This window comes from Chiloscyllium plagiosum, unplaced genomic scaffold (assembly GCF_037043375.1).
Source record: "Chiloscyllium plagiosum isolate Xiang-an unplaced genomic scaffold, Cpla_swu_hap1 HiC_scaffold_16, whole genome shotgun sequence".
NCBI lineage: Eukaryota > Metazoa > Chordata > Chondrichthyes > Orectolobiformes > Hemiscylliidae > Chiloscyllium > Chiloscyllium plagiosum.
The window spans coordinates 69,410,164-69,482,252 of record NW_028270154.1 but is presented as its reverse complement, the minus strand read 5'-3'; positions in this window follow the sequence as shown (position 1 = coordinate 69,482,252).

Here is a 72,089-nt window from a genome sequence, read left to right as displayed (position 1 = left end):
CTGGGAGAGTGTGACACAGTTGAGGCATAGCTGACTGTAGAGAGGTTAGGTGCCGGCGCATTGCTGCGAGCGTGGAGTGGGGAATCCTGAAGGAGAACAGTTGCTGGTGGTTTTGAATTTGTAGTCTGTACTGGTTGTCCTGTTCAGATCCAAACTTGCTGTTTTGAATGTAGTCCGGAATCCATGTGGGATCAGTTGGCTGCAGAGGCAAGCACCGAGGAAGCAGATGTGGCTGTGGTAGTGGGTCTGTTTCAGTACATGGTTGAAGAGCTTCAGGCAGAGGAAATGACCTGGAGGTTGCAGTGAGAGAGAGAGACTCATTGAGATTCTTGTAGAGAGAGGAGGAGAACTTCTTCAAGGTTGGCATCTTTGCAAGAGGATTTGCAGTAAGGTTAAACTCAACTAGGCAAAAGTGAGGACTGCAGATGCTGGAAATCAGAGTCTAGATTAGAGTGGTGCTGGAAAAGCAAAGCAGGTTAGGCAGCATCCGAGGAGCAGGAGAATTGATGTTTCGGGCAAAAGCCCTTCAGCAGGAACGCATCATCAACTAGACTCTGATTTCCAGCATCAGCAATCCTAACTTTTGCCTAATTTACTAGCTATGCCTACACAGTTTAATCTGAACTAACTTTACCCATAAATCCTTGGATCACTTCAAATCCCTAGCCAATTTTTCAAATGGTATGAAGAAGGCTTCAACATCTTTCTCATCAAAATGTGGCAGAGTTTTGACATATTTGTATTTGTTTTAGAATCCCTATAATGTGGAAACAGGCCCTGCGACCCAACTAGACCACACCAACTCTCCTAAAAGTAACTCACCCAGACCGATTCCCTTACCCTATATTTACCACTACTTAATGCACCCAGCCTACACATCTATGTACACTACGGGTAATTTCGCATGGCCAATTCACCTAACATGCACATCTTTGGATTGTGTGAGGAAACCCGAGCACCCAGTGGAAACCCTCGCAGACACAGGGAGAACATGCAAACTCTGTACAGACTGCCTGAGGCTGGAATCCAATTCGGCGCCCTGGCGCTGTGAGGCAACAGTGTTAACAACTGAGTCACCGTGCTGCCTTGTTAGTATATCACTGCCTTCTCTTTTAATCTCCATCCTGTTGAGTTTGCTAAGTTGCAACTTCTCAAGTTTAAATTCTCTCTCTTTTTGCTCAGCTAAGAACCTTCTCTCTCTTTGTTTTTTCCTCTCTCTCTCGCTCTCTCTCTTTCTCTTTCTCTTTCTCTCTCCCTTGATCTTTCCCCTCTATCTCATTGTTTATCTTCTAACTCCATTTTCCTCAATTGTAATTTAAGTTTTTCTAACTCTACTGATTCTATGGCATTTTTCTTTTTTTCTAAGCTTTCTTGGCAAATTTGAGAATTATCTTCAAGCCCCAGAACATCTTAATTTTAAGAGCCATTTCTCTCACTTTTAATTTAACCCACCCACAACTCACTGAAATTAAACAAAATTGTGTCAATTACATTTTATGTACAGACCTAGGACACTAAGCTGCAAGTGTTTAAATCTACTGGGCTTTTCTTATACCTCAAATTTATTAAAATCTGTCCAAATCTCAGACTGTCTAAACCTGTTCAAATTACAGATGAAAGTCCTTAAACTGTTGAAATCCTGGCAATGAGCCCCCAAACTGTTATGATGTGGGATAAACCCCTCTGCTAATTTAAACCCAATGCACAGAGAAGCTCACCTCGCATCGAAATCTGTTAAATTTCAAGAGGCAAGAATTATCCCAGAGGTCACTATTTAAAGTAAAAATTAACAATTTTATCCTTTTCATCCAAACGAGAATAACAGACATCTATTTACGACTCCTGTCTTTTACCTCCCACTCTACATTACTTGTCCAATAGAAAACCCTGATTAAGATTTCAAAATAAAAATCACGTTTCAAAACCAGTCAGCTTTGTCGATTCTGCTTTGTAGATTTTCCTCTGTAGAGTTTTCTCTAGGTTGGCTTCAAAGTTCTGCTGCACAGATTTCTTATTGGCAAGCTCGTCGGCTGGCAGTCAGTTGGTGTTCTTGGCAGTTCTTTGCCTAACTGTTCACAATGTCCAGCTTTTTACCCCAAAACATTGGATTATTTCATTGGTTTGATTTTGACAAAATACTAAATTTAAATTTGATTGGAATTTGGTATCTGAGACATAATGTAAATTGATTGGTCAAATTTGAATTTGTTTCAGGACAACACACTTGCACTGTTGGTTTCACAGTCAAATGTTACATTTTAAATTTTTCAGCACACGCTGTACCTCTCTAACTCTGTGCCAGCTTCCAGTCTCTCTTAAAGATACAGTACACACCTACACCTTTAATACAACCTTTCCCAGTGTCTTTCTTAAACCACTGGCACTGTAATTTTCTGTGTCCCACTCCATTCCAGTGAAAACGCCTGAGGCCTTTTCACCCTGTTGGGCTTCTTTTTTAACCTGTGGTAATCAATTTCCAGTGTTCTTTGGTTTTAAGTCTAGGATCTCCCTTTCTCCCTATTTCTATCCCTCACAGGATGGAAATCTTGCTGGAAGCTAAACTTTGTATTATGCACCAATGTATATTCATCTGCCATCTCTGTTGCCCTTCTCACTTCTTGAACTTTATGTTCATCTGCATATGTCTAACCTGGCTCCTTCTTTGTGTTTCTGAACTGCAGTCTATATGCTTCTGGTACCAATTCATTAACTATCAAAATAGCTTGTTTGACGTCACTTGCCCCCTCATCTGACATCACTGCAAGTACCTCACCAACTCTGCCTACCTTAGTCTGAACTAGCATTATCCACATGTCCTCTAACCACTCCATCTGACTAGCCAATTTTTCAAATTAAATAATGAAGGCTTCAACATTTTTCTCATCAAAATGTGGCAGTGTTTTAACATATTTGTTTCTATCACTACCTTCTCTCTTCATCTCCAACCTGTTAACTTGACTTTCCTAAGTCACAACTTTTGAAGTTCAAATTCTCTCTCCTTTTCTCTCTTCTCTTTCCCTTTCTTCTCTCTTTCTCTTTCTTTTCTCTCTCTCTCTTTCTCTCTCCCTTTCTTTTTCCTCTGTCTTTCTTTGTTTATCTTCTAACTCCATTTTCCTCCATTGTAATTTACATTTTTCTAACTCTACTGCACACGTCTGTTTCTCTGAAACACCTAAGTATTTGAATAACTCCCTTACAATTTCAGATTTACTTTTGTCCTTGGTTAAACCCAAATCTAACCACTTTGCTAATTCTAAGAGTATGGTCTTTTTCTGTCCTTCTAAACTTTCTTTGCAAATTTGGGAATCATCTTCAAACCCCAGAACCTCCTTAGCAATCTTAAAAGCCATTTCTCTCACCTTTTAATTTAACCAATCACAAGTAACCAAAATTAAACAAATTGTCTCACCTAAGTTTTAGTTAAAGATCTAGGACACTAATTGACAAGTGTTTAAATCTGCTGGGATCTTTTGTACCTCAAATCTGTACAAACCTGTCCAAATCTCAGAGTGGATCTGTCTAAACCTGTCCAAATCCCAGACCCGAGCCCCCAAACTGTTCTGACACTGTTACGACATGATGGTGAAACCTTCTGGTAATTAATCCAAACACTCAGAAAAGCTTACCTCGCCTCATAATCTATTAAAGTATGAGTGAGAGAGAACTCCCAAATTCCATTATTTAAAGAAAAAATATCAGTTAATTCTTTAATTCTGAAAGTGAACATTAAACAACTATTTACAACTTTGAACCTCCTTTCTCCTAACTGCTTATTATCTGCCTCCAACTCCCTCCTCCCATAAGTGATTTTAAAGTTTTGGTGATGGTTGCACAATGCTGCTGACCTAAAGACATCTACAGCAAGCCTCAATATTAACAGTCGCAGATTCCAGAACTTCTTGGACCTTCAGGATAGGAAGTATGTTGAGTTCTTCCTGCATGATACCCACACCACCCTGAGAGCTGAAGCCACCTGATTCCTGGAAGAGGCAAGGAGGGGTGTACATGAGTCACCTCACCTGGAATTCTGGTGGGGTGGCTATGTTGTTGGCCCCACATTTTCAGCTGGAGATATTGGGTGTTAAGGAGCCGGTGCCAGTCTGTTTGCTTCACTTGACGGTGTGGCTGGGGATGGCTGTGCTTCACTTTGTGAACATATACACTCCTTTGGTCAGGCTGAGACAAATGCCAAGCGCATTTGGAAAAGTGTCCGCTCAGCTCGCCTCCATCGATGATGGCCAGTGCATTGTCTCCTCGAGTGGGCTTTTTACTTCATCCTCGAGGACAGAGACCATCATAGTGCCCGGTCTAGTTTGGGATCGGGGAGGAGGTTGAGGGACTCGGTCAAGTCCTTCTAACTGGTGGACATCTGGTGGAATCTCCGTCCTGACTCTCTCGCCTTTAGCTTCGTGAGGCCTGGGTCAAGGATCGACAGGCTCCTGCTTTCTAGTGGCCTCCATGCAGCAGGTGCTTTGCATGGACTATCACTTGGTGTGGGTGGAGCTCTTTTCGTCCATGTATTGGCACTATAACAACCTGCTGCTGGAGGATGAGGAATTCCACTTGTTTAATTTGTTCTGGACTGGCTAGAGAAGGTAACTGGGTGGGCTTCACCTCCTTGAGGCTTTGGTGGGATGTGGACAAGGCTGACATCCACATCTTCTATTCGGAGTTTGCAAGAGGGTCAACAGAAAGGCAGAATTCCAGGATCAAGGAGTTGAAGAAAGAAGTATTAGACCTGGAGTCATGTCTCAGTCAGCCCAACACAGAACCAGCCCTGTGGAGGGTGTACGAAGAAAGCCGCGCTCCCGGACCTGCAGTTCATTGGATCCCGGGGTGCGTACAGGAAGTCGCAAGTCCATCTCTTCGAGCATCTGGACTGCTACTCACCCATCTTGTACTCGCTGGACAATAGTGGTGGTACCCATCTGTAGCTCATTGTGCTGCTGGCTAACAATGGGTCTCTCATCTCAGATCCAAAGGGAATCAGGGCCCAGATTAATGCCTGTTATGCAGTTTTGTTCTCTCCGGATCTGTCTAGTGAGAATGCTTGCAGAGTTTTATGCGAGGACCTGTTGAAGCTCAACTCAGAGAATGCCAGGAGGCTTGATGCTCCTATCATTTTAGAGAAGCTGACCAGTGTCCTCACCCGTCTCTCAAGGGGCAAGTCCTTGGTCTGGAAGGACTACCACTGGAGTTCTTCAGGGCGTTTTACGAGGTACTGGCGGATGACTACGCATGGGTTCTGAGGGGGTATCTCTCAGTCAGAGAGCTGCCCCTTTCCTGGTGCAGGGTTATTATCAAAGAAGGTCTCTGAAAAACTGATATCCGGTCTCCCTCCTCAACATGGATTACAAAACTTTTCACCAGATTTTGTCTTCTCGCTTGGCATCTGTGATGGACCACATAATCCACCCTGATCAGTCCCACACAGTCCTGGAAGGATCCATGACAATGTTCATCTGGTCCAGAACCTCATCCATTTTTATCAGAGACTGGTCTGTCAAGTGCCTTCCTGGCGCTCGACCGGGAGAAGACATTTGATACGGTCAATCACAAGTATCTGCTTGGGTGTCTATGAGCACTTAGATTCAGGACACAGTTTGTCGCCCTAATCTGAATTTTGTACACCACAGCATTGTGTCTGGTTAAAGTAAATGGGTCTCTGACGGTGCCTTTCCCTTTGGGAGAGGAGTATGTCTGGCCAGCTGTCTTCCCTGGGCATGGAGCCTTTCATGTGGAGGAGGTTGTTGAGGTTGGTTCTGCCTGTGCCAAGCACGAGTGTGGTTCTTTCGGCTTATGTTGATGATGTGCTCCTCATCTTCACTGACCAGAGGAGGATGCATGAGTGCCAGTCGGTGTACTTGTGGCAGTGTCTTCTGCCAGGATCAACTGAGCCTACTGTTCTGGACTCCTAATCAGTCCATGGTATGTGGACTCTACCGGAAGAGTTATGGGGGTTCAGCTGGAGTACCACCTACCTCCTCTACCTGGGGCTCTACCTCAGCCTGGCTGAGGAATCCTGGCCGGTGAACTGGCAGGAGTGAGAGGCCAAAGTCTCGGCTCACCTAGACCACTGGATAAGACTGCTCTGAGTGTTGTCTTACAGGAGTTGAGTGCTGGTCATAAACCAGTTGGTGGCCTCCATGCTGTGGTACTGGCTGGTTCCTTTGGTCCCTTTTCCTGGTTTTGTCGCTGATATCCAGAGAACATTGGTTCACTTCTTCTGGTACAAAAGGATGCACTGGGTCATGGCACAGGTCCTGAGTCTCCCTATTGAGGAAGGCGGTCAGTCGCTGGTATGCGTCCACTCCGAGATGCTGACTTTCAACCTTCAGACTTTGTAGCAATACCTTTATGTTGAGCTTCCTCTGAGATGGTGCGCACTGGCAATATATTTTTTTCTGCTAGGTGCTTAACCTCAATTACAACATGCAACTCCTGCCCATTGACCACGAGAGTTTCTGGGTTGCTCTCAGGATGCTGCCTGTCTTTTACCAGGACTTGATCACTGTCTGGAACATGGTAGCCTCACATCGCGCCACCCTCTGGTAGGAGTAGCGGCTGTTGTAAGGGAGCTGTTGCTTGGGAATCTGCACCTCCACAATCGCAGGTTTGAGTAGCTGTCTGAGGGGAGGGCTATGGCTGTGGGGGTGACCGGCGTTGAGGATGTGCTGGGTGGTGGGGGCCTGGGCTGGATGTTGCTGCAGGATTTTTCGAGCAGGGCAATGGTAGACAGCTGGCTCTTGAGCATTGCCATTCAATGCCACTCAGCGTCATGCATCAGTTGGAGGATGCTTAGGTCTGCGGTGGAATCCTGTGTGAGTATACCCCTGCTTGAGTGGAATTTCATGTTGGGCCTAGGATCCATCACTTACCCTGGGAGTCTGCGCACCACAACTTGAGCTGCCTCTGAGAAATATGCAATATGTCTTTTTGAAATGCAAAATGACAGGACATGGACAGACTGCTGCTGCACATGATTCACCAGTTTTATTTTTATCCTTGGATAAGCCTTGGTGTGCCTATTTACCCGTGGGCAGTGGGATCCTTAGTAGAGGGCTCTCCATTTTCTGTTATGAAGTTGAAGGTGTGCACCTTTAAGAGAGAGTGAATTCTGTTCTGAACTGAGAGATTACAAGCACCTTCACAAGAAAATAGCCTCAGAGTGTCCTGGAAAATTGAAAATATGTAACATTTGGCTGTGAAATGAATACCTGAGTTTTGTTTGCTGTTTTGACAACAATTCAAGTTTAACCAATCAGTTTAAATTATGTCCCAGGATACTAAACCTAATTGAGTTTGAATTTGTTATTTTGCCAACATCAAACCAATGGGATGTTCCAGTGTTGGGGGTATAACAATTTTGAAAATTGCAGAGAGAGCAACTGCCATTGAGAGAGACCCAAGAAATTAGGAAACATTCTCTATACAAGGTACCTTTTCATATGAAACATAGTCGCATTCAAAGGAGAGAAGATAACCCAGGTAGATCTTTCAGTTGGAAGAAGATAGTCACATAAAACGACAGCAGCTGTGTGGTTTTGGAATTAAGTTGATGTCATTTAAGTAAGTATCTTATTGGAATAGTATATTGCTATAGAGTTGGAGGCAGGTAATAAGCAGTTAAAAGAAAGAGGGGCTTAGATTTGTGAATAGTTGTTTACTGTTCAATTAAAATAATAAATTGATATTATTTTCTTTAAATAGTGGAATTTGAGAGTTCTCTGTCACTCATTTTTTAACAGATTCCGAGATGAGGTGAGCATTTCTGGGTGTTTGGTTTAATTGACAGAGGGGTTCACCACAGTGCCTTGGTGATCTGGAGTAGGGGGTGATGCATGCAGCAGTCTCTTGCAATCACAGATTGCGGTGGTTTACAGACTCCCAGCCCAACTGTTTGTTTTGAGGTGCCGTGGAGTCCATGGCCCATGTGTATAATTGGTTGTGAGCATTTGCATTCCCTTTTTAGTTACCTGAAGGACATTCTGCTATGTTTTGGTTGCACTTCAGCCTCACACTCATGATCTTTGGACAACCGGTGTGGAGGGGAGCAGGTAGGTCAGAGGATCTCCTCGTGGGTTTGCTCCTGAGCTGGCTCGGCTGGCCATAAGCAGGTCCAGGCAGCATTTCTGCCAACTACCTGCCCCTCTTCCACGGCTATGTTCGAGTCCGGATGTCCTTTGAGAGGGAACACATGGTGGCCACCAATGCTCTCAATGTCTTTAGAGAGAGGTGGAGACTGCAGATGGTGGAGTGCTGTATTTCCCCCTCCAATTCTGTTTTTTTTATTACCCCCACACTACTTCTAAACAGCAGTAATGCTTACTTCTCCCCATGCAATTCTATTTTGATACCCTCCCCTACACTACCCTTTCACTTTTTTTCACATAGACATTGCCTCTATTAGTCTTTGCTTGTTACTAGTTTCCTGATCACATTGTTCTTTTTCCTCTCAGTGAAAATATTGAAATAAAAGTTTTTTCATTGAATCTCTGCATGACATACACATGGGTGCTGAGGGGAAAAGTAAGCATTTTTGTTGTATGGCAGTAGTGTGGGGGTATGAAAAAATTTAAAGATATTTTAAAATAAAGTTTCATTATTTCAATGTTATATGAGGTGCACAAAGGATGCACAGCACGGTGTTTCTTTCAAATCGGGTAATAAGCACGTGTTATTTAAATTTGCAATATAAAATCTTGTAACTGAGATATACTCCGTGTTTGCTAGTGACAGTGAAAGAGCATTTGCAAAGCAGGAATTATTTGGTAAGGAAGAATACAAAACATTGGAGGTACAGAGGATGCTGGTGAGAAGCAACTGAGTAGGATTCTGGGAGATGTTGGCTCATTATGGAAGAATTGTACAAGCCATTTTGTCACATATTAATGTGTGGAAACTATTTTGTCTCCTATTCAGTGCTTGTCCTGCAGAAAGTTTGTTTCCCATTTCTGCCTGAGACGGTTGACCTTGCAGCTGAGCAGATACCTGATAAACAAATTCTTCTCTTTGCGTGAAACTATTCTTCTCTTTACAAGCTCCTATTGTATACCTAGACTTGCTTATCAATGACTAAACAACTCTGTCTAGATGCTACATGACTGGAGCTAATGCTGGGAAGGTTGCCCTATGCCTATCCATTATTCTGTAATTAACAATCTGTTAATTGTTAGCTAATTGTAACCTATAAAATCTCTGCATTTCGTCAGAGTGACTTGGGATCACCCAACCGAACTGGTGTCCTTGTTTTTCCCCACGATATCACAAATAAATGTGTCAATACTCAAGGCTTGTGTGATGCATTACTTTCTAAATTGGATTGCTGTAAGCCAGTCAACTTCTGAATAACTGACTTTTCCCCAACACTCACTCACCATGACTGAGAAGAGCATAACACACATAGGCTTAGCTGATCAGGAATCAGGTTTGCAGACTAAATGAGGAGTAGTACCTGGAGAGAGATAAAAGAGATTGAAGGTGGACTGCGTCTGAAGGACACCATAAAAAACATCTAATGCTACCTCACACAGATGGCCACCTTTGTGTGGCTACATCAAGCTGTTCATGGATCCCCGATACATAAATACCAAGTGTCACTATGTACTGAGGGTCTCACTGTCCCTGGTGTTACGAAGGGTGGGCTTGGCCTCATTGCTGCAAAATGTTCCAGATAGTTGAACTATTCTGTATCACCTGTTCTTCACAGAGAAGTTTGTGATGGGAAAACATCTTTGACCACAAGTCCATCAAAAAGTGGTCAGCATGTAGCATCCATGAGACCTTTTGGGAAAAGTAGAGGGCGGATCCTGTTAACTGGCTCCCTCTGCTGACTGTAAAGTCATTTGGCAGAATGCAATATTGCCAGAACTTTCAAACAAGCACCAGGACATCGCTTGGCTGGTGGTGAGAATAGCACTGTTGTGAGATCCTTTATGCACGCTGCCCTCAAAGCGGCTGTGAAGGGGGTGAGACTATCACACACCTCCTTCTGGAATGTAGTGGTGTTTGTCAAGATTTGTTCCGAGCAGTTCCATGATGAGGGATGCCGTGCTATCCAGTCTGTTTCTCAGAACGCACACAAAGGTGAACTTCAACTGTGCCTGGAGGACCATCAGCTCAGTGAGGTCTGCCCAAAACTTGCTGGTCTTCAGTTGAAGGAGTTGACTCCGACTGAGTGTTGCAGACTGGCACGTTCCAAGGTCTAGGACTACGTGCTGAGGGATGCGCTGAAGCTTGGGGCAGCTGTTACCAGGGTACAATGGGGAAAGACCACCGTGTGAAGTCCTTCTGCCAAAGAATAAGGCGGGGTCCATTCAGTAATTGGGCCCTGCTGACACCTCAGCCAAAGGCAAAGTGGTTTACTAAATATAGAGAATGGTGAACATCCAAGACTTTAATTATTCTCTGTAAGTAAAGAGAGTATAGATCTGAACAGCTTCATTAACTGTGCACATTCCAAAGATTTATTTCTATGAATAAAGTATATTTTTACAATTAAAAAAAATCCTTGGTATAGTCTGCCAGAGATACAGAACAGGAGTGAGAGATCTGAGTTTGGGTAGTGAATTAGATTATGTAATCAGTTCCTGAATTACTGTCTGTCGATAAGAAGGTTCAAAACAGCAGGACAACTTGGTCCCATGGGATGCTCCCCTTGCATTAAAGCTTGGACACTGGAGACTGAGGGGAAAATGATTGAAATATTTATTTTGAGGGGCATAGACAGAAAGGAACTTTTCTGTTAGTTGAAAGACCTGTGACTAGCAGGCATTGATTTAAAATAAGGGCTCGGAGGTTTAGAGAGATTGTGAGGATGACTTTTTTTCACTTGGAGGGTGGTAGGAATCTGCAACTCACTGCCTTGTAAGGCTGGTACAGACACCTTTTAAGAAATATTTAGATTTGCACTTGTGATGCCAAGGCATAGAAGGTCAAGAACTAGAAAATAGAATTAGAATACTTAAGCGGTTGTTTTTGATCAGCATAGACTCAATGGACCAAAGAACCCTCTTCTATGTTGTTGAACTCTGTAGCTTCATTGGGCAGTTCGTTCAGTGTAAGAATTAAATGTCATGTTGCAACTGTATAAGAAATCAATTAGCCCACTTTTTGAATAGCTGTGTTCAATTCTGTTTTCCCTGCGATAGGAAAGATGTTGTTAAACTTATAAGGATTCAGAATTGATTTACAAGGAAGTTGCTGAGATTAGAAATTTTGAGCTATCAGGAACTATCTGAATAGCTGTTTTTTTTTCCCTGAAGTATCAGTGACTGAAGGATGAACTTAATTTTGTAAACCTCTATAAAATCGTAAGGGGCGTGGACTAGGTGAATAGCCGATGTTTTTTTGCCAGGGTATGGGAGTCCAAAACTACAGGACATCTGTTTAAGGTGAGAGGCAAAAGATTTAAAAGGGACCTAGGGAACAGCTATCAGACAAGGTTTAAACGATTTTTAAAATATATCTTGATGGGTACATAGGAAGGGTTTAGAGAATAAGGGCCAAATGCTGGCAAATGGGACTAGGTCAGTTTAGGACATCTGATCAGCATGGCCAAGTTAGGTCAAAGGGTCTTTTTCCATGCTATATAACTCTATGACTCTATACCACCCTTTATACTGCAGTTCCAGACTAATTTCTGCAATTGCAGTTCTTGCTTCAGTGAAAAGATACAAAGCGATCAGGAGCAGAAAAACAAAAGCAGACAATGTTATTTTTGATGTTTAGGCATTGATATACTGCTGCTTACATGTGGATACTTATTGATTTTGGTTCTGTAAAACCCGAAGAGGCGATTTATCTTCAGTATTACATCCCAATATGACTTCAGAATGTGCCAAATTATGAGGTCTCTGTTACCAATATATAGAGTCATAGAATCATAGAGACGTACAACACGGAAACAGACCTTCGCCGCCCAGATATCCCAACCCATTCTAGTCCTACCTGCCAGCATCTGGCTCATATCCCTCCAAACCCTTCCTATTCATATACCCATCCAAATGCCTCTTAAATGTTGCAATTGTACCAGCCTCCTCTGGCAGCTCATTCCATACCCATACCACCCACTGTGTGGAAAAGTTGCCCCTTTTATATCTTTCTCCTCTCACCCTAAACATATGCCCCCTTGTTCTGGACTCCCCTACCCCAGGGAACAGACCTTGTCTATTTATCCTATCCATGCTCCTCATAATTTTGTAAACCTCTATAAGGTCACCCCTCAGCCTCCGATGCTCCAAGGAAGACAGCCCTAGCATGATCAGCTTCTCCCTATCGCTCAAATCCTCCAACCCTGGCAACATCTTTTAACATCTTTCCGATAGGAAGGAGACCAGAATTGCATAGATAAGGCTATTGTGAGGTCTAGATTTTGTAAAAGTATTGGATCATTGGGAGTCTTCTTACTGCTTTGGAAAGGTGGATTTTCTTGCCCGTATCCTCAAGGTGTTAAAAATTTATCAACCAGTATGTGGAGCTCTGTCCACGCCTCATCAGCAGAGTGCAATTTACAGCCTACTGAACAACTGAGCTATTCCTGCAGCTATAAATCTCAGCATTTTCACTACTATATATATAGACTTAATTCTTAGATAGTTGCAGTAGTGGTAACACGCTACCTTTGACAACTAACTCAACTCATTTTGCAATTCAGCTTGTATTAACTTGGAGTTATTTTATCTCTCCTCCACTGCACATACCCTTTGTGCAAGACTCATTGAGACAGCAGAGTACAAAATAGCAAACAATTCTGTGGTAATCCTTCCAGCAGATTTAGATTTTCTTTATGTCAGTTTGATATTAAAAGAAAATTGAGCATGCCTTATATTGAAATTAAATTGGATGAATATATGAACTGTCATGCTCATCGAAGAAACTAAGTCATGCGTTTACTAAACACATACAGGCAACTACTGGTACAAAAGTAGCATCTTATAATGAACTCCACTCATGTCAATGTTAGTTTGGATATCTGCAGGCGATCCAGCTTGTTGAGTCTGTGAATTGCTCTGAAAAATCATAGAATTTTACAGTTCAGATGGGGGCTATTTGGTCCAGTGTGCTTTGTGAAAGAGATGTCTAAATTAATCACTCACCACAAATTTTTCATCCCCAAAATGCTCATATAACTTTATTCAATTATGTGTGTAGTTGTCTTGTGAAATTTCCTGCATACACTTTCTGCTTTCAATTTCAGGTGGTCTGTTCCTGATCTTAATAACCCAAGAGAAAACTTTAAATTTCTTTCACTCCAATTGCCAATAACCTTGAATTATGATCTTTGGTTACTAAACCATTTTCACAGAATCACATAACTGTTTTGGCACAGAAGGAGGACATTTTTGGCCCATCCTGCTTGTATGTTCTGCCTTTTTCCCCATATCCTTGCACACCATTTCTGTCCAAAGAATTATCCGATGTCCTCTTGAATGTTCAATTTAACTTGCCTCCACCCCATTTCCAGGCAGTGTATTCCATATCCGAGCCACGTACTGTGTGAAAATGCTTTTCTCAGCCTTGCTTCATTCGCGTATTACTTTAAATCTATACCCGTTAATTCCTTCTTCTTTCTCCCAAACTTAATCTATCCAACTCATCCATAATTTTGAAAAGTCTAATATGTGTCCTCTCCGCCTTCTTTTCTCAAGGAGATTAGTTGCAAATTCATCAATCTATCCTCATAACTGAAGTTACCCTTTCCTGAAACTGTTCTTAGAAATTACTTCTGCACTCCTTCCAATGCATTCACATTTTCCCCGTAAAGTAGTGCCCACAACTGTACGCAATAGTCCAGCAGAGACTAGCAAGTATCTTGTGCAAGTTCAATCTTTCAATGTTGGGACAGCATGGTGGTTCAGTGGTTAGCACTGCTCCCTCACAGCACCAGGCTCCCAGGTTCAATTCCAGCCTCGAGCAACTGTCTGTGTGGAGTTTGCACATTCTCCCCGTGTCTGCGTAGGTTTCCTCTGGGTGCTCCGGTTTCCTCCCACAGTCCAAAGATGTGCAGGTCAGGTGAATTGGCCATGCTAAATTGCCCATGGTGTTAGGTGCATTAGTCACAGGGAAATGGGTCTAGGTGGGTTACTCTTCGGAGGGTTGGTGTGGACTGGTTGGGCCGAAGGGCCTGTTTCTACACTGTAGGGGATCTAATCTAATCAACATTGCTTCACTCGGTGTGTCTATTTATAAAGCTGACGACGCTGAAGGTCTTCATTTCAACTTCAGGCAGAATGGTGGGGGGGGGGGGTAAAAGGGGTGTAGGGGTTGCATTGATGAGAGAGGATATCATAGCTGTGCTGAAGGAGGGCACTATGGAGCACTCGATTAGTGAGGCCATCTGAGCAGAGCTCAGAAATAGGAAGAGTGCAGTAACAATTTTGGGGTTATAACACAGGCCTCCCAACAGCAAGTGTGAGATAGAGGTACAAATATTATGGAACAATATAGGAGCAACAGGGTGGTGGTGATTTTTCCCAATATTGACTGGGATTCACTTAGTGTTAGAGGTCTAGGGGGAGCAGAATTTGTAAGGAGCATCCAAGAGGGCTTCATAGAGCATAGATATGTAAATTGTCCAACTCAGGCCATATTGGACCAGGTGTTGGGGAATGAGCCCAGCCAGGTGGTTGAAGTTTCAGGAGGGGATTACTTCGGAAATAGTGATCACAATTCTGTAAGTTTTCGAATACTCGTGGACAAAGACATGAGTGGTCCTAAAGGAAGAGTGCTAAACTGGGCGAAGGCCAACTATAGCAAAATTTGGCAGAAGCTGGGGAATGGTGATTGGGAACAGCTGTTTGAGGGTAAATCCACATTTCATATGTGGCAGGCTTTTAAAGCAAGGTTGATTAGAGTGTAGGATAAATATGTCACTATGAAAATGTAGGATAGAAATAGTAAGATTAGGGAACCATGGATAACAGGTGAAATTGTGAGACTAGCTCGAAGGAAAAAAGAAGCATACATAAAATATAGGCAACTGAAAACAGATAAAGCTTTGGAAGAATATTGGGAAAATAGGAGCAAGTTGAAATGAGGAATTAAGAGGGATAAAAGGGGTCATGAAATATCTTTAGGAAATAGAGTTAAGTAAAATCCCAAAGCCTTTTATTTGCATGAAAGGAGCAAGAGGGTAACTAGAGAAAATGTTGTCCTACTCAAGGACAAAGGAGGAAAGTTATGCGTGGAGTCATAGAAAATAGATGAGATTCCTAATGAATACTTTGCTTCATTATTCACCGAGGAGAAGAACATGATGGATGTTGAGGTTAGGGATAGATGTTTGATTGCTCTCAGTCAAGTAGGCTTAAGGAGGGAGGAAGTGTTGGGTATTATAAAAGACATTAAGGTGGACAAGTCCCCAGGTCCAGATTGAATCTATCCCAGGTTACTGAGGGAAGCGAAAGACGAAACAGCTGGGGCCTTTTTAGCATCCTTGAAGATGAATGAGGACCCGGAGGACTGGAGAATTGCTAATGTCATCCCCTTGTTTAAGAAAGGTAGCAGGGATAATCCAGGCAATTATAGACTGGTGAGCCTGACATCAGTTGTAGGGATATGCTGGAGAAGTTACTGAGGGATAGGATTAATCTACATTTGGAAGAAAATGAGCTTATCAGTTATAGGCAACATGGTTTTGTGCAGGGAAGGTCATGTCTTACCCACTTAGTAGAATTCTTTGAGGAAGTGACAAAGTTAATTGATGAGGGAAGAACTGTAGGTGTCGTATTCATGGACTTCAATAAGGCATTTGATAAGTTTCCTCATGGATGGCTGATGGAGAAAATTAAGTTCCATGGGGTCCAGGGTCTACTAGCTAGATGGATAAAGAACTGGCTGGGCAAAAAGAGACAAGAGTAGTAGTGGAAGTTCTCAAAATGGAGAACTGTGACCAGTTACACAGGGATCCGTGCTGGGACCACTGGTGTTTGTGATGTACATAAATGATCTGGATGAAGGTATAGGTAGTCTGATTAGCAAGCTTGCAGATAACACTAAGATTGGTGGAGTAGCAGATAGTGAAGGGGTCTGTCAGAGAATACAGGAGAATATAGATAGATTGGAGAATTGGGCAGAGAAATAGCAGATGGAGTTCAATCCGGGTAAATGCAAGGAAGAGTCAGTTTGGAAGAGCTAATTCTAGAGCAAACTATACTGTAAATGGAAAATCCCTAGGAAAAATTAATGTACAGGAAGGTCTGGGTGTGCAGGTCCATTGTAACCTGAAGGTGACAACGTAGGTCAGTAGAGTGATCAAGATGCTTTTCTTCACTTGACAGGACATTGAGTCCAAGAGTTGGCAGGTCATGTAACAGTTGTATAGAACTTTGGTTCGGTGAAATTTAGAATACTATGTACAGTTCTGGTTGCCACATTACCAAAATGATGTAGATGCTTTGTAGAGGGTGCACAGGAGGTTCACCAGGATGTTGACTATTATAGAGGGTGCTAGCTATGAAGATGGGTTAAGTAGATTAGGAATATTTTTTAGATTAGATTCTCTACAGTGTGGAATATTTTTTAGATTAGATTCTCTACAGTGTGGAAACAGTGACCAACAAGGTCACACCGACACTCTGAAGAGTAACCTATCCAGACTCATTTCCCAGCATTTACCCCTGACTAATGCATCTAACACTATGAGCAATTTAGCATGGCCAATTCACCTGAACTGCACATCTTTTAGAATGTGGGAGGAAATCAAAGCATCTGGAGATAACCCACGCAGACATGGGAAAAATGTGCAAACTCCACACGACAGTCACCAGAGGCAGGATCAAAACTGGGTCCCTGGTGCTGTGAGGCAGCAGTGCTAACCACTGAACCACCATGCCGCCTATGAATTTTCATTAGAAAGATGAAGGTTGAGGGGAGATTGATTGAGGGTTGATAGAAAGAAGCTAGGGGTCATGATCTCAAGGTGAGAGGAGAAAATGTTTAAGGGAGATATGAGTGGAAAGTTCTTCACGCAGAGGGTGGTGGGCACCTGGAACATGTTGCCAGCAGAGGTGGTAGAGGCGGGCATGATAGCGTCATTTAAGATGTATCAAGACAGATCCATGAATGGGTAGGGAGCAGAGAGATACAAATCCTTCAAAAATAGATGCTAGGTTTAGAAAGAGGATCTGGATTGGTGTAGGCTTGGAGGGTCCTGTGCTGTAATTTTCTTTGTTCTCTACTTTAATAATCCCAACTTTACTCTGTGTAACTGGATTGTCTCTTCTTAATACCATCCTCGTATCTTCTTCTGTGTCTTTTTCAAATCGTTGATCTCTTTCTTAAAGTGTAGTGCTCAGAATTAGCCATAATACTCCTACTGAAGCTTAACTTCTGATTTTTTTTCTCTTGCTATTCATTTATGGGAAGTGAGCATTATTAATACAGTCATTATTTAACATTCATACACTAACTGCCCTTGAGATAGTGGTCATGAGTTACCTTCTTAAACTGCTTAAAACTGTGAGGTGATGAAGGTGCTCTGAATTTTCTTTTAGAGAGGCAGTCCATGAGGAAGGAACAGTGAAATATCTCTCAGTCAACATGTTGTCTGGCTTGAAGGGAAACTTTCAGTTGATGATGTCTCATGCCCCCAAACCCTCTGACTTCTACAGAGTAGAAATTCTTTTTGCCGGTCTCACATAAGTCTCTTTTATTGCTGTATGATATCTTCTATAGAGAGTTCACTTCTGCAATGTGTGTGTTGATATTGTAGTTAATATTTAAGATAGAGGATAAGTGATGATAAATCTTGGTGGTCTACTTTGGTTGGTGTCAGACTTTCAGCATGTTGTTGAAGCGACATTCATTCAGGAAAGTGGACAGCATTCTGTTACAGTCCTGACTTGTGCCTTGTTGATAGTGGAAAGACTTTGGGAGACAGGAAGTGAATCAATTGCAATAGATTTCTCAGCCTCTGCTTTGTCCTGCTCTTGTATCAACAGCATTAATGTGGCTGGTTCAGTTAAAGTTTTGGTCAATAGTGGTGACCAGAATTTCTAGGGAAGGAGATAAAGCGAAAGAAGGGGTGAGGGTGAGGGAAGGGCAGGGAGGTAAGAAATACAGAGGGGAAGATTCAATAATTTTAATACCATTGAATGTCAAGAGGAGATAATCATCACCAGGCACTTAAATGGCAGGTAACACTTGGACCCCATAACAGCCCAAGTGTGGAATATTGTCCAGGTCTTACTGCATGTAAACACAAAGTGCCTCATTAGCTGAAGAGCTGCAAATGAAACTGAACACTTTGCAATTATAATTCAACATCCATATTTCTGAACTTATGGTAGAAGGGAAGAAATTGATAAAACTATTAAAGCTGATTTAGCTTTGGGCTCTACCCTAACAAGTCATAAGAGTGGTGATCAATCTCTATCTTCTAGTTGTGCCAGATATGATTGCAATGTTTTCCTTTGGATTCTTATTGACCTCAGTTCTACCAAAACTTCTTGATATCAACAATAATCAATTTTACCTTACCTCTAACAATGAAACCTTTTGTTCATGTTAAGACCAAGGTTGTAATAAGTTCAAGAGTTGCATGATCCTGGCAGAACCCAAAATGAATATTGCTGAGCAAATTGATAGTACTTTCACCACTTCTTTGTTTGAAAGTAGCTCATTGAGGTGGTACTTGACTGGATTGGATTTCAGTGAATCGTAGAGTGTGGAAGCAGGCCATTCAGCCCATCAAGTCCACACCAAACTCTGAAGAGCATATCATTCAGACCCAGCATCCTACCCTATTCTTGTAGCCATGTATCTTCCATGGATAATCCACCTAGCCTGTATATCCCTGCACATGATGGGCAATTTAGCATGGTCAATCCACGTAACCTACACATCTTTGTAGGTGGGAGGAACCAGGGCACACCGAGGAAACCCATGCAGAAGCAGGGAGAATGTGCAAACTCCACACCGATAGTCGTCTCAGAGCGGAATCAAAACCAGGTCCCTGGTGCTGTGAGGCAGTGGTGCTAAACACTGAGACACTGTGCTACCCATTTGAAAAATATTGTTGTGCTTTTAAAGGCAAGGAACTTAAGGCAATTTTCAGGTTGGAAAGCTTTGTGAAGGTTTAGTGTGACTTTTGCAGTTAATGCCCCAATTTACAAAGCTAAGTGTCACATTTGTTTGCTTAATCAACTTATGAACTTACCTTGCAACCGTCAAGATTTGTGAACATGAAAGCAAAACTTGGCAGGACCTATACACTTAATGGTAAGGTCTTAGGAAATGTTGCTGAACAAAGAGACCTTGGAATGCAGGTTATTGGTTCCTTGAAAGTAGAATCACAGGTAGATAGGATATTGAAGAAGGTGTTTGGTTAGCTTTCATTTATTGATCGGAGTATTGAGTACAGAAGTTGGGAGGTCATGTTGCGGCTGTACAGGACATTAGTTAGGCCACTTTTGGAATGTTGCATGCAGTTCTGGTCTCCTTCCTATCGGAAGGATGTTGTGAAACTTGAAAGGGTTCAGAAAAGATTTACAAGGGTGTTGCCAGGGCTGGAGGATTTGAGCTATGGGGAGAGGCTGAATAGGCAGGGGCTGTTTTTCCTAGAGCATCGGAGGCTGAGGGGTGACCTTTATAGAGGTTTATAAAATCATGAAGGACATGGATAATATAAATAGACAAGGTCTTTTCCCTGGGGTGTGGGGAGTCCAGAACTAGAGGACATAGGGTGAGAAGGGAAAGATATAAAAGAGACCTAAGGGGCAGCTTTTTCATGCAGAGGGTGGTGCACATGTGGAATGAGCTGCCAGAGAAAATGGTGGAGACTAGTTCACTTACAACATTTAAAAAACATCTGGATGGGTATATGAATAGGAAGGGTTTGGAGGGATATGGGCAGGGTGCTGGCAGGTGGGATTAGATTAGATTGGGATAGCTGGTCGGCATGGATGCATTGGACCGAAGGGTCTGTTTCTGTGCTGTACATCTCTATGACTGTATGACTCTATGCATCCACCGAGTTCCTCTGTTCTTGCACTAGACCTTCAAAATATTACCATTTGCATAAATTTGGCTGCTTCATTGTTGGTTCTCCTGAAGGGCATAGTTCCATATTTTACTTGCTGAATTTTATATTGCTTAAGTTAGGAATGTTCATGAAAAATGTGTCAGTCTCTCCCCATAGCTCAAATCCTCCAGCCCTGGCAACACCCTTGTAAATCTTTTCTGAACCCTTTCAAGTTTCACAACATCCTTCCGATAGGAAGGAGACCAGAACTGCATGCAACATTCCAAAAGTGGCCTAACTAATGTCCTGTACAGCCGCAACATGACCTCCCAACTTCTGTACTCAATACTCCGATCAATAAATGAAAGCTAACCAAACACCTTCTTCAATATCCTATCTACCTGTGATTCTACTTTCAAGGAACCAATAACCTGCATTCCAAGGTCTCTATGTTCCCAGTCAGTCAACATCCTATTGAGAAACAAAAACAGAAATTGCTGGAAAATCTCAGCAGTTCTGGCATCATTTGTGGAGAGAAATCAGTTAACATTTTGGCTTCAGTGGCCTTTCCTCAGAACAGTTCTTTCCACAAAAGTTGCCAGACCTGCTAAGCATTTACAGTAATTTCTGTTTTTGTTTCTGATTTACAGCATCCACAGTTCTTCCAGTTTTTATTTAATATTCTGTTGAGGTCTGGTACTATCAAGATCTAAAAAATTCAAAGTGCTACTCCTTAAATCTAATTCTGGGCCACTGTACATAACAAGAAAATCAATAATTTTAATACTGACCTTTGTGGTATATACTACTCTCCAGTCAAGGCAACATCAGTTAACAACTACCCTGCCTCCTATGCCAAAGCCAATTACATACTTAGCTCCCACTTTACTCCTACATACTTCTATTTTTTGAAAAGATCTGTTCTCTGATAAAAAGTTTGAAAAAGCATATGTACATCCACTGCACTACTTTCAACAAAAGGTGAAGTCATTATGTTGGACAGAATTTGCCTTTCATGCTGACTGTGCATTTATCACCTCGTGTACTTCTGAATGCCAATGACAATAATCTTTAGTAAATATTCTGCCACTGATATTGCTGATGGGTATGTGGTCACCAGGGTTTATTCTTCCCTCTTCTCGAACAGAGCTTAGATTAGATTTAGATTAGATTACTTTACAGTGTGGAAACAGGCCCTTCGGCCCAACAAGTCCACACCGACCCGCCGAAGCGCAACCCACCCATACCCCTACATTTACCCCTTACCTAACACTACGGGCAATTTAGCATGGCCAATTCACCTGACCTGCACATCTTTGGACTGCGGGAGGAAACCGGAGCACCCGGAGGAAACCCACGCAGACACGGGGAGAACGTGCAAACTCCACACAGTCAGTCGCCTGAGGCGGGAATTGAACCCGGGTCTCTGGCTCTGTGAGGCAGCAGTGCTAACCACTGTGCCACCGTGCCGCCCATAGAGCTATATTATTTGCAATCCTAAATGTATGCTGGGATCACTTGATATCCGAACAGTATCAAAAGATTATGGCCAAGTCTCTGCTATTTCCACCCCAACTTCCCTTAGCATCCTGTGATGCATCCATGTAGACTTGGTGACTTGTTAATATTATATTTTTATCCTATCCAATCTCTCAATTCCCTCCCACTGTACAGCAACATTAACTTCATCCTTTTTCTTTCTAAATTTGTTTGCTATTTTTTTGTGATGAAAAATATCATTACTTTCTGGTGGTTGTTTATATTCTGACTCTTGTTGTTATTGGACTGAGTTTCTGTACAGCACCTTACTCTCTGATGGATGATGTAGTGTTCCTTTGTTCATTGCATGAGTTACCTGTTCCCAGTGTACCCTTATTTGTTGCTGACTCCCTGATCCTTCCATTCTCTGGCTCAGTCTTGCTCTCCTGAATTATCCTGCATTTCCATGTTTGCCATATTTTATGAATCATCATTGCATGAATGATGCCATCTTTAATTGGATTAAAATTATGCTATTTTACTTTACTCTGTATCTAAATTAAGCAATAATTGGGCCCTATTTGAGCTCTAGGGCTGATTGGAAGTCTTCACTTAAACTTGAATTGAACTGAATTTATTGTCGCATGCACAGTGAGAAGCTTTGTTTTGCGAGCAATACAGGCAGATCCCATTGTTAAGTAGCAAAGATAAGAAAATAATACATAAACAGCGGCAAAAACAAAAACACAGACACAGGTGGATGTTCAGAGTTTGTGAGTCCGATCAGTATTCTAACAACAGTAGGGTAGAAACTATTTCGAAACCGGTTGGTGCGTGTGTTCAGGCTCCTGTACCTTCTCTCCAATGGTAGAGGTTGTAGAAAAACATTACCAGGGTGGGATGGATCTCTGAGAATGCTGGTGGCCTTTCCTTGACAGCAGGCCTGGTAGATGGATTCTATAGATGGGAGATTGGCCTTTGTGATTGTCCAGGCCGAGTTCACCACTCTCTGTAACCACCTCCAATCTTGAATAGTACAGTTGCCATAACAGGTAATGATAGATCCAGACAAAATGGTCCCAATGGCGCGCCTATCAAAGTTGGCAAGGGAATTTGCTGTCTTGCCAAATTTCCTCAGCTTTCTGAGGAGGAAGAGACGTTGTAGGGACTTTTTAACCAGTGTGTCCACATGAAGAGTCCAAGAAAGCTTGTTGTGGATGACACTCTCCACTCGTTCCACCTCTGTGCTGTTAATGTGTAGGGGAGTATGAGTAACATCCTGCCGAAAGTCAATAATGAGTTCTTTGGTTTTGCCGGCATTGAGAGCTAGGTTGTTCTCAGTGCACCATTTTTCCAGGTCTTCCACCTCCCACGAAAACCGTTCTGGTTACCTTTATTTAGAACTTTAATAAAGTATTTATCCAATTTCTCCTATCTAATTGTTCAGTCACTTTATATGTTGAGATCAGATCCACAAGGTGAGGATCACAGAATTGAAATTTCCTCTTCACACATTTCATTGCTCTATCATCTCCATTATCTTCCCTGGATACAATTATAGAAGATAACTGCACTCTCCCATCCACTCACAGCATCAAGGGAACCCCTAAAACCCAAGACAAAACCACATCCAAACCCCATTCCCTCCTGTATTAACATTAAAATGAAGGACACTGGAATGTCTCTCTTTCTGCAATACAATGAAATTAAGTAAATGGTTAAATGATCTCATCTATAATAAAGACTGGAGGAAAAATTTACCAAAAGTGGCTTGGCTAAATTTTAGAAAAGAACAAATGAATAGGGCCGTTTAAGGTCAGCAAAGCCACATATGAATGGATCCACAGGAGATGGGGGAAATACTAAATGAATATTTTGCATAGTGTCTACTCTGGAGAAAGATATGGAAAATAAAAAACATGGAGAAAGAAATAGTGACATCTTGAAAAATGTCCATATTACGGAGGAAGACCTGTTGCATGTCTTAAAAAGCATAAAGGTGGATAAATCCCCTTAATCTGATCAGGTGTAACATAGAACTCTGTGGGAAGCTAAGGAAGTGATTTCTAGGCCCCTTGCTGAGAAACTTGTATCATCGATAGCCACAGGTGAGGTATGGGAAGACAAATGTGGTACAACTAATTAAGAAAGAGCCAGGGAAATATAGACCAGTGAACCTGATGTTGGTGGTGAGCAGATTGTTGAAGGGAATTCTGAGGGACAGGGTATGCATGTATTTGGAAAGGCGAGGACTGATTAGGGATAGATTAGGGAGTATTCTACAGAACCTCCGAATAGCAACAGAGGAGCAGGTGGAGAAGCAGATTTTGGAAAGGTGCAGAAGTAACAGGGTTGTTGTCTTGAGTGATTTCAATTTCCCTAAATTTGATTGGAACCTCCTTAGTTCAAATAGTTTGGATAGACCAGTTTTTGTCAGGTGTGTCCTGGAAGGATTCATGACTCAATATGTAGTAGGCTGACAAGAGGGGAAGCCATATTGGATTTGATGCTCAGCAACGAACCAGGCTAGGTGTTAGATCTCTCAGTGGGAGAGCATTTTGTTGATAGTGATCACAACTCCCTGATCTTTACTATAGTCATGAAGAGGAATAAGAGCAGACAGTATAGGAAATGCATTTAATTGGGGGAGGGGGAATTACAATGCTAATAGGCAGGAACTGGGATGCCTAAATTGGGAAAAGATGTTCTCAGGAAAATGCACAACATAAATATGGAGGTTGTTTAGGGAGCACTTGTTGAGAGTGCTGGATAGGTTTGTCCAACTGAGGCAGGAAAGGGATGGTAGGTGATGGAATCTTGGATAACAAGACATGTGGAACATCTAGTCAAGAATAAGAAGGAAGCTTACTTAAGTTTGAGGGGGCAAGGATCAGACAGGGCTCTAGAGGGTTACAAGGCTACGAGGAAAGAACTGAAGAATGGACTTGGGAGAGCTAGAAGGAGGCATGAAAAAGCTTTAGCGGGTAGATTAAGGAAAAGCCTAGGGCATTCTACATTTATGTAAGGAATAAGACGATGGCCAGAGTCAGGGTAGGGCTGACCAGGAAAGTGGAGGGAACTTGTGCCTGGAGTCGGAGGAGATAGGGGAGGTCATTAGTGAATACTTTGCTTCAGTATTCACTACTGAGAGGGGCCTACTCATTTGTGAGGATAGTGTGAAACAGGCTGGTGTGCTTGAACATGTTAAGAAGGAGGATGAGCTGAAAATTTTGAAAATCATAAGGATAGATCGGTCCCCTGCCAGATGGGATCTGTCCAAAGTTGCTACAGGAAGTGAGAGAAAAGATTGCTGCACCTTTGCATCCTCACTATCCACCGGAATTGTGCTAGATGATTGGAAGGTAGCAAATGTTATTCCTTTGTTCAGGAAAGGTAATACGGATAATCTTGGGAATTACAGACCAATCAGTCTTGCATTTATTGAAGAGGATTCTGAAAGTCAGGATTTATGATTACTTAGACAACCATCATTTGATTAGATATAGTCAGCATGGCTTTGTGAAGGGCAGATCATGCCTCACAAGCCTTATTGAATTCTTTGAGATTGTGGCAAAATGCATTGATGAAGGTAGAACAGTGGATGTGGTGTACATGGATTTTAGCAAGGTGTTTGATAAGGTTCTCCAATGCAAAGCTCATTCAGAAAGTAAGGAGGCATGGGATACAGGGAGATTTGGCTGTCTGGATACAAAATTGGCTGGCCCATAGAAGACAGAGGGTGGTAGTCGATGGAAAGTATTCAGCCTGGAGCTTGGTGACCAATGATGTTCCGCTGGGATCTGTTCTGGGAACTCTGCTCTTTGTGATTTTTATAAATGACTTGGATGAGGAAGTGTGGGTTCGTAAGTTTGCCAATGTCACGAAGGTTGGAGGAGTGGTGTATAGTGTGGAGGGCTGTTGTAGGTTGCAATGGGGCATTGACAGGATGAAGATCTGGGCTGATAAGTGGCAGATGGAGTTCAACCTGGAAAAGTGTGAAGTGATTCATTTTGGAAGGTCAAATTTGAATACAGAATACAGGATTAAAGGCAGGATTCTTGGCAAAGTGGAGGAATAGAGGGATCTTGGGGTCCATGTCTATTGATCCCTCAAAGTTGCCACCTAAGTTGACAAAGTTTTTAAGAAGGCATATGATGTGTTGGCTTTCATTAGCAAGAGGTTTGAATTTAACAACTGTGAGGTTATGCTGCAGCCCTTTAGAGCCCTAATTAGACTTGGAATATTGTGTTCAGTTCTGATTGCCTTATTAGAGCAAAGATGTGGATGCTTTAGACAGGGTGCAGAGGAGATTTACCAGGGTGCTGCCTGGACTGGAGGGCATGTCTTGTGAGAAAGGTTGACAAAGCTAAGGCTTTTCTTATTCGAGCGAAGAAAAGTGAGAGGTGACTTGATAGATATGTACCTGTCAGGCATTAAAGGAATGGTCGTGTGAGGAAACCTTGGTTGACGAGGGAGGTTGAATGTCTTGTAAAGAGGAAGAAGGAGGCTTACATAAGGTTGAGGAAACAGGGTTCAGACAGAGCAGTGGAGGGATACAGGATAGCCAGAAGGGACCTGAAGAAAGGGATTAGGAGAGCTAAGAGAGGGCATGAAAAATCTTTGGCGGATAGGATCAAGGATAACCCAAAGGCATTTTATGCGTATGTGAGAAACATGAGAATGACGAGAACGAGGGTAGGTCCAATCAAGGACAGTAGTGGGAGACTGTGTATTGAGTCGGAAGAGATAGTAGAGGTCTTGAATGAGTACTTTTCTTCAGTATTTACGAACGAAAGGGACCGTATTGTTGAAGAGGAGAGTGTGAAACGGACTGGTAAGCTAGAGGAGATACTTATTAGGAAGGAAGATGTGTTGGACATTTTGAACAACTTGAGGATAGACAAGTCCCCCGGGCCTGACGGGATATATCCTAGGATTATGTGGGAAGCAAGAGAGGAAATTGCAGTACCATTGGCAATGATCTTTTCGTCTTCACTGTCAACGGGGGTGGTACCAGGGGACTGGAGAGTGGCGAATGTTGTGCCCCTGTTCAAAAAAGGGAATAGGGATAACCCCGGGAATTACAGGCCAGTTAGTCTTACTTCGGTGGTAGGCAAAGTAATGGAAAGGGTACTGAGGGATAGGATTTATGAGTATCTGGAAAGACACTGCTTGATTAGGGACAGCCAGCACGGATTTGTGAGGGGTAGGTCTTGCCTTACAAGTCTTATTGAATTCTTTGAGGAGGTGACCAAGCATGTGGATGAGGGTAGAGCAGTGGATGTAGTATACATGGATTTTAGTAAGGCATTTGATAAGGTTCCCCATGGTAGGCTTATGCGGAAAGTCAGGAGGCATGGGATAGAGGGAAATTTGGCCAATTGGATAGAAAATTGGCTAACCAGTCGAAGTCAGAGAGTGGTGGTAGATGGCAAATATTCAGCCTGGAGCCCAGTTACAAGTAGAGTTCCGCAGGGATCAGTTCTGGGTCCTCTGCTGTTTGTAATTTTTATTAATGACTTGGATGAGGGAGTCGAAGGGTGGGTCAGTAAATTTGCAGATGATATGAAGATTGGTGGAGTTGTGGTTAGTGAAGAGGGCTGTTGTCGGCTGCAAAGAGACTTAGATATGATGCAGAGCTGGGCTGAGGAGTGGCAGATGGAGTTCAACCCTGCCAAGTGTGAGGTTGTCCATTTTGGAAAAACAAATAAGAATGCAGAATACAGGGTTAACGGTAGGGTTCTTAGTGAGGTGGAGGAACAGAGGGATCTTGGGGTCTATGTTCATAGATCTTTGAAAGTTGCCACTCAGGTGGATAGAGCTTGTAAGAAGGCCTATGGTGTATTAGCGTTCATTAGCAGAGGGATTGAATTCAAGAGTCGTGAAGTGATGTTGCAACTGTACAGGACTTTGGTTAGGCCACATTTGGAGTACTGTGTGCAGTTCTGGTCGCCTCACTTTAGGAAAGATGTGGAAGCTTTGGAGAGGGTGCAGAGAAGATTTACCAGGATGTTGCCTGGAATGGAGAATAGGTCGTACGAGGATAGGTTGAGAGTGCTAGGCCTTTTCTCGTTGGAACGGTGAAGGATGAGGGGTGACTTGATAGAGGTTTATAAGATGATCAGAGGAATAGATAGAGTAGACAGTCAGAAACTTTTTCCCCGGGTGCAACAGAGTGTTACAAGGGGACATAAATTTAAGGTGAAGGGTGGAAGGTATAGGGGAGATGTCAGGGGTGTGTTCTTTACCCAGAGAGTGGTGGAGGCATGGAATGCGCTGCCTGTGGGAGCGGTAGAGTGAGAATCTTTGGTGACCTTTAAGTGTCAATTGGATAGGTACTTAAGCTAGGACAAATGTTCGGCACAACATCGTGGGCTGAAGGGCCTGTTCTGTGCTGTATTGTTCTATGTTCTATGTTCTAGATGTGTACACGATGATGAGAGCCATAGATAAAATGAATAGTCAGAGACTTTTTCCCAGGACAGAACATAGAACATTACAGCATAATGCAGGCCTTTTGGCCTTCATTGTTGTGCTGACCTGTGGAACCATTCAGAAGTCCATCTAATCTACACTATTCCATTATCACCCATATGTTTATCCAATGACCATTTAAATGCCCTTAAAGTTGGTGAGTCTACTACTGTTGTAGGCAATGTGTTCCACACCCTTACTACTCTCTGAGTAAAGAAACTACCTCTGATGTCTGTCCTATATCTATCACCCCTCAATTTAAAGCCATGTGTCCTCTCGTGCTAGCCATCACCAGCTTAGGAAAAAAAGCTCTCACTGTCCATCCTATCCAATCCTCTGCTCATCTTGTATGCCTCTATTAAGTCACCTCTCAACCTTCCTCTCTTTAATGAAAACAGGCTCAAGTCCCTCAGCCTTTCCTCATAAGAACTTCCCTCCATACCAGGAAACATCCCAGTAAATCTCCTCTACACTCTTCCCAATGCTTCCACATCCTTCCTGTAGTGTGGCAAACAGAACTATATGCAATACTCCAAGTGCGGCCGCAACAGAGTTTTGTACAGCTGCAACATGACCTCATGGCTCCGAAACTCAATCCCTCTACCAATAAAAGCTAACATGCCATATGCTTTCATAGCAAGCCTATCAACCTGGGTGGCAATTTACAGGGATCTATGCACATGGACACTGAGATCTCTCTGCTCATCCATACTACCAAGACTCTTACCATTAGCCCAGTAATCTTTATTCCTGTTACGCCTTCTAAAGTGAATCACCTCACACTTTTCCATTTGACACCATTTGCCACCTCTCAGCCCAGCTCTGCTGCTTATCTATGTCCCTCTGTAACCTGCAACATCCTTCAGCACTATCTACAACTCCACCAACTTAAGTGTCATCTGCGAATTCACTGACCCATCCTTCTATGCCTTGTTCCAGGTCAGTTATAAAAACGACAAAGAGCAGTGGCCGCAAAACAAAACCTTGTGGTACACCACTAATAACTGAACTCCAAGATGAACATTTCCCATCAACCACTACCCTCTGTCTTCTTACAGTTAGCCAATTACTGATCCAAACCGCTAAATCATCCTCAAAACCATGCCTCTGTATTTTCTGCAATAGCATACCGAGGGGAACCTTATCAAATGCTTTACTGAAATCCATCTGTTTGGTTACCTTCTCAAAGAACTCGATAAGGTTTGTGAGGCATGACCTACCCTTCACAAAACTGTGTTGAGTATCCCTAATCAAATTATTCCTTTCTAGGTGATTATAAATTCTATCTCTTATAATTCTTTCCAATACTTTACCTACAACCAAAATAAGGCTTATTATTACCAGGGTTGTCTCTACTCTCCTTCTTGAACAAGGAGATAACATTTACTATCCCCCAGTCTTCTGGCACTATTCTTGTAGACAATGACAACATAAAGATCAAACCCAAAGGCTCTAGAATTTCCTCCCTGGCTTCCCAGTGAATCCTAGGATAAATCCCATCTGGCCCAGGGACTTATCTAATAGCCTAGATCTCAGTATTCTCTTCAACAACATTGTCCTTTTCCTGTGTTAATAGAGTCATAGAGTACTAACAACAAATATTCATTTTGCACCTCTCCTATCTCTTTGGACTCCACACACAACTTCCCACTTACCGTCCTTGACTGGCCCTAATCTTACACTATTCATTCTTTTATTCCTGACATACCAATAGAAAGCTTCAGGGTTTTCCTTGATCCTACCTGGCAAAGGCTTCTCATGTCCTCTCCTGGCTCTTCTTAGCTGTCTCTTTAGGTCCTTCCTGGCCAACCTATTAATCTCCCTAGCTGAGCCTTCATTCTTCATCTTTACATAAGCCTCCTTCTTCCTCTTGACAAGAGATTCAACTTCTTTAGTAAACCATGGTATGCTCGCTTAACCATTTCCTCCCTGCCTGACAGGTACATACTTATCAAGGACACGCGGTGGCTGTTCCTTGAACAAGCTCCACATTTCAGTTATGCCCATTCCCTGAAGTTTCCTTCCCCATTCTATGCATTCTAAATCTTGCTTAATTGCCTCACAATTGCCTTTCCCCCAGCTATAACTCTTGCCCTGTGGTATGTACTACCCTTTTCCATCCCTAAAATAAATGTAACTGAATTAAGGTCACCATTACCAAAATGCTCACCAACCTCCAAATTTAACACCTGGCCTGGTTCATTACCTAGTACCAAATCAATGTGGCCTCGCCTCTTTTCTTTAAACATAGGAGGTATGCTTCACAAGCTTGCATGTAACACCAAAATTGGAAGTGCAGTGGGTAATGAAGAAGATTACCTCATAGTGCAATGGGATCTTGTTGGCCAATGGGCTGAGGAGTGGCAGATGGAGTTGAATTTAGTTAAATGTGTGGTGCTACAGTTTGGAAAGCCAAATCAGGCAGGGCTTAAATGTAAGGTGCTGGAGACTGTTTCTAAACAAACAGACCTTGCAGTTCAGTTCATAGTTCCTTAGAAGTGAAGTCCCAAGTAGACCGGATAGTGACAAGGGCATTTGGTTTGCTTTCCTTTATTGGTTAGAGCATTGAGTATAGGAGTTGGGAGGTCATGTTGCAACTGTACAGGATTTAGGCCTCTTTTTGAATATTGCATGCAGTTCTGGTCTCCTTTCTATAGGAAGGATGTTGTGAAACTTGAAAGGGTTCAGAAAAGATTTGCAAGGATGTTGCCAGGCTTGGAGGATTTGAGCTACAGGGAGAGGCTGAATAGGCTGGGGCTATTTTACCTGAAGCTTCGGAAGTTTAGAGAGGACCTTATAGAGGTTTATAAAATCATGAGGGGTATGGATAGTGTGAATAGACAGGGTTTTATCCCCATGGTGGGGGAGTCCAAAATTGGAGATTTAAGGTGAGGGGCGAATGAGTTAAAAGACACCTAAGGAGCAACATTTTCACGCAGAGGGGTGGTGTGGGTATGAAATGAGATACCATTTAAAAGGCATCTGGATGAGCATCTGAATAGGAAGGATTTAGAGTGATATGAGCCAAATGCTGGCAAATGCTTCTAGATTTAGTAAGGAATTCTGGGTCAGCATGGATGAGTTGGACTGAAGGGTCTATTTCCATGCTGTACATCTCTATGATTCTATGGCTCTAAGTGAAATTAACCAACTTGTACATGAAGATATATTTTGTAAAAAACATTGCACTTGATGTAGTCAAAGCAACCCACATATTAGATTACTTACAGTGTGGAAACAGGCCCTTTGGCCCAACAAGTCCACACTGACCCTCCGAAGAGCAACCCACCCAGACCCATTCCCCTATGGGCAATTTAGCTTGGCCAATTCACCTAAACTGCACATATTTGGACTGCGGGAGGAAACCGGAGAAACCCATGCAGACACGAGAATGTGTAAACTCCATACAGACAGTTGCCTGAGGCAGGAATTGAACCTGGGTCTCTGGCGCTGTGAGGCAGTAGTGCTAACTACTGTGCCACTGTGCCGCCCATTAAAACACAATATATGTTTGTGCTTGTTTAGGGTACTACGATATTAAGACTCCACTTGAGCTCTATCACTCAGGGCAGGTGTTTATCACACAGTCCACTTTTATAGACAGCTATTATCCTTATATCGTGACCAAAAACATTAAGCATAGTTGGATAAAAACATAATTATGAATTTAGATGGGCAAAGAAATTAAACAGAAGTATGTTGCCAGCCATTCTGTGAACTTAAGCTAGGCACATCATTTCAGCACAACCTTGTCAGGTCTGGCTGCATCTGACTAGATTTTAGTAAATCCTCTCCAAGTCAATACATCTGTTCCAACAATTTGCTGATTCTTAATACAACTCACAACTGTAACACCTTGACAGAGCCATTCACATTGTGCTATGTAGTGTTGAATCTTATATTCAGTTCACAATTTTCCATCTTAATCTTTACCAACCTGCTTTGAATTATAGATACAAAGAGAGAGAGAGACAGAGAGAGAGGGAGAGAAGCAATAGCTAGAGAGTATACATTTTAGATGTTTGCTTTTTATTTATAAGTCTGATTTACCACATAAAATGACTTACTTTCATTAAGTCTTTCCCTGAAGCATTGAAGCATAGCTGTAGGGACTATACCTTTTTCAACTGTTTTTAACTGCTGTCACATTAGTCCAATAATTGTCAGAATTGTCACCTGGGTTTCAATGTAAGGAGCAGCTAGTTCTGGGTTTCTTTTTTTTTCTCCTGTTTATATTTTTTTTTCTCCTGTTTATATTTTTTTTTCTCCTGTTTATATCTTTTTTTTTTGATTACACTACCACCTAAGTGCGGTAGTGCTTATTTTATCCCCAGCACCCATGGTGTACGTGTGCAGGTGTGAGACACAGTGGAAGACACAAAGTGCACCAATCTTTATTCAATTTCCACCACCAGGAAGATAGGAAAACACCCGGGTGGCCAGTGACAAGCACTGCCCTTCACATCAAAGGGCAGTGCTGTGTGATCAAAACAGTGAAGGGGAGGGTAGGGACTAAATCAAAATAGAATTGGAGGGAGAAATGATGCACTCCACTCCCTGCGGCGCCCACCTCTCCCTGAACAACTCCAGGGTGTTGGTCGACACCGCGTGCTCCTTCTCCAAGGACACCCGGGCCCTAACGTAACCGCGGAAGAGGGGCAGGCAATCGGCCTTAACGACCCCCTCCACGGCCCGCTGCCTGGACCTGTTGATGGCCAGTTTGGCCAGGCCCAGGAGCAGACCCACGAGGAGGTCTTCAGACCTGCCCTCCTTCCTCCGTACCGGGTGCCCAAAGATCAGGAGCGTGGGACTGAAGTGCAGCCAAAAACAGAGGAGAAGGTTTTTCAGGAAATCAAAAAGGGAGTGCAAACGCCCACACCCAATATACACGTGGTCCATGGACTCCACAGCGCCACAGAACAAGCAGTTGGGCTGGGAGTCCGTGAACCACCGCAATCTGCGGTTGCAGGGGACTGCTGCGTGCAGCACCCTCCACCCCAGATCCCCGAGAGAAAGGGGGAGGACTCCCGCGTAGAGAGCCCTCCACTGGGGATCCCCACCGCCCGGTGGCAAATGGGCAAGTTCTGGGTTTCTTAGTGGTTTAGCGCCTATAGTGGGAAAATCTAACAATGAATTTGGCCACTTAATGAAAGTTTATAATTAGCTGACTAAGAAGGAATTGAAGGCTTTTATTAAACATAGTTAACATTCTCAAATCTTCTTTCAGAATTGATGTCCGACAGAAAGCATTACACTGTCACATATAGTTAAGTGGAAAGAATTTTATGTGATTCTTGTATAGATCAGAAATATTAAAGGAATACCAGCTTCTTCATCACCATCACAGCTTTGACTTCTCTTAAACATGTTTTTTCTGCTCTAGTCGGCTTGCAGTTTATGGACATGTCCCATACATTGCTCTATGTTATTCAAAGACATGCTGACGCATATTGTGACTCTTTTTAAAGCTAACTTGAACAAAAGCCAATCATACCTTTTAAACATACAGATTACAGATTACATTACAGTGTGGAAACAGGCCCTTCGGCCCAACAAGTCCACACCGACCCGCCGAAGTGCAACCCACCCATACCCCTTACCTAACACTACGGGCAATTTAGCATGGCCAATTCACCTGACCTGCATATCTTTGGACTGTGGGAGGAAACCGGAGCACCCGGAGGAAACCCACGCAGACACGGGGAGAATGTGCAAACTCCACACAGAGAGTCGCCTGAGGTGGGAATTGAACCCCGGTCTCTGGCGCTGTGAGGCAGCAGTGCTAACCACTGTGCCACCATGCCGCCCATTTTGTAGAAAATGTAATCACTACATTATAGTAACTAAAGGTATATGGTATTATTGCCAACCCCTTGTTTGTGCATTTCAGCATCTGATGTTTGACATTCAAAGTTTTCATATTTATATGGTTTGTGTGATTTATAAAAAAATTGACCATGCTCTATGTGGCATGAATACTTCACTTCAGTTATTCTCGATCAAATGTTCCATTACAGCTGTATTTGAAATGTGAAGCATGATTTGTATTTTGGAACATGGAGGGAATAAGTGTACTAATGTGGCACAAAAAGAAATGGTTATGAATTAATTTGTGAAAGGGATAGGAAAAGGCAGGTATGAAGTTTAAAATAATCTATTTGTGCAGCAAAATTGAATTAAGGTGACAAGTACAGGAAACATGCAGAAAGGAGACTGAGTCTGTAATGATCTTGTAATTGATTACAAATCTGCAGAAAGATCTGCAGTTAAGTCTTTGCCATTACATTTCTCAGTAAAAATGTAACTGTTGGGCTTGTTGAGAAAAGAAAAATGCTTTCGCAGTCGAGTCCTTTGAAGCTTTGACGCTGCAAATTGGAATACAGAAAAGGGAAAATAATCTGTTTGCCATGATGTTAGAACCTGAAGCCATCTCAGTATTCTCCTCTTTGACATGAATCCACACTCCTCAAAAAAACCTCAAATTTGACATCTAAATTGTCACAATTAATAGGCAATGAATACGAATTCATATGGGGGTGGGTCATTCTTTTGAATTGTGTAATGGAATACAATATTAATGCAATTAAAGGAAACCATCAATTTCTTTCAATTACTCGCAGCATAATTTAATAAAATTTTTCCATCACTTTGTGCAAACATTCTCTTTCTTGTTCCTAATGGGTTAACATGGAATGCAGAAATCTGTTTGAGCCTAAATAGAAATAAGATGAACTAAGTAATTGGTAAACAAAATACATTATTGTTATTTGCTTGAAGGAGATGGCAAATAATTTAATCCATGTAAACCATCTACTTGGACTGGAAGAAATGGTGATTGAAATAAAGTTTCCGGGAGGCTGAGGGGGAAATTGAGAGGATGTACAGAGAGGTGGTCACTCCCCAGACACAGGATAAGGACAGCTGGGTTACTGTCGGGGGAGGAAAGAGAACCGATGGTCAGAGCAGGGATCCCCTAACTCAATAGTTAGACGGACTGACAGGAGATTTTGTGGTCAGGAATGGGACTCCCGGTAGGTATGTTGCCTCCCCAGTGCCAGGGTCTGGGATGTTGCCGATCAGGTTTACAGGATTCTGAAGGGGGAGGATGAGCAGGAGAAATTGTGGTACATACTGGCACCAATGATATAGCCAGGAAAGGGATTGAGGATCTGAAAAGTGACTACAGAGAGTTAGATTGGAAGCTGAAGAGCAGGATGAGTAGAGTAGCGATCTCAGGTTTGCTACCCGTGCCATGAAATTGTGAGATGAGAAGCAGTCAGCGAATGCAGCTTAACACATGGCTGCAAGGCTGGGTGCAGGAGGGAGGGCTTCAGATACCTAGACCATTGAGAAACCTACTGAGGAAGGAGGGACCTGTACATGAAGGATGGGTTGCACCTGAACTGGAGGGGCACAAATGTCCTTGGTGGGAGATTTGCTTGTGTGATTCGGGAGGGTTTAAACTAGTTTGGCAGGGGGATGGGAATCAGAGCCACATGTCTGAGAGGGGGTAAGTTGCAGATGGGGCAGTGACAGGATGTATTGAATCTGTCGGGAAGGTTTCTCAGGCAATGAAACAAAAGGATCAGTTAAAGTGAGTCTGCTTTAACGCAAGGAGTGTCCGAAATAAGGGTCCGAACTTAGAGCATGGATCAGTACTTGGGGCTACAATGTTGTCGCCATAACAGGGACGTGGGTTTCACAGGGGCAGGAATGGTTGCTTGATGTTCCAGGGTTTAGAACATTTAAAAAGAACAGGGAGGGTGGAAAACGAGGAACGGGTGTAGCATTGCTAATCAGAGAGTGCATCACTCTGTTGAGGAAGGTTTGTCAACTCAGTCAGTATGGGTGGAAGTTAAAAACAGCAAGGGAACAGCCACCGCTGTTTTCTACAGACCACTACAGGTGGTTTTCTACAGACCACTAATAGCAGTAGAGAGATTGAAGAACTCATAGGTGGGCAGATTCTGGAAAAATGCAGAAATAGCAGGGTTGTTGTTACGGGTGATTTCAACTTTCCCAATATCAACTGGAACCTAAGAAGTGCAGATGGTTTGGATGGAGCTGGTTTTTTGTCAGGTCTGTTCAGGAGGGTTTCCTTATTCAGTATGTAGACAGACCGACGAGGGGAGAGGCCATTTTGGATTTGGTGCTCAGCAATGAGCCAGGACAGGTGTCAGATCGTGTGGTGGGAGAGCATTTTGGTGAAAGTGATCACAACTGCCTCACATCTATCATAGCCTTGGAGAGAGAAAGAAGCAGTTACCAAGGGAAGATATTTAATTGGGGAAAAGAAAATTATGATGCTATCAGACAGGAGTTGGGAAGTACAAACTGGGAGCAATTGTTCCACAGAAAGAATTCTGAGGGATAGGATTTATGACTATTTGGCAAAGCATAGTGTGATTAAAGGCAGTCAGCATGGCTTTATGAAGGGCAGGCCATGCCTCACAAACCTTAGAGTTCTTTGAGGAGGTGACAAGACAGGTCGATGAAGGTTGAGCAGTGGATGTGGTGTATATGGATTTTAACAAGGCATTTGATAAGGTTCCCCATGGTAGGCTCATTCATAAAGTCAGGAAGTATGGGATACAGGGAGTTTTGGCTATCTAGATTGAGAATTGGCTGGCTGACAGAAGGCAGAGAGTGGTTGTAGATGGAAAGTATTCTGCCTGGAGTTCAGTGTTGAGTGGTGTCCCACAGGGCTTTGTTCTTGGGCCTCTGCTCTTTGTAGTTTTTATAAACGACTTGGAGGTTGAGGGGTGGGTTAGTAAATTTGCAGATGACACTGTAGGTGCTGTCGATAGTATTGAGGGCTACTGCAGGTTGCTGCGCGACATAACTGGATGCAGAGTTGGGCTGAGAAATGGCAGATGGAGTTCAACTTAGATAAATGCAAAGTGATGCATTTTGGAAGGTCGAACTCAAATGCTGAATATAGGATTAAAGACACGATTCTTGGCAGTGTGGAGGAACAGAGGAATCTGGGTGTGCAAGTCCCTCAAAGTTGCCACCCAAGTGGATAGGGTTGTTAAGAAAGCGGATGGTGCTTTGGCTTTCATTAACAGGGGGATCGAGTTTAAGAGCCGCGAGGGTTTGCTACAGCTCTACAAGTCCCTGGTGAGACCACACTTGGAATATTGTGTCCAGTTCTGATCACCCTATTATAGGAAAGGTACAGAGGCTTTGGAGAGGGTGCAAAGAAGGTTTACCAAGATGTTGCCTGGACTGGAGGGCTTGCCTTATGAAGAAGGGTTGAATAAGCTCGGACTTTTCTCTCTGGAGAGAAGGAGGAAGAGAGGAGACCTGATCGAGGTATACAAGAGAATGAGTGGAATAGATAGAGTCAATAGCCAGAGACATTTCCCCAGGGTAGGATTGACTGGTACGAGGAGTCATAATTTGAAGATATTAGGAGGAATGTATAAAGGAGACGTCAGAGGCAGGTTCTTTACGCAGAGAGCTGTGAATGCATGGAATGCCTTGCCAGCTGTGGTGGTGGAAGCAGAGTCATTGGGGACATTTAAGTGACTGCTGGACATGCACATGGATAGCAGTGAGTTGAGGGGTCCAAAGGTTAAATTATTATATTTTAATTAGGATTACACCTCGGCACAACATCTTGGGTTGTACTTTTCTATGTTCTATGTTCTAAAGATCCAATGCCATAAGATGGAATCTAAGAGATGAAAGTGTTCGTTGCTTCTATTTTGACATTATATTAAATATAATCAATGCAAAGTATTCCCATTCTAAAACAGGCTTCATTTCCAGTGCATCAACTTAATTTCTTCTTTTATTCAAATAAGTTAAGAACTTCTGTATGCAATCAATTTTATTTTGAACCATGTTTCAGATCGCAGCCTTGAAGTGGTGGTAACATTGATGCATCTGATTCAGACGGCATGGATTTATATACCACTTCCGAAACTGAACACATAACCTAGACTAGCACTTCAGTCTAGTTCATCTGTTAGACGACAGATTAAATGTAGATCCTAACTGCCCTCTCAAGTGCAAGTAAAATGTCACATTGCACTAAAAAATAATTTAAGAGTTGTCCAAATGTTCCGGTCAACATTTACCCTGAACCACTTACACAAACTGATTATTTGGTTATTTATCTTTTTGTTATTTGTTAACTATTGCTTTGTGCAGAATTGTGATTATGTTCCTGATGACACTGATGACAGTTCTAATGTAATTTGTTGATAAGGGATTATTTTCCTTCTTTTTAAAAGTCTAACATTTAGAAGATCATAAGAACATAGGAAATAGGAGCAGGAATAGACTATTTGGCCACTCAAGCCTGACCCACCGACAATATCATAGCTGATCTATCCCAGGTCACAATCCCTTTTTTAGGCCAGCCACTGATTGCCTCCAACACCTTGATATTTCAAAAATCTACCTACCCCTTGTTTAACTACTTTCAATGATCTAGTAAAAAATTCCAAACATTTATGATTCTCTGGGAGAAGAGATTCTTTTGCATCTCAATTTTATATGAATGTTCCTTTATTCTGTAACCATGTCCCTGATTCAAAATTTCTCTATTCATGAAAACATCTTTTCAATTTCTCTCCCCTCAAGCTCCCTCAGAATCCAGTAACATTTCAAAAAGATCGCCTCTCATTCTTTTAAACTCTAATGAATTAAGGCTTAAAATGGTTAACTGTTCTTGGAAAGTCAATTCTACATCCCAAGAATCAACCTAATGAATTTCTTTTGAACTGCCTCCTGTGCAAGTATGAGCTTTTTAAAATATAGGCACCAAAACTGTACACAATACCCTAGTCTTGGCCTCACTAGCATCCAGTATAGCTGTAACAAGACTTCTCTCTTTCTAAATTTCATCCCCCTAACAACAAAGCCCAAAATTCCATTTGCCTTCTTAATTACTTGCTGTACCTGCATGCTATCTTTTTGTGTTTCAGGGAAAAGAACCCCAAGAGTTGCATACTTTTAAGTCATCCTCAATTTAAATTATAATTTTCCTACCAAGGAGCATGATCTCACACTTTCCTACATTAAGCCTCATCTGCCAGGTTTTTGTCCACTCACTAAACCTGTCTACATCACCATACAGATTCTTCATATAGAGTCATAGAGTCTTACAACATGGAGACAGGAACTTTGGCCCAAATTCGTCCATGCTGACCAAAATGTCCATCAACACTAGCCCCATTTCTCTGCAATTAGCCCATATCCTTCTAATCCTTTCCTTTCCAAGTACTTGTCCAAATGTCTTTTAAATGTTGTTAATGTACCCGCCTTATCCACATCGCAATCTAAATGCATACCGCCATCTGTGTAAAAAAGTTGCCCCTCAGGCTGCCTTTTATTTTTTCTCCTCTTATCTTAAACTGATGCCCTCTAGTCCTTGATTCTCCAATCCTGGGAAAAAGACTGAGTGCATTCACCCTGTCCATGCCTCTCATGGTCTTATACACTTCAATAAGATTCGCCCCTCAGTTTCCTACACTTTAACGAAAAAACGTCCTAGCTTGTCCAACCTCGACCTATAATTCAGACCATCGAGTCCTGGCAACATTCTTGCAGATTTCTTCAGCAATCTTTTCTGTTTAATAATATCCTTCCTATAGCAAGGTGACCAAAAATGCACACAATAATCCAAGTCCGGCCTCACCAACGTCCTGTACATCTGCAATAAAAGTTCCCAACTTCTATACTCAATGCCCTGGCAGATGAAGGCCAGTATGCCAAAAGCCTTCTTCACTGCCCTGTCTACTTGTGACTCCACTTTCAGAGGACTGTGCACCCGAACTCCAAGGTCCCTCTGTTCAACTACACATCTTAAGTCCCTACCATTCACCATGGACCTCCTACCTTAATTTGAATTTTCAAAATGCAAAATCTCATACATATCTACATTAAACTTAATTTGTCATTTCTCAGCCCATTTCCCCAGCTGATCAAAGTCTTGTTGCAATTTCTGATAACCTTCCTCACTGTCCACAATACCTCCTATTTTAATGTCATCTGCAAATTTACTAATCACACCTTGCACATTTTCATTCAAATCATTGACATAAATAACAAACAGCAACAGGCCCAGCACTGACCCCAATCTATAGCTAATCCTTGTGGCAATTCTCTACTTAAGTCTTTCCAACCTGAAAAAGACCCATTAATTCTGACTCTCCATCTTCTGTGAGTTAACCAATCTTTAATCCATGCTAAGACATTACCACAAGTACCATGAGCTCCTATTTTTGTATCATATTGTGATGTGGCAACTCAACAAATGATTTCAGGAAATCTAACTATGCTACGTCTATCAGTGTACCTTCATGATCTTTTTTTATATTCTCAGAGAACTCTTAACAAATTTATCAAACATGATTTCACTTTCACAGTTCTCAAGTGGCTTTGATTTGGCAGTGGATGAGGCCCAGGACTTGCATATCTTGGGGGAGTACAACGGGGAGTTGAAGTGGTTGGCCACAGTACGGTGGTGTTGTTTGGTGTCTGAATTCCAGAGATGTTCACTGAAACTCTGCGAGTTGGAGCCTGTCTCTCCAATATAGAGGAACATTCCAATGTGAAGAGTTAAATTTTGGTTTAAGTTATTGCCATTCCCCTGTTTCATGTTTCTAGTTCTGCAGTGGCATCCTTCAACCATCCTACAGTTACTTTAGTTACTCTCTTTTTATGTTCTTGTAGAATCTCTTGTTATTCGTTTTTATATTTTCTTCCTTTTTATTAACTTCATAGCCATAGAATCCCAACAATGTGGAAGCTGGTCATTCAGCCCACTGAGTCCACACCAATCTTCCCACCTGGACCCAATCCATCCCTGTAATCCTGCATTTCCCATGGGTAATTAGATTAGATTAGATTCCGTACAGTATGGCCCTTCAGCCCAACAAGTCCATACCGATCCTCCGAAGAGTAACCCACCCAGACTCATTCCCCTATATTTACCCCTGAATTGGCAATTTATCATGACCAATTCCCTTGATCTGTACATCTTTGGACTGTGGGAGGAAACTGGAGCACCCGAAGGAAGCCTACACAGACACGAGGAGAATGTGCAAACTCCACACAGGCGGGAATCAAACCTGGGTCCCTGGCACTATGAGGCAGCAGTGTGAACCACTAAGACACCGTGCCACCCCGAATCCACCCAACCTGCACATTATTAGACTGTGAGAGGAAACTGGAGCACCGGGAGGATTCCTACACAGATAGTCACCTGAGGCTAGATAGAACCCTGTTGCTGTGAGACAGCAGTGCTAACCACTGAGCCACTGTGTCACCCATCTGTTGCTGGTTCCTACAAAATTCCTATTCTTCTGGTCTACCACTAGTTTTTGCCACTTTGTATGCCTATTAAGCAATAAGGAAAACATAATGGTTTGAAAGAGGTAGATTGCAGGTAATGTAATGCAAATACCACTCCTTTGAAATGGGTAAGTGATCATTAGGTGATGTTGCAAGGTGAGAATCTTGATAAAATTTTGATAGAATGTAGCAAAATGTTCATTTTGGAGTCTGTAAGCATTGCAGAGGGAATTCTCAATGTATTAACAAGAAAAGAAGGTGTAGGAGTAATTGGAGCATTACAGTGGAGTGATTGGGTTCTCTGCTTGAGACAGTGCTCGGACATGTAGTCCGGCATACAATCTGGAGAGTGGGGATTTGGTAATATGAATGAAGCAGCAGCATTAGAGGTTGCAGCGTATGGGAGAACCAGAATTCTCAATAGTGGCACTCTAACAAGGGACAAAAGCGAGTACATGGTCTCATGTAACAGGAAGGGAGCAGTACGACCCAGCAGATTTTTTTTTTAAAAGTAATGTGCCAAAATGGCATCTACAATAGAAATTGCAAACAGTTGTTTTATAACTTAAATAACAGATGTCAGCATAGTGACTGAGTGGTTAGCATTACTACCTCACAGTGCCTGGGTCTCCAGTTTGATTTGAGCCTCAGGTGACTGTCTGTATGGAGTTTGCATATTCTCCCTGTTCCTGTGTGGATTTCTTCCAGGTGCTCTGGTCTCCTTCCACCATCCCCAGGCTAGATGGATTGACCATGTTAGGTTGCCATAGTATCTAGGGATGTGTAGGCTGGATGGATTAGTCATGGGGAAATGCAGAGTTACAGGGATAGGGTAGGGGGGTGAGTCTGGGTGGGATGATCTTCAAAACGTTAGTGTGGACCTGATTAGCCAAATGGCCTGTTTCCACAGTGTGTGTACTCTATGTGGGCACCCCATCTAATTGGGAGGAATCCTTTCAGAACATTAACTACTCCTTTAATGACAGCATCACATTTAGAGCTGCAAATTAAGAGCTGGGAGGAATTAACTCAAGTATAAACATGTTGTAAGTGTTTATAGATAAAGTTGCCACATGACAGGCAGGCACTTAGGGTATTAATTGCATGACGGAATTGAATAATCAAGAATTGCTTAGCAGAAAATGTGACTTTTCAATAAATACTGGCAAGTCTCCCAGTGGTGCTTAGGCTATCCAATGCATAATAAGATTTTATCAGGGCCACTGATTACAATAACAATGCTAAATTCTACACTACCAATTTAACTAAATGCAATGAGAATGCATTAAGGAAGGTGCTGCAAAAGTTGTATATTGTTACTTAATATGTAGAGAAAATGAAATTATCAGAAAAATGAGCACGGATTAATGTGCATTGGCATGTAATTTACAGGCTGTTTCTCCATTATTTTACTAATGCTAATTAAGACACCCCATTTGTATTTATATGACACAAATTTGCTTTGTATTCATTTAACAGTAAAGGATTTAATGTATCGTGTGAGGCACTTCATGCTAAATAGAAAAGGCTTGCATTTACACAATCCTTTACCAGGTCATTCAGAGATGTCTCAATTACCTATGTGATTGTGGCAGCTATTTTCACATGCAAACAGCAAAGAAGTACTCCATTAATCTGTACGGTAAAACAAGGTAGGAAAACGTGATTGAATGGCCTCATGCCTTTGTATCAACAAAGGCTGCAAAAATGAGACAATGACCAAATAAGACAGAATTAAAACTCCAACAAAGTAAATATGTACCAGACTTGCAGTGAATGTGAATATTTATAACATTTTTAAAAATAATGACATCCATAAGATTAGCAAAAGAATTGATACCCTGGAATGAAGAACACAAGAGGACCTGGAGCACAGTGAAACAGATCCACAAGCATACAATGGCTACATTTCTACTCTTCCATAAGAGAAAATCCATTATTGCTACTGTCAGATAAATGAAAAATACACTATATACTTAAACAATCACTGCAAATACAAACTTAAAGATACACACATGTTGCTGATGGTGCTTTGTAATCTAGACTCATTACCATAGAGTCGAGAGTGTGGTGCAGGAAAAGCAGAGCACGTCAGGCATCATCCGAGTAGCAGGAGAATCGACATTTCAGGCATAAGCCCTTCATCATCCATTCCAACACCACACTCTCGACTTTGATCTCCAGCATCTGCAGTCCTCACTTTCTCCTCATGACCATGGAGTCCTTAGTAAATTTCACTCAGCTGTGAAATATAACAAAAATTTGAAAACTGTTCTCAGGCACCAAAACCTTCATGATCTTTTCTATGGTTTGATGAATATGGGAGGATCACATCATCATGATCAGATGAGGACAAACCAAATATGGAGGACAAATATTAAACATATACTCCTGCCTAGACACTTGCAATGGAAATATTTCACCTGCCTAAGTAGCTCATCAGCATTATTTACAGCAGCATGTAAACTGAAGGAACGTGGCTACACTCTAGCATTGCAAATTACGTACATTAATGCAATTATGCTGGCCTAAAATGAGACAACCAATTCATTTTGTAAATGACCAATTATCCATGCCTTCCAATAATCTTTTCTTATGGAGCACAATAATGCAGGAAACATTATGACTGAGATGGTGACCAGAGTACATTTATCTAAAGAACCTTTTCAAGTAATAGTCTTTCACTAAGCTCAGAGGCTAGTTAACTATTTTTTGCATTCTTTCATGAAGTGAAGGCAGCACTGGCTTAATCAACTTTTATTATCCATCCCTTATTGTCCTTGACCAAAAATCTAAAGAACTGGGGATGCTGTAAATCAGAAACAAAAGCAAAAATTGTTGGTAAAACTCAGCAGGTCTGATAGTATCTGTGAGTTCTGAAGAAGGGGCACTGGATCCAGAATGTTAACTCTGATTTTTCTCTGCAGATGCTGCCAAACATCTTTCCTAGTTCAGTTCTTTCCAGCAATTTCTGTCTTTGTTCTTAATTATCCTTAAGAAAGTGCTGGTGAGCTATGTTCTTGACTGTTGCAGTTCACATAGCATAGCATACCGTGCCAAGAGGGTTCCAGGATGTTGACCCAAAGACCATGAAGAAACAGCACTATAGTTCCCAGTCAGGATAGTGTGTGGCTTGGAGGGAAACTTGTGGATGGTGGTATTCCCATATATCTGCTGCACTTGTCATTCTAAGTGGTAGAGGTTGTGTTTTTTGAAGGTATTGTCTTGGGATTCTTGGTGAGTTGTCACAGTACATCTTATAGCTGGAAACACAATGTCATTGTGGCTTGCTGCTGGAAGTTTGTAAATTGAAATTGATTGTCAGAGTGCCAATCAAATGAGTTGTCTTGTCCTGAAAAGTATCAAACCTTTTGAGTGAACTGAGTTGACTGAAGTGAATTGATTGGCATTTGTGATGCTAGGGACTTCAGGAAGAAGCCAAGATGGATCATTCACTTGGCATGTCTGGCTGAAGATGGTTACAACTTCTTTAGCCTTGTCTTTTGAACTGATGTTCTTATGTAGTTCATTGTTGTGGAAAGGGAAATTTGTGGAGTCTTCTGTTCCAATCTATCTATTGTATGCTGCTTACACTGTTTGATGTGTGTGCAGTCTTATTTCATAGTTAATACGTCATATTTTAGATATGCCTGGTACTGGTCCTGTCATGTGCATCTGAACTATTTATTGAACCAGGGTTGATCTCCTGGCTTGCTGGTAATGGTAGAGTGGGGAAATACTGGGTCATGAAGTTATAGATAATTATCGATACTAACGAGTTAGTTACCAACAACAAAGAACCAGCCGGCTTGCAGACCTAATAAAGGCAGGATGAGAGCAACTGTTCCATTCATGGCATGTGGGTTAACCATTCAATGCAGTCTTATTTTGTCATTTCACTAAATTAATTCCTCATTTTTAGGTATGACTGGTACTGGTCCTGGCATGCACTCCAGAAATGTTTAGTGAACCAGGGTAGATATCCAGGCTTGATGGTAATGGTAGAGTGGGGAAATCTTGGGGCCTCAGGTTACAGATCATGGCACCTCATGGTTCACCAGTTTTGAGTTGCTGGATCTGTTTGAAATCTGTCCCATTTAGCATGTAGCCATACAACATGATGTAAAGTATTAGATTAGATTACATTAGATTACATTACAGTGTGGAAACAGGCCCTTCGGCCCAACAAGTCCACACCAACCCGCCGAAGCGCAACCCACCCATATCCCTACATTTGCCCCTTACCTAACACTACGGGCAATTTAGCATGGCCAATTCACCTGACCTGCACATCTTTGGACTGTGGGAGGAAACCGGAGCACCCGGAGGAAACCCACGCAGACACGGGGAGAATGTGCAAACTCCACACAGTCAGTCGCCTGAGGCGGGAATTGAACCCGGGTCTCTGGCGCTGTGAGGCAGCAGTGCTAACCACTGTGCCACCGTGCCGCCCACTATTCTCATTGTGATGCAGACTTTATCTCCACAACGACTGTGTGGTGGTCACGCTTACTGACACTGTCATAGACAGATGCTTTTGCAACAGGCAGATTGCTGAAGATGAGGTCAAGTAGATTTTTCCCTCATGTCAGCTCCCTCATCATGTACTGCAGACTTGATCGAATCAAGTGGGGTGACATAGTGGCTCAGTGGTTAGCACTGCTGCCTCACAGCTCCAGGGACCCAGGTTTGATTCCAGCCTCAGGTGACAATCTGTTTAGAGTTTGCATATTCTCCCTGTGTTTGCTTCAGATTCCTCCGGGTGCTTCAGTTTCCTCCCACAATCTAAAGATGTGCAGGTCAGGTGAATTAGCCATACTAAATTGCCCATAGTGATAGGTGCATTAGTCAGGAGTAAATGTAGGGGTGGGTTACTGTTCAGAGGGTCAGTATGGACTTGTTGGGCCAAACTGTAGGGAATCTTATCTAATTAACCAGCTTGGAATTAACCAGCTTGGTCACTAATGCTGCTACCAAACCTGGTCAGTACATTCTGTACCCTTGACCCCCTCAGTGCTTCTTCCAACTGGTTTTCAGCTTGGAGGTGTACTGCTTTATTAGATTTAATTGTGGGAGGGAGGGGGAGAGGTTGTATGTTTGTATATTTGTGTGTGTTTAATGGTGGTGGGGGATTTGTGGTGCAGCAGGATGTAATCAAGATGTTTCTAGCCCATATTTGCTGTGGGACTTTATTGGGTCTGGAATCAATTATGAAGATTCCAGCGCAACTCTCTCCTGACTGAACACCATGGTGTTGCTACGGTCAGTCAGTCCTTTGGTGGGACAGGACATGTTCAGGTACATTGTCTGAAAGATATGATTCCATGTTAAGCTAATGCTTCAGTAATCTGTGGGATAGTTGTCCCAGTTTTAATACAAGCTTCCAAAGATTAGTAAGGCAAACTTTGCAGTCAGTTTGGCTGTGTATGCCTTCATTATTTCTGATGCCAGGTGCTCCATGTGGTTTTATGTATTTTAGACTTTTTCTCTAATGGTTTGATACACTGGTTTATTTTCTCGACCATTTCAGAGGGTACTTAAAGGGTCATCCACATTGCTGTTGGTTAGTAATCAGATATTAGAAGCATGAGGTAAGAAGTCCTTAAAGAAGTGAGCCAAATGTGTTTTCACAATCATTGGCTTTGGTTTCTACATCACCACTATAAATTTTAATTCCAAATTTTCATTTCTAATACCCTTCTCACCGCCAACACTAAAATGATTGGTCTGCAGCTTCTGGAGATATCTCTACATTCTGTGAATAAGTGCATATCATTTAAAGTTCTACGAATCTCTGGCATCACTTTCTTATCTAAGTAGTATTGGAAGATCCTGTGGAGTTGTGAGCTCCACAATTTACACCTCTACTTCCCTTAGAATGCTCACATATATTTGATCTGATCCTGCTGACTGATCAACTTCTCAGTGTATTAACTTTTCTGATGCGTCCTTTTTATCAATCTTTCATGCATCCAGAATCTCAACTACCTGCTCATTCACTATGGCCATTTATTTTTCTTGACAAAGGCAGATGTGAAGTAGAATTTAACTGTTGGGCTTCTTTAAATATTTTCTAGTGTGGTTCCTGCCTGATGGCAGCTTGATCAGCAAACTGGACAGAAAGCTGGTTGACAAGATCAAGGCCTACAGAAGGAGGTAGAGTGAGATAGAAATTTGGGAGGAGGCAGGGGCACCCTTCCTTTTAGAGGAAGTATTGAGCTGCTCCTTCATTTGATTCATAAGCAGTGTTGTATAGAATGTTATATCATGGATTCACTTCTCTCTAAGTTTTAAAAAAATAGAACGGCTAACCCACAAGCCATGAACAGTTGTCTGCTTCTGAGCCTGTCTGAAAATGAACAGGTTAATTTCCTGCACCAAATTTTTCAATTTCAGTCACAACCTCAAACCTTTCTTTGTTATTGGTAATTAACTCAATTAAAAGAGAAATGAAAAGTGTTTTAACATAATATTTTAATATTTTGCCTGTGTGTAAATACCTCTGCAGATGGGAGATTTCATTGGATACAATTTAATTTACCCTTCGTTTAGAGTTAAAGTTTAACCTAATGATACAGTGGTATCCCTTGCACTTTATTTTTTCCGCATATGACTGTTATTTTCTAAATTCCAGACCAGATAATCCATATACCTTTCAGATAGTTACACAATGGCATTATATGTGAAGTTCCAGTATAATGGTACCTGTCTTATCTTAGGTTACACTGGGCTGAATTTTACCAAAAGTTGGTGAAGTGTTACTTTTGATGAGTTTTGTGAAAGGTTTCGCTCAGTGGATCCTAGCATATTTTCTTGAGTTATCATTCCAAACTTGCTTCATTACTGTCTACCATTGCCATCCGGTGACTCATTTGTCCTATCTTCTCACTTGCCATAGTTGAAATACTTGCCACAGTTTGACATCTCAGTAACTCTGGCATGAGCCTGGTCATCAGCTGCAAACCAGAGCTGTCCTACATTATGCACATAGTTGGGCAGCAGACATAACCCAATGCTTCTAGCACACACAGTTGTGACTACTTGATAATACAAGTACACATTCTTAGACATATCGCTGTTTGAGCACCAAGCCACACAACTTATCTGGTAATAGCCACACCCCACCTGAAAACCTTGTTGAAGTCACTGCTACCTTTTCCCCAATGCCCAGCGTCTTCTTATTGTTCAATGTGGGACCATTACATCCAGGAAAACTTTCAAATGTTTCAACTATCTAGTTTTACTGAGTAACAGCATAAGCTAAAAGAAAATAAACAGGATTTGCCTGTCATAACAGAAATGAATTGTTTGCCTCTCATCCAACAACAAATTTACTGTCAATTAATGATTACTATACCTCCTCTTCAGGAACTCAAGTCTTGTCTGACTTGTAGCACCTGATGCAGCCGTGCCCTGTTAAGCTTACAGCGATATTCTTCATTCTCAGCAGGTTAGCACTGCTGCTTCACAACACCTGGGACCCTGGTTCAACTCTATCCTTGGATGACTGTCTCTGTGGAGTTTTCCTTAAGTCTGTGTGCTTGGATTCCCTTGGGTGCTCTAGTTTCCTTCTGCAGTCCAAAAACATGCAGGTTAGGTGGATTATCCTTGCTAAATTGCCCATAGTGTTCAGGGGTGTGCAGGTTAGGTGGATTAGCCATGAGAAATGCAGCATTACATGGATAATGTTGGGAGATGGGTCTGGGTATGAAGCTCTTTGGAGGGTTGGTATGGACTTGGTGGGATGAATGGCCTTCCACACTGTGGGGATTTTACTGATTCTACGATCTTCTGCCTCAGAAGACAACCCCCACTGTCCAGCCACCAAAACAGCATTCATTTGACTACTCCAGTTGGGCAGAGCACAGCATGTTTGTACAAGTGATACACTCTGTTTGGAATGTTTTAGATGCACTGGTACAAGCACTGAAATCTCATCTTCAGCCGGCCTATTATCTGCTCTAACATGGCCCTGGTGGAAGAATGGGTTTTATTGTTTTGATGCTCTGCCTCATTCAGGAGATTGCATAATGGCCATGTTCACAGAGTGTAGCTCTCATCTCCCAGCAACCATCCTTGCAAGGCATCTGGCTATGAGTGTCATGAGAACTCTCAGAATGCCTAGTGTAGACTTCCAAGATGTTTTAGATTACTTACAGTGTGGAAACAGGCCCTTCGGCCCAACAAGTCCACACTGACCCGCCGAATCACAACCCACCCAGACCCATTCCCCTACATTTACCCCTGCACCTAACACTACGGGCAATTTAGCATGGCCAATTCACCTTACCTGCACATTTTTGGACTGTGGGAGGAAACCGGAGCACCTGGAGGAAACCCACGCAGACACGGGGAGAATGTGCAAACTCCACACAGTCTGAGGCGGGAATTGAACCCAGGTCTCTTGTGCTGTGAGGCAACAGTGCTAACCACTGTGCTACCGTGCCGCCCACTGTGATACCGATGATCACAGATCATTTGCACATCAATGGAATGGAACCCTTTTCTATTGATTAACTCAGCTGCGTAATATTATGGGCTCCTCCAAGCGATGTGTGTAGGGTCTCTCGCGCTTACACCTGGGTGAAACCAGCTATGTTGCAAAATGCCAACCTTCTGGGCTGCATCACTGACTTCATCATGGGAATATGAGATGAAGTGGAGCGATCCAGCACAAATGGCAATAGTAACCTCCCTGACATGTTTGTGAGTGGACGATTGAGAGATCCTTGTGAGAACTCCAGTGGTCCCTTGCAAAAAGCAGGAGAAAGTGAGGACTGCAGTTGATGGAGATCAGAGTCGAGTATGTGATACTGGAAAAGCACAGCAGATCAAGCAGCATCTGAGAAGCAGGTGATTGACGTTTCAGGCCTTCATCAGGAATAGGATTGTGGGCCAGTAGGGCTGAGAGATAAATGGAAGATGGATGGGGTTGGGGGAAAGTAGCTGAGAATGCAGATAGGTCAATGAAGGTGGGGGAGAAGGTGATAGGTCAGGTGGAACTGATAGATGGGAAAGGTAAGGGACAGGTCAGGAAGGCAGTGTCAAGTTGGAGGCTTGGGACTCGGATAATGTGGGGAGAGGGGAAATGAGGGAACTGGTGAAATCCACATTGATCCCATGTGGTTGCAGGGTTCTAAGGCGGAATATGAGACTTTCTTCCTCCAGACATCGGGTGGTAAGCGTTTGGTGATGAAGGAGGCCCAAGACCTGCATGTCCTTGGCAGAGTAGGAGGGGTAGTTGAACTGTTCAGCTACTGGGCGGTAGGGTTGGTTGGTGCGAGTGTCCCAGAGATGTTCTCTGAAACGATGTACAAGTTGGCATCCTGTCTCTCTGAAGTAGAGGAGACCACATCAGTTGTAATGGATAAAGTAGATGACATTGGTGGAGGTACAGGTAAATTTCTGTTGGATGTGTCATTTGTTGAATGTCCTCTTTTCACTATCCTTGCCTCTTCTGCATCCCAGGTTGCTGTCTCCATTGACTTCCCCCACTTCTCTACTACTGAAGTGTTCCATGATAATACTCTGTGATTTTTATATTGCTCACTCCAGGACTATGGCCCATGGCCTTTAACTGGTTTGGATGAATAGTCCTGACTGATCTCCATGTAGCTTCCCAACAGATGTTTTGACACTTCCCCGAATTGTTGCACTGGATCTTCAGGAGAAATCCTTGAGAGAACTCCAGTGGTCCCTTGCAGTATTGAGATGGAACTCTTGATCCTGATCACCCCAAGTGGATAACTGACCATGCTGATGACCCTGTACTTTGATCATACAATACCCTGGATTGACTCTACCAGGACCCCTGACTGATGGCAGCTCCCCCCCACTCACTTGACTGAGATGACTTGCCTTTGACTTTGAAACATGGCCATTTGATGGGAGCACATACAGTGTGTTTGACTTGTAGATTGCCGATACAGCTGGTTGAAAAATAGGACACTTTGCTTATGATGTTAAGAAGCTCCTTACTGAACCTCTCAATAAGATTTCCCCACAAGGCGCACATCATTCAGGACCTGGAGAGATTCCAGCTTCTTTGTTGCATAGAGTAATGTGTTCCTGTGTGAAATGTACTCTAACATCAGCAAGCACAGATGATGACTCTGATATTATTGGAGTATAAATTGGTAATGTTATTAATAAACCCCAAGACATCTGTCTCAACAATATCTTGATCTTATGTCTTATATGTTACTATATATGCAGTCACTGAGAGAAATAATGATGTTTGGCTTGAGAAACAGTATCATGCCAGCAGACTACATATCTTTTGTTATTGATTATACTTACAGAGGCATTGCAAATTTATCAACTATTGATTTCTAATTAGTACTGTGGAGTCTGAAGTGATAGCTACAATTGTTTGTATGTTAGTTTTCACTCAAGAGTAATACATTTACTCACACTCATCTTCCCTGTAATCAAGTAAAACTGTAGATGTTAAGTGTTTATCTGTGTAGTGATCTCTCTTCCCTTCACAAGACTTTTCTAGAACCATTTCATACATTGAGTATCCCAAGGTTTTGCAATGTTCAATTGCATGATGTTATTTTCTGTCATGTCTCTGAAAGGTCTCGCAGAAAAGGGTATGACATTTAACTACACAATTCAAAACACCCTTCTTTCGACAACTCCATACAACCCTGTCACGGTAGGCGCTGCAAAACGTGACAGAGTGTGGACATAGATACCACCATTACGCATGGGGACACCTCCCAGTTTGTACATGGCAGGTACTCATGTGACTCAGCCAATGTTGTCTATCTTATATGTTGCAGGCAAGGATGCCCAGAGGCATGGTACATTGGGGAAACCGAGCAAAGGCTACGAGAACGGATGAACGGGCACCGCACAACAATCAACAGACAGGAGTGTTCCCTCCCAGTTGGGGAACACTTTAGTGGTCCAGGACATTCAACCTTGACCTTTGGGTGACCATCCTCTAAGGCAGACTTCGGGACAGGCAGCAGCGAAAAGTGGCCGAGCAGAGGCTGGTAGCTAAGTTCGGTACCCATAGGGAGGACCTCAACCGGGACCGTGGGTTCATGTCACATTACAGGTGACCACCATTGCACTATACACACACACAATCACTCCTACACACACACACTCTCTCACACACACACAGGCAATGCTCCAAAAGCTATACACACATGCACACAGACACACATATACACAGACGCGCACACACACCCACACACACCCTTACAGACACACACACTCCCACACTCACACATGCACCCCCTCACAGACTTAAGACACTCTATACTCACTACATACACACATATACACTTTCTCACACTCACAACCCCCAACCCAGACAGACAGACACACACACACACACAGAAGACAAACACCCACATGCACACATATATTTTGTGGGGCGAATTTGTACTTGCAAGGTTACATTGTACTTTGCTCAAAAACTGCATGCATTCATGTAGAACTCTGAGCTCAAAAACTGCATGAATTCATATAAAACTCCGTTATCTCACTTTTTAGATTAGAATCAATCTAAACATCAGGTCATAGACAGAGAACACAGGGGGTTAACACCTTTAACATATTGTCTAGCTATCACCCATTGTTAACAGCTAACCAGAGAATACAACTTTTAAAAAAAAAGGTTTTGTGATTTACACATGAAGGAAGTGAAACTATCATGGTATTCAAACAGATGAAAGACTTTACAGACAATCAATTTTTCAATGTATAATTTCAGTTACATCACACTGTAAATCTTTGCTATAAATTCTGTGCGTTAGGATTGTGCCCTCCACTATCACCTGATGAAGGTGCAATGCTCCAAAAGCTAGTGTGCTTCCAATTAAACCTGTTGGACTATAACCTGGTGATGTGTGATTTTTAACTTTGTGCACCCCAGTCCAACCCGGCATCTCCAAATCACTTCTTTAGAGATGCCATAATTTGTACCAATTACGATAAGCAAGGCATTTCCTCTGCACACTGTTTTCACTTGCCATCATTTTCAACATGAAGAATAATAACATGAGGGAGTAAAATTTTGGGTCATTACATATATTGCTATATTAAAAAAATTGGTAGCAAAAATTACAAGGGAATTTATATGACTCTGACATTGATCAGATAAGCTTGCCAGCAGAAAGTGATCTTCCCTTCCTAACTGAGACATACTGATGCCAATTATAGCATTTCTAGTTCTGGTCATCAAAGATATGGCCGGTATAGATAGGATAGATCAAGTGAATCCTTAGAAGAGGATAAAGAAAGTAGGAGTATACTTAAGAGGGAAATCAGGAGGGCAAAACAGGGACATGAGATAGCTGAGGCAAATAGAATTAATGAGAATCCAAAGGATTTTTACAAATATATTAAGGACAAAAGGGTAACGAGGGAGAGAATAGGACCCCTCAAAGATCAGCAAGGCGGCCTTTGTGTGGAGCCACAGAAAATGGGGGAGATACTAATTGAATATTTTGCATAAGTATTTACTTTGGAAAAGGATATGGAAAATATAGACTGTAGGGAAATAGATGGTGACATCTTGCAAAATGTCCAGATTACAGAGGAGGAAGTGCTGGATGTCTTGAAATGGTTAAAGGTGGATAAATCCCCAGGACCTGATCAGGTGTACCCGAGAACTCTGTGGGAAGCTAGAGAAGTGATTGCTGGGCCTCTTGCTGAGATAATTGTATCATCGATAGTCACAGGTGAGGTGCCGGAAGACTGGAGGTTGGCAAACGTGGTGCCAATGTTTAAGAAGGGCGGTAAAGACAAGCCAGGGAACTATAGACCGTTGAGCCTGACCTCGGTGGTGGGCAAGTTGTTGGAAGGAATTCCGAGGGACAGGATGTAGATGTATTTGGAAAGGCAAGGACTGATTCGGGATAGTCAACATGGCTTTGTGCGTGGGAAATTATTTCTCACAAACTTGAAGAAGTAACAAAGAAGATTGATGAGGGCAGAGCAGTAGATGTGATCTATATGGACTTCAGTAAGGCATTCAACAAGGTTCCCCATGGGAGACTGATTAGCAAGGTTAGATCTCATGGAATACAGGGAGAACTAGCCATTTGGATACAGAACTGGCTCAAAGGTAGAAGACAGAAGGTGGTAGTGGAGGGTTGTTTTTCAGACTGGAGGCTTGTGACCAGTGGAGTGCCACAAGGATCGGTGCTGGGTCCTCTACTTTTTGTCATTTTCATAAATGATTTGGATACGAGCATAAGAGGTACAGTTAGTAAGTTTGCAGATGACACCAAAATTGGAGGTGTAGTGGACAGCAAAGAGGGTTACCTCAGATTACAACAAGATCTGGACCAGATGGGCCAATGAGCTGAGAAGTGGCAGATGGAGTTTAATTCAGATAAATGCGAGGTGCTGCATTTTGGGAAAGCAAATCTTAGCAGGACTTATACACTTAATGGTAAGGTCTTAGGGAGTGTTGCTGAACAAAGAGACCTTGGAGTGCAGGTTCATAGCTCCTTGAAACTGGAGTCGCAAGTGATAGGATAGTGAAGAAGGCATTTGGTATGCTTTCCTTTATTGGTCAGAGTATTGAGTACAGGAGTTCGGAGGTCATGCTGCGGCTGTACAGGACATTGGTTAGGCCACTGTTGGAATATTGCGTGCAATTCTGGTCTCCTTCCTATCGGAAAGATGTTGTGAAACTTGAAAGGGTTCAGAAAAGATTTGCAAGGATGCTGCCAGGTTTAGAGGATCTGAGCTACAGGGAGAGGCTGAATAGGCTGGAAATGTTTTCTCTGGAGCTTTGGAGGCTGAGGGGTGACCTTATAGAGGATTACGAAATTATGAGGGGCATGGATAGGATAAATAGACAAAGTCTTTTCGCTGGGGTCAGGGAGTCCAGAACTAGAGGGCATAGGTTTAGGGTGAGAGGGGAAAGATATAAAAGAGACCTAAGGGGCAACTTTTTCATGCAGAGGGTAGTACGTGTATGGAATGAGCTACCAGAGGATGGGTGGAGGCTGGTACAATTGCAACATTTAAGAGGCATTTGGATGTGTATATAAATAGGAAGGGTTTGGAGAGATATGGGCCGGGTGCTGGCAGGTGGGACTAGATTGGGTTGGAATATCTGGTTGGCATGGATGGGTTGGACCGAAAGGTCTGTTTCCATGCTGTACATCTCTATGACTCTATCAACTAAATCAGTTTAGGCTGTTAGTGAGAGTGGAACTTTTCCAGTCTGTTTATTTGAGCTACTTACATTAAAGAGATAGTCATATTGAGGACTCAAAAATCGGTTTGACTGCATCTGGAAATCTTCCAGAATCTTTGTAGGAGCACGGTGGCACAGTGATTAGCACTGCTGCCTCACAGCGCCAGAGACCCGGGTTCAATTCCCGCCTCAGGCGACTGACTGTGTGGAGTTTGCACATTCTCCCCGTGTCTGTGTGGGTTTCCTCCGGGTGCTCCGGTTTCCTCCCACTGTCCAAAGATGTGCATTTCAGGTGAATAGGCCATTCTAAATTGCCCGTAGTGTTAGGTAAGGGGTAAAAGTAGGGGAATGGGTGGGTTGCGCTTCGGCGGGTCGGTGTGGACTTGTTGGGCCGAAGGGCCTATTTCCACACTGTAAAGTAATCTAATCTAATAAAGTAATCTAATCTAATCTAGGTGTAAGGAATTGTTTTAAATCATCAAAATTCCACCTGATCTTAACACTTTGCACGTAGCTAAAAAAAATCACGTAGACATGTCTTATTGTTATCTGCAATCTACCTCCCTGTTACCCTCTTTATGACCACAAATTCTTGCCATTTTTCACCTTTTTGGGTCATTTTCGAATTAATTTTGCATAGGCTTTGCATTTCTTTGACATGTTAAATCAACCCCTGTAGCTTGTGACAGGAAATGTCATGGTGTCACATCCTTTGAATTCCAATTTGCAATGGAATTGGCTGGAAGCTATTCATTCAATTCAAAACATTTTCAGCCTTACCTTCTAATCAGTGAATTACAGCTTTATTCTAATCTTAATTTGTATATAAAATTCACGAATTGCAAGCTGCAAGGCAGAAGGTGTTGTCATTAAATAAAAATATGAAAGTATAACCAGTAGCAATATTCTTGCAATGGTAGTCATTGTATTTTTTGTATTATGATCATACATTAGCATCTATCTATGGCTGTATTAATAATGGATGTTCCACCAAAGCTATAACTGGATCCATGCTGTGCTCAGAAGAAATCTGTCATCTGTCTCACACAATGCAGAAGGATCTGAGCCCAATTTCTGGATTTTTTTCAATGTTACTCTATGTCACACATCCCGTCAAAGAGTGAAAAACATTACCAATAGAGATAATAATGGAACAACAGTGAGTAACAGCTGAAGTATGGGCTTTGCCACATTTATGAATTTTTAGCATTAGAAACACAACATACTAATTCGTAAAATATACTTACACTAAACTAATGAGTAGCGTCAAACTGAATTCCAGTCTCCAACTGAGCTAAATCGGACCATTTAAATTTCTTTAGCCCTTAGCCACAGCTAAGATCTTATAACTAGCAATGTTCTATTAGATTATCTCTGACAGGTTGATAATAAAGCAATAGTCCACAGGGGAAGAACATCATTGCGTCCCCACTCATGTTTTTTACCCAGTGTCCTATGGTAAGGGAAGGATCAGATTCACCGGTGCTTTCAATTATATCCAATCAAGAGGTGAACCACAATTAATAAGGGCAAACATGTTTGATGCAGATAAAATAGATTACAGAGTATTGAATTTGCAAGACTCTATTCCTGATATGGAATTTTTCTTGACATTTCACCAAATTAGCAAGTTGAAAGCACAGTCAGTGTGTCTGAATTCTATTAGTTCCAACTTGATGGTTAGTCAAATTAATAGGGATTAGTCAGAACACGAGGGATGCCATTTATGATGCATGTTAACCTTTGTGCCTGAGCCTCTATATCCTTCTGCTCCCATTCAGTAATATTCTGTGCCAGCAATATTTTAGACTTTGGACAATTTTAGACTTTAGGGTAAGTGCCTATGAGGTCCTGGAATCAGGCTGCAAAGAATCAGATGCAGAATGCAATATCCTCAGAGCCACATTGCGATTAGGTGAAATACAAGTTAGAAGTGTCACTGTTATTATACCATTTACTAAAATTGTACAGTAAATGTTAGTAGCATCAATATACAGAAAGATCTAGATATATATGTCCACAGTTCCCTGAAAGTGGCAACACAAGTGGATAAGGTATTCAAGAAGGGATATGGCATGCTTGCTTTCATCAGTCAAGGTATGGAACATAAAAAATAGCAAGTTACGTTGCAGCTGTAACGAACTTTATTTGGTCACATTTGGAATATTGTCTATAGTTCTGGTTGCCACACTACCAGAAGGATACTCAGGCTTTGGGGGGGATACTAGGTTTAAGGGATAAGAGGATAAGTTTAGAGGAGATGTGAGCAGCAGGTCTTTTAGAGGCCAAAAGCTTTTGGTTTAGAATGTTTTAGCGCAGTCTTGGTGGGATGAAGGGTCTGCATAGTACTGTTCTTTGTTCCTTGTTCTTTATACTGAGAGTGAATCTTCAAGACATTATGAAGTTAGTATGGTACAGTTGCAGTGTAGTTTAATGCAGTATTTTTTTAATGTGGAAACCAGAATGGAGAAACAACCCTGAAGCAATCATATTCTAGTTGATCCCTGAAATAAGGCTAATATATCTTCACAGTCCGCAATTGTATTTTGATTGTCACGCAGCTTGTTCTTATTCCTCAGGTGAGAGTGGGAGAAGGAAATTAATATTTCAGTAATCAAGATATTTACGGTAAAACCATTCAGGAGCACCTCTACACACAATGTATGGTAGAGGTTTGGAACTCTCATCCACAAATGGCTGTGGATGCTAGATCAGGTATCAATTTTAAATCTAATATAGATAAATTATGTTAAGCCTTAAAGGATACAGACCAAAGCAAAGTATATGGAGATAGGCCACAGATCAGCTGTGGTTTCATTGAATGGTGGAATGGGCTGAATGACGTACTCCTGTTCCTATATTCCTAAGATATCAAGAGGTGATAATATGTGAAAGTATGCACATTTCAGGATAGAGTAGACTCTTCCAGCTGGATCCCTGATGAAGGGCTTTTGCCCGAAACATCAATTTTCCTGCTTCTCGGATGCTGCCTGACTTGCTGTCCTTTTCCATCACCACACTCTCGACTCTTTCAGCTGGATTACCTTCCTTAAATTCACTTTTTTGTTTTTTCATGTATTGCACCAGGTGACAATGGAAAATTGAAAAGAAAGCATTACCACCCATAATATACTTTCAAGCATACATATTAATTTAAAATTCTGATTTAAATCATTCATATTAATTAAAAATTTGGATTGTTTTGACATTCTTTGTTTAAATGAAAATGGTTGATTACTTAATTTGAGGAACTGGTTTGAAGGAGTTACTGAATCCAGCAAAAAATCTATTGTATCAATGTATACTGCTATTGTGATTGTGCCAATCCAGTTGCAGATTTTGATTCAGCTCCTTTATACAATTAGCTTAATCAATTCCCTTGAAGCCAGGCCTTTGGTCATTACTATTAGCACTTAAATTTTACTATTGATTACAACCGGTTCAGTGCTGAATATGTGTTATTAAAGTGTTTTCAGCCATTCTTTTCAAGTTTTTAAATGGTTAAAAATGCCTGAAATTCATACTCGGGTTTTAGTATTTTAAAACTACCCAAACCGCATCAGGCTATATTACATGGTAGATTTATCACATAAATTGGTTTTCTGTAGTCAGTGACCTGCATCCACAGTCAGAAAAATGATGTCCATTTCTATGGAGCTCAAGACTAATGGTTTTTTTGCAGTGCTAGGACCAATAAGACAAGAATTGGTAGCAGCTCAAGATGATAAAGTTCAAATCAGGATAGTGCAATCAATGAGCAATTTAGAGAATATGCCAGCATTAGTATCACAGGATTCCTGACCATGTTTTCTCAGTGATCCTAGACAGCTATGTTCTGCTCAATATGGACACATGACCAATGAAGGTCGCTGAAGTTCATGTCAGCAAATTAAAAGGGAAGCTCTTTGAAAAGAATGACTACTACAAATGAGTATATTTTACTTTTATTTTGAAGGGCATCATCTACCTTCCATGTTTCTTGATATGTGGAGTGTTTTAAATTCTTACAATGACTTACAAGATATTTATGAAGCAGGAGTAGTGCTTTTAAAATGGTTTCTTGCCAATCATAATAAAATTCCAAACAGGAAGAGAAAATCTGACTTGATGTCAACATTGAGTGATTTTAGATACAGCGCTACAGTCTTCTGTCAGTTATATCAGTGAGCAACAGAGGGAAAGATCATTGATATCACACAGAAGAAGCAAGTTATATTTATGAACCCCAAGGTTAAAATTAAGCAAGCATCAAGTCCAGTTTTCTAATAATTACATCACAGTTGACTGAAATGTCTTCAGTCTTTGATCTCAATCCTTTTTTGGCAACCTCTCTGTCACTTCTTCAAACTTTTTAACCTTGAAATTAATTTGAACAATGTTGAAATAGAGAGATTTCTACATCATTAACAAATATATTGGCATTAGGATTAGGGGATTTGAATCATGGACACCTGGAGTTTGATCACTGTTTTTGTATTGTGCAATTAAACGCCGGAGAGTTGCTGCACTGTGAATCACTCTGCTGCTTCGTTCTTTCAACATCTGTTATCACTTTTTGAAGAAATAAAGTCATACTTCAGTCAGTCAGCAGGCAATTCCAGGTCATGTGCTTCTGCAGTTCACTTCAACTGTATAATATGATGTGTTCCTGGCACTCTAATATAGCTTTGGAAAATTTCTACTTATACACATCATGGACCAGTCACAGCATTAACCCACCAGCTGTACTCAACATCTTCAAACTTAAGATGGTACCTAAGAGATATTATTGTAAAACCACCATGTTAGCAGTTGTGTCTATGTTAATACTCCCAGTAAACTCAATTAATAAGTTATTTGTTAGCTAATTTATTAGATTATTATAATAAAAGGAAGATGTAACAGAAATAATTTTATTTGAATTTATTGACAGCGAGGTGGTTTCTGTCAAGAGCAGTAAACATACAAATAGGATTTATCAAAGTTCATTTTTTGATAATTAAAGTTCGCACTCAGTCAGACTGTCATTTCAGAGGATTTAGAAAATGTGCCACAAATAAGGTTACTACACAATGGCAATCTTAGCACAAAACCTTGATTGCTGTACCGCCCAGCATGTGCCACATTCAGTGAGCCTGCGCCACCTGTGGCTCAGTGGTGGCCCTCTGGCTGCTTACTCATATGTCTGATTGTTCAACCACTGAAGCTGACTCTCCAGTGCAGTCCTGAGGGAAGCTGCACTGTTGAAGCTTTCACCTTTTGGATGAGTTTCATTTGTCTCACCAGGTGAACATCAACTAACCTGTATGAGACATATTCTGAAGAAGAGTATGAAAGGTACTTCTGCTTTCCTGGCATCAAGTAATATGATGAAAATAAGATTATTTGATTATTATATTCCTGTACTTTATTGGAGCTTTCTTTGTAGAAATTGGCTGTTGTGCTTCCTGCATCACTACAGTGGCTAAGTTTGAAAGCAATTTGTCACTGTAAACCACTCTTGGACTGAAAGGTTTTGTATTAATGTAAATCTTTCTAGTAATCAAGCTTAACTGTAGTATTCAATGTCACTAGTTCTTAAAAGGTTATTGATGTCATCAAGATCTTTTCACTGCAAACTTATTAAGGATTGAAACGCTCACCGGATGTTCAGCCTTGGAAGTATTGCTTCTGAAGATCCTAAAGTAAAATACTAAAGTATTTGGAAGTGATGCTTAACTAATAGGGGAGAAGGAATGCAAACATGTGGCACCATCTTAATAGGGAATGTACCAAACCAATTTTAGTTTGTTATCTAAATTTGATCCAGCACTATGGACGAATAATGTACAGAGGTTTATCAAGTGCTGATTTTTGTAAAATGCACGAATTCCTAATCTGCCATTTTGCCATTTCAACTTTGACCTGTATGATTATTTAGTAGAGAACATAAGCAATTGTTTGAGTGGGAAATTAAAACTTAGAGCAGAGTTTCAAAATGGGCAGGTGGACTGTTCTCACATTTTGCTACTCAAATGCTCATCTTGGAAAAAAACCCTCATGGCCAATTCCAGCCATCTGTTCACACACTCGCATGAGATTACTTTTGTCCAGGGCATTTTGCTAGAACTCACCTTGTCTCACAGATTACCATTGTACATTTATGCCATTCATGTCTGATTGGAGAGGAAAAGTCAACGTAACTGGAGGGGGCAGGGATTGCCAGTTACTCAATCACTTATTTCATCATAAACATTACTGCAGTTTCTTGTTGTGTTCTTGTACATTGAGGGGGCTCTCATTGTCAGCATTGTCTACTGTACACCAGAAGAAGATGCTGAATGAACATTTGTCTTGACTCTAATAGCAGTTCTCCAGTGATTGTAATGAGGTCAGCCAGGTTCTCTGATTTAGAATTGTTAACCTGGATCAATCAGGGAGCCCTGGCTGAGAGATATAATCAAAAGTATCAGAAATTCTGTGGACCTCGAGAGCTGGCTCTGGGGAAGCCGGACCAATATCAAGGACTTTTGATGTGTAAATAAAGCATGATTTGGTGATGGGACAGCAGCCTCTGTGGAGTTATTTCAGTGGCAAGGAGAGAAAAACAATGAGCTCTTGAAGAAATTTGCTAGTTACAAATGTTTTTGAGTTGGCATAAGCATTTCCAGCATCACGCCATTATCATAGAATATCTACAGTGTGGAAGCAGGCCATTCAGCGCATTGAGTTCACACTAACCCTCCAAACAGCATCACATCCAGACTCACCACCCCCCCCCCCCCCCCCCCCCACCCCACCCAAGCTCTCCCTGTATCCTGCATTTCCCATGGTGAATTCAACTGGCTTGTGCATCTCTGGGATGTTATTTGGGAAGCTTGAATTGTTCAATCCTGCCATCAAAGACTGGGCTCACTATGTGAAAAAAATTCATATCGTTTTCCAGGCAAATGTCATTGCAGCAGATGAAATGTAATGAGTAATTCTTCTGACAGTTTATGGAACTGTAGTTTTTTTCAGTTATTAGGAGCCTATTATTTTTGAGGAACAAGATGCTAAAATCTGAATTGATGAATTTAGTTAAGGAATAATATGATCCCCAAACCCTTCTAATCCTGAGACGCTATTGGCAATTTGAGATCATTCATCAAACATAGGGATGACAACAGAAAAATTGCAAACATTTTTTGCAATACACAGGCTCCTGGAATTGTTGATCACAGACAACAGACCATCATTTATTAGGAAGGAGTTTGAGCATTTGGTACGTAAGGATAGTTCCATACCATCCATTGTTCAATGGCCTGGCTGAAACAGCAGTCCAAACTTTGAAGGCAGCCTTAAAGAAACAGCCTACAGCTTTGCTCAATGCCAAACTGTCCTGATTCCTATGTGATTATCGGACCAACCCTCATGCAACTGCAGTGATAACTGCAGCAGAGTTGCTATTTGGGAGAAGGCTCTACACGAGGTTAAGTCTGATCTTCTTGGACCTTGGGGGGGTGAAGGGGGAAACAGCATCAAGAACATCAACGCTGAACACAAGAATCCACTAAGTAAGAGACACAGTTTACTTCAGGGGATGAAGTTTGGTGCTGAAAACATGGAAATGGCCCTGCAGGGGAAGAGGCATGGTCGATCCGAGGTCATGACCTATCACCTTCATCCCCACCCCCATTCACCTATTGTACTCTATGCTACTTTCTCCCCACCCCACCCTTCTCTCATTTATCTCTCCACCCTTCAGACACTCTGCCTGTATTCCTGATGAAGGGCTTTTGCCCGAAACGTCGATTTTACTGCTCCGCGGATGCTGCCTGAACTGCTGTGCTTTTCCAGCACCACTCTAATCCAGAATCTGGTTTCCAGCATCTGCAGTCATTGTTTTTACCTCATCATATCAAGCAGTATATCCTTTCAGCTATTCACAACAAGTAAGGCATTAATGTATTCAACCAGATCATGTTCCCAAAATGCGAAGCACTGTGTCCAATATTAGATGTGATTCTGCATGTGGATGTTGTTGGCTGAATAATCACAAGAATGCAAAGTATTACACTGCTAACTAATTTCACATTGTCAGTGGACTTGCAGTGTTGCACACTTGCATCCACTGAAAATTACATATTCAAGAGATAAAGCCTTATTCTTTACGGGCAGCATGGTAGTTCAGTGGTTAGCACTGCTGCCTCACAGCACCAGGGTCCCAGGTTCGATTCCAGCCTCGGGCAACTGTCTGTGTGGAGTTTGCACATTCTTCCTGTGTCTGCATGGGTTTCCTTTGGGTTCTCTGGTTTCCACCCACAGTCCACATGGGCAGGTCATGAATATAAACATTGATATGAATTGGCCATGCTAAATTGCCCATAGTGCTAGGTGCATTAGTCAGAGGGAATTGAGTCTGGATGGGTTACTCTTCAGAGTGGACTGGTTGGGCCAAAGGACCTTTTTTCGCACTGTAGGGAATCTAATCTAATCAAAACATACACATGTACTATGTCTTTTTGGAATTAACTCCACAGAGGCCGGTGCCCTGTCAAATTACCCTTTATTTACATGTGGAAAGTCCTTGACACCAATCCAGCTCCTTCACAGCTGGCCATCAGAATGATAGGATGTCTGGCACTTCTATTTTAATCTGTGAGCCAGGGCTCCCTGATTGGTCCAGATTAACAGTACCAATCAAGGAACTCATATTCTTTGAGGTTCACTTGGCTGACCTCATTACAGTCATTGCATTCTTTGCCCTCTGGGTCTGAGGACATAGGCCATTTTTATTCGCTCCTCCTGGGGCATTGTCTCACTAGGTCAGGTTCCTCCAACTATATCATGGACCGGTAATTTATAACACATGGTAGCTCACCATTTGCACTCAGCAGGTTTAGAAAGTAATTCATTCTCTTCTTCAGGCAGCAAAGGCATTGGGACTGTGACATCTGCCATGTCCATCTCAGATTACAAGGTCTCTTCAAGGCTTGATGGAGAGGGAGAACCAATGAGTTCCAACAGCTTTGCCATCTGTTCTGAGGAGCCTGGTAGGTTTTGCTCCTGCTCAATGTGCGAGTTTTCAGCTTTCATATGGTCCATGTGCTTGTTCAGGGCTGTCACACCTACCCAAGTTTTATACGCCACTGGGCCTCATCTCACAGCAACCATGACTTTTACCCATGCAGAACCATTCCTGTGGTTCTGACACCAAACTTTGTTCCCTGAGAAAAAAACGTCTCCCTCAGTTAGCGGAATCTTGTGTCTGGCATTGGCGTTCCTTCCCCCAAGGGTCTGGAAAGATCAGATTTAACGTGATGCAGCATCTTCTCTTCATTAGCAACTCCGCTGCAATTATCCCTGCAGTTGCATGAGGGTGGTCCTCCAATCAAGTAGGAGTCAAGACAATTTGGTATTGAGTGAAGCTGTAGGCTGTTTCTTTAAGTCTGCCTTCAAAGTTTGGACTGCTCCGTCATTGGATGCTAATGGTATGGAGCTGTTCTTAAATTTCGAATGACATTTGACTCAGGAAATAAGCAAATTACCTGCTGTACATTATTAGTGGCCAACAGTTCTAAAAGTTTGTGTATTGCAAAAGATGCAAATAGTTTTTCTGTCATCATCCCTATATTTGATGAATGAATTCTATGCATGTCTAGCCATTCTGAGTGAGCGCCCACAATGATTAAGTGCATTAAGGTCATGAAAGGACCTGCAGAGTTGTCATGTAACTGAATTCCAGGGTTTACCTGCCCATTAACATGAATGTGGAGGAACTGAGACTGGTGGTACTTTTTGTCCTTGTTGGCACTCTGACTACTGACCCACCAATGCAGCTATATTTGCATCCAGTCCTGGCATCCAGACATAATTTCTCGCCAACATTATCATTTTGGAAACATCTGGATGACCCTGGTGGAGATCAGCCAATATCTGGCAACGACCTTTGCTCGAGACAATCGCTCTTGTTCTCCATAATAATATGTCTTCCACTACTGTTATCTGGCCTGTCTGGGTCCAAAACGCTTTCAATTCTAGTTGTGATGGTCCTTTGGTTTGTGCATGGCCACTAGCTGCTTTAATTTTTCCAGGACTTGATATTTCTGCATCCAAAGTCTATATTATCAGCTATGACTGTAAGTGTATTCAGAAAACTTAAAACTGTTATGGACTCTTCTAGTGGCGGTACCACTGGTGGTATATATGCCAGTGGGAAGTGGCTTAATGTTATTTGGCCTCCAGGACAATGTTCCAAATTGGAATTATATGTTGTTAGTAATGGAGCCCACTGCTGAATTTTGTCAATTTAAGTAGATCCAGCAGGGGTTTGTGGTCCATTATTATTTTAAATGTGCTCCTGTCAAAGGTATTGGTAGAACTTCCTGACTTCAAATATGGCAGCCGAACCTTCCCTCTATATCTGCATCTATATAAGCTCTGCATTGCCAAAGTTCTGGATGCATACACTATTGGACTTTCCGTAATGATTGCCAGCCCAAAGATAAACCTAAGATTCGGTACAGATGTGGGAGCTAGGGATCTTTGATTGCCCTCACTTTATTTTCCAATGGGTGTAACCTGGTCAACTCTATAGTCCAAGGTAGGTCACTTAGGGTGAGGGGAACACAAATTTTTCCATTGTAAGGCGCATGGTCACCTGGGAGAAATGTCTAAGGATCTTGTACAAGGTCTAAATGCTCCTTATTAGTTTTCTCTGCTATTAGCAGGTCCTCTAGATAGATGGGGACCTAGGGTAGACTCAGTGAAATGTTCTTCATTGGCTGCTGAAAGACTGCACAGGCAGTCTCGTACATTGGTACAAATTTTTATGGATATTAATTACAGCATTTGCTAATGGCACTAAATTGAGAGGTAAGACAAATTGTGCAGAAGATGTGGGGGGGTTGCATAGAGATTTAGGTAGATTAAGTGAGTGGCGAAGGTCTGGTAGATGGAGTAAATGGGAGGTTATTCACTTTGGAAGTAAAAATAAGTCAGAGTATTATTTAAATAGTGAAATGAATGCAGCATGCTGTTGTGCAGAGGGACTAAGGAGAGCTTGTACATGAATCCCTAAAAGTTGATTTGCAGGTGCAACAGGTAATCAGGAAGGCAAATTGGCTTTCATTCTAGAGGGCTTGAATTTAAGGGCAGGGACATTCTACTGCAATTGTACAGAGTGTTGGTGAATCTGCACCTGCAGTATTGTGTACAGTTCTGGTCTCCTTACATGTGGAAGGATATATTGGTTTTGGAGGCTGTGCAGAGGAGGTTTGCCAGGTTTATTCCAGAGATGAGGGAGTCACCCTGTAAGGAGAGGTTGAACTGCCTGGGATTGTACTCAGTAGAATTGAAAAGAATGAGAGGGTATATTATAAAAATATATAAAATTATGAAAGGATAGGTAAGATAGAGGCAGGCAAATTGTTTCCACTGGTGGGTGAGACTAGGACCAGGGGATATGGCTTCAAGATTAGGCGGAGTAGATTTAGGACAGAGATGAGGAGAAAGTAGTTTTCCCAGACTGTAGTGAATCTATGGAATTCTCTGCCCAATGAAGCAGTAGAGGCAGCTTCATTAAGTATACTCAAGACAGTGTTGGATGGGTTTTTGCATGGTAAGGGAATTAAGGCTTATCGGGATAATAAAGGAGGTAGGAGGAAAAAAACTAGGTAAAAACAAGGACTGCAGATGTTGGAAACCAGAGTCTAGATTAGAGTGGTGCTGGAAAAGCACAACAGGTCAGGCTGCATCTGAGGAGCAGGAAAATTGACATTTCGGGCAAAAGCCCTTTATCAGGAATACAGGCAGGGAGCCTGCAGGGTGGAGAGATAATGTTGATTTTCCTGCTAGGAGGTAGGAGGAGCTGGGACAATGGATAGATCAGCCATGAGCAGGCTTGATGGGCCAAATGGCCTACTGCTGCTTCTAATACTATGAAACTCTGAAATATCTCTGGGAATCCTCATCTAACTGCAATTACAAGGAGGCAATTTTATGTGTCCAACTTGGTGAAGGACACTCCTGCACCCCTTCCCCCGCCTGCTAGTTTTACATATACGTTCTCTACACGAGGGATTGGGTATTTATCCAGCTGCATGAAGAGGTTTATTGTATGTTTAAAATCCCCACAAAGCTGAGCCAATCTTCACAATTGGTCTGACCGGTACTGCCCATTCTGCAAACTGGACTGATTTGTTGATTTTTTCGCTTTCCAGCCTTCTGATTTCTGCCTCTACTTTTATTCATAAGGCACATGGCACTGTGCGGATCTTCTAGAACTATGGAATTGCTTCCTGGTCACCTTGCAAGGTTCCTTTGATAGTCCCTAGGTCTGAGTGAAAAACGTCCAAGTTTTGAATTAGGATTTTACTCTGGCAATCATTTACTAATCCAAAATGATGAACCAGTCTAGGTGAATCTTTCTCAACCAATTTCACCCCCTTAAGCTTGAGCCTGAACTTTATAATACAATCAGTGGTAACTGAACCAACTGCTTATCATAAGGCACTGACACAAAAATTTGTACCCTTTATCTGTAAAGGTTCTTCCATGTAGGTTCACAGACTGATAGAATTCCTAAGTTTGGAAGAATGCCATTTGGTCCATCAAAAACACACTGAACTTCTGAAGAGCATCCCACCCAGACCCATTCCTTTACCTGTAACCCTGCATTTCTCACAGCTAATCCACCAAACATGGACACAATGAACAATTTAGCATGACCCATCCACCTAACCTGCGCAACTTTGGACTGTGGGAGAAAATAAGAGGACCTGAGGGAAACCCATACAGACATGATGAGAATGTGCAAACTCTACACAGATGGTCAGCCAAGGATGGAATTGAATCTGGCTCACTGGTGCTGTGAAGCAGCAGTTCTAACCACTGAACCATCATGCCACCCTCTCAGTCTAGCCAAGGTATTGTACATATTTAACGGTTGGACTCCAGAGCGAAATTTCTTAAAGACTGGTTCTGTGTTCACTGAAATGACCACGCTGTTATTGACCTCGATTAGAACTGGGTGACCATTAAACCACATGCTTATTTTGATTGTTTCTGATTTTGATGTTGCTATGTTATTTAACTGTTCTAAACCAGATGTAAGTGGACTTCTCATGTTGCGTACTCTCCTGATTCAAGCTGATAAGTTTTCTTACTCAATTTGGATCAAGTGGGACTCTTTTGCTGGAAGCAATTAAAATGATTAGCTTGGCCAGATCCTGAAGAAAATTCTAAACATTTGGCCGAGTTTTGGTTTCAGTTTCGGCATTGCTACGGACTGACGTAAAGTGCTCTGCTCAGGATACATCCTGAGTGAGGCGATGCAGTGACCTTCACTCAGTTGGTGTTCCCCAAGTTCCATACCCAAGCTGATGATGATGTCCACTATTCTCAGAATACCCTGCAACTCATATATACCCTGCAACCCAGTCCAACTATAACCTGGTGTTGTGTGATTGTTAACTTAGATATGGTTGGTTGCTTACAGTTGATTTGAGCTCCTTTTAATGACTTCAGCATAGATCAATTGCTAAAAAGTCATCTGAAGGTAATTCCAAACCTTTCAGTATTTATTTTCCCTCACATTCTTATTTCCATGCATGTCCATGATTTGGCTCTTTCATTGCCACAGGTAAGCTGAGGTCATTTGGGGTTGAATAGAGTGTGAGTTTAGGGGATGACCTTGTAGCACGTTTGAGTAATATATGGAGCTGTGTTACTGTGTTTAAGGCTAGCCAAGGTGCTCACCAACACATGCTCCTTACACACTCCATAATGGCGTGAAAAATACATCACAGACACCAACCTTTGTGAAATGACAAAAGTCCTATGCCAACTCATGGGTTGGGACTTCTGTCCAGAAATTGTAAAGCTACACAGGTTAGGTTTTTTTCTGATCCTACAGCAATATCCAAACCTAGGTATTAGCACCTAAGCTGTACAAAGAGTACCAATATACTGGAGGCTGTTTATCAAATGCAAATATATGCTCTCAAATTATTGGCTTCACTCCAGTAATTAAGGATAGACAATAAATATTGGCCTAGCCAGTGATGCCCTACAACATGAACAAATTAAAAAGTGCTGCTTTCTCTCAAATGAAAAACTAGCCTGCACTGGAGAGAGGACCACTGAGCAATAAATTCAGTCTTCCAAAATGTCTAAAATTCAGTTATCCAATCTGGCCATATTTGGAGATTGCCCTCCATTCCCAAATAACCTAAATCATTCAGAGTGCTTGTGCACATGGTCAACGTACTTCTCACCTAAAATGTGATGCACACTGCACATGATTAGGCCTTAGGAATATGTGCCTGGAAATGTGACGCTCTGGCAGCCCAATGTCTGGCACTTTGCTACCCATTGACCTTAGCTACCCCACATGCTCATGTTAAACTTCCTTTGGTAACTGGTTCAGAATGCATTTTTCTTTCATGCACAATAACCAATTCCTAACTGAATCCAAAATAGCAATCATTACAAAGGTAATGTGGACCTTGATGAATAGTTTTGATAATCCTACAATGATTCTGCGCAAGATGGAACGCATCCTGATGCTCTCTAGTTGCACACAACTATTAAAAATGCTTAGATTTTACAAGCATTTAATTTTTTGATGTCCACTGGCTATAAAATCAGCCACTGTTAAATTACAAAGTTTAGATAACATATTAATTTGCTTCAATGACTTTAACCACACAGTAAGCATTCTGTTGTAATTACTTAGAAATTATACATGTGCACACCAATTACGGACAATAACTTACAGGTGATAGCCTGGAATTTGTAATACAATATACAATCAGAACTTTGACGACTACTATTTCAAATGAAGAAAATTGTGCATTAATGCACACCAAATTATAAACAATGGAAATTAGAATTTCTAATTCTCTTAGGCACTTCTTGAAGGTAGTTTAAATATCAGAACTTCTGCAACAACCGATGCATGATATGTGGAAACATACCAGAAGATTTTTATTAATTTTCATAAATGTCCCTGACTTAGGATTCTGCAGCTTTCAGTGCAATGCTGAGTTCTGATTGCCCTTTAATTAACTCCAAATTTTGTGAAAAATCAACAGTATTTCATGATAATTAAGCAGATTCTGAGAAATCACTATTTTCAAGTATTCTATGCAATTCTGAGAAATCACTATTTTCAAGTATTCTGTGCAATTTGGTGAGGATATGAATGGTGGCCTACGAAGGTATGTTTGTGTTTTCTTTCATTTTGATAGACATTGCATGGTATGGTATGTGTATGATTTATATATTATATTGTATGCTGCACTACAAATTCCAGTGTACTAGTGTTTTTAACAAATGCCAGTTAGTTCTGTCTCCAGAACAGTCCGTGAGTCTTGAGCCGATATGGACCAACAATGGCAGCCTGGGCAGGACCTTACAAATGGCAGACTATTAAGATGCCATCCAATTGAAGATGTCAGACCATTTCTCAGAGCCGCAGCCCTAATTACAGTTTGATAGTATCAGTGATTGAGATGACCAATGCTGGAGGAAGAGAAAGAAAGCATTTCCATTCTGAGGAGATCCTGGAAGGAACATTACGATTTCTCCTGTATTGGGGAAAGACCAGTAGGGCCCATGTGCACAGTTTAAAGGAGCATTGGAGCCATGAGGATTTGGACATTTCCAACGGGGGTGATGGACGATCAGTTATCCATTCACAAAATCTCACCCAACCCTCCGTAGGAGTTTGCTGAGAATGTAAAAGCTTTATCTGATGATCCCTGGTCTCATAACTTGGCAGGGTCAGTCACAACAAAAATAGTTGTAGTCCAGTCATTTCAGTCCCAGGACATTGCTGAAGGAGATCCTTAGGTTTTGTCCTAGGTCCAATCAATTTCAATCAATCACCTTCTCTCTGTCATAAGATCAAAAGTGCACATGTTCTCTGATGTTTTCTGATATAACTGGGGTGAAAGCAATTATGATGGAACTAGGCAAGATTTATGATGCATAGGATAGAGATGGAAACTACAGGGGAGGGACACACTTGAAATGTGGAGCCTATTCAAGGAACAGCTATTTTGCATCCTTGATAAGTATATACTTATCAGACAAGGAGGTAGTTGTCGAGTGAGGGAGCCATGGTTTACTAAAGAAGTTGAAGCTTTTGTCAAGAGAAAGAAGGCTTATGTGAGACTGAGGTGTGAAGGCTCAGTCAGGGGACTTGAGAGTTATAAATTAGCCAGAAAAGATCTAAAGAGAGGACTAAGAAGAGCCAAGAGAGAACATGAGAAATTGTTGGCAGATAGGATCAAGGAAAACCCTAAGGTCTTCTATTGGTATAACAGAAATAAAAGAATGATTAGAGTAAGATTAGGGTGAATCAAAGACAATAGTGGGAAGTTGTGTGTGGAAGCTGTGGACATAGCACTTAACGAATACTTTTCGTCAGTATTCACATTGGAAAAGGGCAACATTAGTGAGAATGCGGAGATACAGGCTACTAGATTAGATGGAATTACAGTTGACAAAGAGGAGGTTTTAGCAATTTTGGATGATCTGAAAATTGATAAGACCCCTGGGCTGGATAGGATTTATCCTCGGATTCTCTGGAAAGCCAGGGAGGATATTGCAGAGCCTTTGGCTTTGATCTTTATGTAATCATTGTCAACAGGAATAGTGCCAGAATCCTGGAGGATAGCAAATGTTATTCCCTTGTTTAAGAAGGGAAGTTGGGATAACCCTGGTAATTATAGGCCAGTGAGCTTT